At 38.0% G+C, this 72,089-nt stretch overlaps 3 protein-coding genes and 1 pseudogene across 3 annotated transcripts; all 4 read right to left on the reverse strand.

Moving 5' to 3' along the window:
- Positions 1-2,037: 2,037 nt before the first annotated feature.
- Positions 2,038-4,174, reverse strand: LOC116129243. The gene is made up of 4 exons (XM_031414994.1): positions 3,686-4,174; positions 2,525-2,595; positions 2,280-2,467; positions 2,038-2,234 (listed from the first exon to the last, which is right to left on the reverse strand). The coding sequence occupies exons 1-4, from the start codon at positions 4,172-4,174 to the stop codon at positions 2,038-2,040; spliced, it is 945 nt and encodes a 314-aa protein (XP_031270854.1).
- Positions 4,175-7,003: 2,829 nt separating this feature from the next.
- On the reverse strand, positions 7,004-7,387 carry LOC116129245. Its single transcript, XM_031414995.1, has one exon. It carries the CDS (start codon positions 7,385-7,387, stop codon positions 7,004-7,006), a length of 384 nt encoding a protein of 127 aa, XP_031270855.1.
- Positions 7,388-26,839: 19,452 nt separating this feature from the next.
- Positions 26,840-27,661, reverse strand: LOC116129246 (trans-resveratrol di-O-methyltransferase-like). The gene has a single exon (XM_031414996.1). It carries the CDS (start codon positions 27,629-27,631, stop codon positions 26,840-26,842), a length of 792 nt encoding a protein of 263 aa, XP_031270856.1. The 5' UTR covers positions 27,632-27,661.
- Positions 27,662-57,136: 29,475 nt separating this feature from the next.
- LOC116129247 lies at positions 57,137-60,698 on the reverse strand (annotated as a pseudogene).
- Between the last annotated feature and the right edge of the window lie 11,391 nt (positions 60,699-72,089).

The following is a 72,089-nucleotide window of genomic DNA, read 5'->3' on the forward strand; positions in this document are numbered from 1 at the left end:
TTTCTGAAACAGGGAAGAGCGACTTTAGTCCAAAAGGCATGACTGTCCACTGGTAGTGTTGATTGGGAATGCAAAAGCAGTCTTATGACGATCATCAGGATGAATTCCAAGTTGCCAAAATCCAGCTTTGAGATCAAATTTTGAAAACATCTTTGCATTTAGAGTTTGCAAAAAGAACTTGTCTGAAGGCAGAGAAATTTATCATCAAGGAGAAAGAAATTTAAGGGCTGATAATTGATAACAAGTCTGAGTTTCCTTGGCCCTTTCTCGTTTTGACAAAAAAGCTTCACAAGCCCATTGAGAGTCTGGGTCAATCAATCTTGAGATAAGCTGAGTACATTCTTGGTGGCGAGACTGAGATGTTCTGGTGACATGCCGGAATGACTAGTTTAGTGGGATTGATATCTTCACTCTTGATGAATGGAGAGGAATAAGAATTCGAATTCTTCCATAATGGATGAGCACATTTAGTGAGAAAAATCAGCATGAGAATCTGGCAAGAAGGGAAATAAGCGGGTCTTGATCTGCTCAATAGGATTGCTTCAATCTGGAATAAATTAGGCTGTGTGGTCCAGGATTGGAAAAAAATCTTGTACGCAACACCATCAGGGAGGATTCTAAGTTTATTGAGTTAGAAAAACATCAAAACCAGAACCATGTCTTTGCCGGTAAATCGGAGCCAAGAACTTTATGAAAAGTGAAACATCCTGGAAAAATTTAGATTTTAATGGGTTTCTGATCAGATGAGTAGTGAAAGTCTCATCTATTAGCGATGTATGCAAAAGACCTCCTGATGAAGTGTTCCAATGAGAGGCTGGAGGATTTAGGGTGATAATGGTTACCGTAGACCTGTATCAAAAAATGCTATGACTGAAATAGGCTTGGAGTATTTGGTGGGGAAGATCTGAACTTTTGCTGTAGGTATGTGACATGAGAAGGCTAATGATGGAAAGGATTGTGGTGGTTGTTGGATATGGTAGAAATAGTGACAATCATCTGAATCAGAGAACTTAGTATCAGTAGCTGCAAACTAGAAAATAGTGTCTGAAGAGGGTTCTTCATCCATGGAAAACCAACTTTCAAGATCATCATCAGAAAAATCGATATCTGTGAGGTGAGAAAGCTGTTGCATCATTTTGGCTGACTGCTTGGGCTTGTTGGGACAATTTTTGGCAAAATGACCCGGACGGTTGCATAAATAACACTGATTAGACTGTTTGCCTTTGCGTTTCCTTTTCCGAAGGAATTTGCGTGCTTGAAACGTCAAAATTTGCCTCTAGTCGGAGCATTAGGTGGAGAAAACTTGATGCGTCTAGAATGAAACTTCTTCTTGGTAGGACAAGAACATGAGCGATCTTATTTGCATTTGATCTGCAAGTCTGGTCGTTGACAAACCTTTGTCAGCTGTTTAGAATGCTTCATATAATCGTCAAAAAATTGTTTTTGGGAACAGAGCTTTTCCAGAGCAAGAATAACAAACTGATAAATTTCGCCAAGAGAAGTGGATGCAAGTTGTTTGTTCTGGGACTGCTTAAGCTTGGTTGCTTCATGACTTAAGGATTCAGGAATTGATGCCAAAAAGGCTTGCTTCATGTTAGGATCCTCCATACCCCTAAGTATATGATATCATTTTACCATCTCTTAATGCCTATCAAGATATTTCTTTTTTAGAGAACAGAATCGCATCTTAAAATATTCTTCTCTGACCTGGTTCCCATGAAGGTGAGGTAATCCACAGAATTCATCATACAGGAGATATAGGGCTTGGTTAATATCTGGCATTTGGATGAACAAATTTATTCTATACTCTTGAAGACTTATCCACCAATCACAGAGAATACCACCAAATCTAGTTGTAAACTGCATAAGTACAGTAGATACTTGGGTATTAGGTTTCAGCATCTCAGCTTGTAACCAGGCCTGAAATTCATACATTCGATTTCTCCATTTCTGCGGAGGAAGATCATCGATGGTAAAAGTGTGGAGCTTTGCTGAAGCTGTATAAGAGTCACGTTCAGCCATAGTATGACGAGATTGTCAATACATAGGCGGAGAGTCTGGAATGGAATCATCACCTTCAGGCATCTCATCATCGACCTCAGAAACAACAGGTGGTCTGGACGATTCAAGTTGATGGGTCATACGTTGGGGATAGACATTAGGATGTTGATAAGAAGTATTACTGTCAGAGTCAAAGTCACTTTCAAATGATTCATCAGTCGAAGGTATATCGACTTTTGATTATGTTTGGAAGGTAGATAGAGAATCCTGAGAAATACCCGAAGCGGCAAGACGTTGCCTTTCTGCCATGTCTCTCAAAAAAGAGCTCATAAAATTGGAAGAGACGGGATTTTCTGAAGAGTCAGGATCAGCATAAGGTTGGCGGTCTTTCATCATCATTATGTGCACTAGCGCCTTATCCTTAGATAAATGATGATGAGGCTTAGGAGATGAAGGATCTGAGTGACTGGAAGAGAAAGAGCCAGAAATATCAGCAGATGGGATCTACGGTCTAGAGAAATACTTTTCTCGCTTCTTTTGTTCTCGTTCCAGCTTGATCTTTTCATCACATTCTTTACGGAGCTTGGCATGTAACTGTTCATTGTTGCCAAAAGCTTGAACAACACCAGAAGGTATATGAGGTGAGACCAAAGGTTGGCTAATTTTTGGGAAAGGGGAAAAAGAGGGTTGTGGCCATGTTGTTGTGGAGTCAAAAGGGTTTGGTACCAATGACATTTCAGGGAAATTCTGTGGTTGTCTAAGTTTTTGCTTAATATATTCCCGCTGAAGCGATGCCATTTGGGTTTTTAATGACTTCATTTCTGCTTCCTTTTGGAGAAACTAAGCTGAATAGCCACGAGAGGTGTTGACAATATGCATTAATTCCTGATGGAGCTGATCAATCCGGTTTTAGAGATGATCAATTTGTTTTTGTAGCTGAGAAATCAACATAGTTTGGTTCTGAGACTGAGAGTCCACCTGATGAGCTACTAAATCCAGTTTTTGTTCAAGTCTGGTAATGGTTTTGTTTTAGGCTAAAGCATTTTCAGCCTGCCAATTGAGAACTGCTTCAGCTTGGGAGAGTTTGGGTGTGGATCCATCAGGCTGTATAGCTTTGGAAGGAACAACACTTGGTTGTTAAGTGGCAGTTTCCTGAAGAGAAGGAAAATCTGTTGTCCTGTCTTTGAGGGCTCAGGGGATCGAATCATCATAACGAACTAAACAGGGGGAGTATGAGCAAGGGGCGAATGGGTTGGTTTATGTTCTTTTGCAATCCACCACAGAGACTACTGATAACATGGTAAAGGCTGTTTGAATTAAGGGGATTTGGCAGGTTTGGATAGTTTTAAAGGTGATTTGGGTTGAGGTTTCGGAGGGATGTCCCATGAGGGATTAATGGATGGTGAATCTTTCCTGGCTGGGGGAGAATATTTGAAATAATAGTCAAATTTACTAGACGGTTGACCAAGAAGACCAACTTCAGGATCATGGTTTTCAAATCGAGAATGAAGATCTGTTTGACTACAGCGAGCTTTCTGTTTTTTCTGGTTGAAATAGTTTCGTCTTGGAAGATAATGCTCATTGATTTCCCAAATAGGATCATCACGGCATTCCGAGCATTGGTAGTCAAAATCAAATGGAGTGTGACTAGTGACTGGATCATATTGATGATAGACAGGAGCACCAAATTGTTGAAATGAATGAATGGAAAGTCCAGGTTCCCGTATTGCTGTATTGGTATGACTGGAGTAATCATGAATTGAGTTTGTTGAAAACTCAAAGGTAGAGCACTGGGAGTTGCTAGAGACTTAAATCTGATAGTTGTTGTTTCGTCCTTGTTATCATGCATGGTAGATTCTGTAGAAACCACTGGAGTTTCTTTTTTGTTAAGAGACTCGTAACTCGTCACCCAAGAGTTAGGTAACAATTTAATCAAACCATCTCTAGAAATTTGCCTGGGAATATTGATGTAGTGAGGAGTATTCTGAGAGTCGACAGTAAGGAGCAGTGCATCAGTAGTCGTAGGGATAGCGAGATCAAGAGCATGGTCTTGGATTCGCCAAACCATTTGATAATGCAAAGTAGCTGCAATACGCCTTGGATTTAAATCTGCACCAATGATCTGTAATTGAACTTTAAGAGCCTTGGAGTAATGAACATCAGAGAGAGACATGTTGAAATTAGGAAACAGTGTCATAATGACTGTCCCAGCATTCAAAGTTGTCTATGTTGTCCCTATACAAGCATGTTGACATTGGACAAATCTGATGTCTAATAAATCAATTCGAACAGAGACTGGGAGTCCTTTTCTGCCATGATAAGATAGAGCGAGCCGGATAACGCCAAAGTGTACATGAGAGTATCCGTCACAGATCCATTGAGTAATGGATTCTTGAGGGATTTCCAAAGTAACATATTGTTCTTGGGTTGTGGCTGGAATTTGACACTTGTCAAAAGTACTAGTCTGGACATACTCTTTGACTAGCTTTCTGGAAGGTCGGACAAGAGTTTTAAAGGTTTTAGACAAAGAAGACGAAGACTTGGATAAGGCTGTATAAGGATTTACAATGGGAGGGATAATGTCTTGGATTTTTTGATTTTCTGGGATATAAGATATTTCATACAAACTGTCTACCTTAGAAGAAGATCTAGATAAGCTAGTATTTATGGGAGCAGTAAACATAGATAAAGCTGAAGAGGATTCCATGTGCGTAAGTTCAACCTCTTGGATGTGTAATATCACCTCAAATGATAAGGATAGCGCAAGACCCAAATATTAAACATAAAATAAAACATAACTTATTAAACAGAGAAATAAAACATAACCAAAACTTAAAGGAGCCAATATCCGAGGGGAGGTAATCCTCCGCACACGCAAAGATTGGAACCAATAAGAAACTTAAAGAAGCCAATATCCGAGGGGAGGTAATCCTCCGCACACGTAGAAATTGGAATCTATAAGCGGTTTGGCTCTGATACCACATGGATTACTAGACCTTAGAGATGCTGTCAGAAACTCATGGAGTTTATGCATGTGGGAAACTATGATAGCTGACCTAAACGGAACCAATCAACACAATGATCGGTCGAAATGATGGTCAAAGCCCTCCTCTTATCCCACACACATGTACACCCACACAACTTCTAACATCATCTAAAAGGGCTAGGAATATTAAACAACAACATAAATGGAGAACATGAAAGTGAATGAAGAACATGTACAGAAATGAAGAACAAGAACATAAATGAAAACAAGAATATTAAACATGTTAAAAAACATAAATTAAAAGCATATAAGGGATCATTTGCTATCTATAACATTATCAGAGTATTACATAACCCTTGAGGTTGTGGGAAACTTAGAAATATGAAAGAAACATGGAAGAAGTATAGTAAGGATGTGTAGAGAAAGTATGGAAGTGTAGAGAAAATATGGAAAAAGAAGAGTGAGAGAAATAAACAAAAGTGTTTACAAAGTTTACAACAAAGTTCCTCCTCCTCCCCAAGAAGGTAAAAGGCTTTATTTATAGATAAAAGGGGTACAACCACTCATAAAGGAAATATTTAAATACAAGACTAACCCTTTGACTTGTGGTTTTTTTTTTTTTTTTTTTTAACATTAAGTAGACTACAATTCTTGACAAAACATAAGCTTACAATACTTGGCTTTTTACAGAGGATACAGTGAGATATTACATTGAAATGGCAAATTCCCATTTAGTCCACTCCTATTTTACATAAAAGACATATTTATTTTAGGGCACGCAGGTCTTTAATCATCTGACAAGTTGGTAACATGCCACGAGTCTTCATCCTGGAAGTCGAGACAACCCATTGATTTAATCCAGTCAGCAGGGATGTGTCGGGGAGATGTATCTGGATGAGTATCCGAAGAGATGTCTGGAATTTGAGATGTTTGCTTTGTAGATGTACTTGGTGCACGCATGTATTGTTGTCACCTGGATTTATGGAGATAGTAATTACGAGACTACTGAAGTTCTTCTTCTTGCACAGTATCTGGCTGGGAGTCTGGATATCACCATTCTGGATAATCTGAATTGGTATCGAATTGGGCATTGATGGAACGTATGCATGTCTGTTTGGCTTGGAGTAATTTCTCAGTGTTGTATGGAGGAAAGAGTTCCCACGGAGCATCATCGTGAAAGGATGGCCATATTGCATCTAGAATGATCTGATTTTTTTCAAAAAGGATTTGTTGAATTGATCTAGTCTCAACAGAATGATTAAACATATTATGGACGAGGTCATATGGATAAGACCGATGAAATGTGACTTGATGTTGTGAAAAATATAGGCCATCAGACTTGATGGAGTGATGTCTGTGAAAAAACATTATAGACCATGCCATTTTGGTAGACACATGACCTTTGTATCGGGCAAGTTGGTGAGCAAACATAGATTTTCATTTGTCTAGGGTTTTGAACCATCGGAGAAAAGTCATCAAAGAGCGTAATTTAGGGGTTGAGGTTGACTGGTATTGGGAAATTATTTTCAACATATGATGGATCGGGAATTGAATAGCAATGTGGTATTGGTGTAACATATACCAAAAGAACCATAATAATTCTTCTGGAAATATGATATCAAGACTTGGAGGTAAATAAAAGATTTTTGAAAAGGGGTAATCTGGATGGACCCCTAACATATCATACATGGATTGACCACATTTTTCAATGCATTGAAGTTGGTAAGAAAACATGAGGGTGGTAGCATTTTCATCAATGGTACGCGTTTGAACAAGGTGATCGAATTCAGGAGGTACGTCTGGAGTATGGGTTGGTGAAGAGGATGATGAACAGGAACTGGACTAGGTTAATGGTTGGAACATAAAACATGAAAGAGGTTTGGATCTAGGGTTCATGAAACCAACTTGTTTAGTTTTAGGTCTAGATAAATAATCTGCAATGGTGTTGGTGTGACCTTTGATATGCTGGGCAGTGAAGGAATATTTACTGAACCATTCTGCCCAGCGAAGTAACTGCTAATGTGGAACCTTTTTCTTGTGGAAACGTAGCATTTGATCAAAAGATTTGATATCCGTTTCAATAAAGAAATGATGTCCAACAAGGTGGAATTCAAACCGTTCAATGACATTTTTGACTGCTAATACTTCCTTGAAAGTAGAATGATAATGCTGCTGGTGTGGTTTGAATTGTCCATTCTGGTATCCGCATAGATGTTGTACCTTGTCCTCATTTTGTTCAAAAAGCACTGCACCCCAATGAGTGTCACTAGCATCCGTTTGAAAAATGTGTTTCCCCGAAGAAGGAATCTTCAACGGCTGTGTGTGGAAGGATGCGCGCTTGAGACTCTTGACTGCATTTGTCTGCTTTTCAGACCACTCTGGAGGATTCTTCTTAAGCATCTAGGAAAGTGGAGTAGTGAAACGAGAAATTTTGGGAATGAAACAACGCATGTAATTGGCAATCCTTGTTTGTCCTAACTGCATTTTCTTCTCAGAGAGCATGATACCATAAGTGTGGATGATATCAACAAAATCACGAAGAAGACGTATATGAGATTCCTCATCTTTTGAAAAGAGAAGGATATCATCGATATAAATGAGACATGTATGCAGAAGGGGATCAAAAATCTTCGTCATGGCTTTCTGAAACAGGGAAAGAGCGACTTTAAGTCCAAAAGGCATGATTGTCCACTGGTAGTGTTGATTGGGAATGCAAAAAGCAGTCTTATGATGATTATCAGGCTGAATTCCAAGTTGCCAAATCGCTCATTATTTGCTCAAAATGTGCATTTTTGCCTGAAACACAAAATATAATGAATTAAGTAACAATTCAGGTCAAAATGAACTAAGAAGTATCTAAAATCCGACTAAAAAGCCTAGTAAAAACAGTATAATCCTCGGATTATCAAATACCCCCAAACTAAAGACATGCTCATCCCCAAGCATCAGGTACAAACTCACAGAAAGAAAAACAACACAAAACGACAAACACAAAACACAAACACCAACTAAAAAATGAACAAACACTAATTAGTCTCAAACTCAACATACGAATTGCCTAGAAATTACACAAGTCTCAAAGGTCGTTGAAAATTTATTATCAGAAAATATTCAACACTCCAAGAAGTTATAAGCTACATTGACTGTCTTCCTCTACCGGTCCACCGAGTAGGTGATCCCCTCTTCAATCCACATTCCAACTTCTCGGATTATTTTATGCAGAAATACAAAGTTTATCAAATGGTGGCAGACTCCATAAGCCTAAATATTGAACTACTCTCCACTAATGTAGACTAGACATCGATAAGAATCAAAAGGTCTTCATAAGCTTGTAACGTTAGGCTCAGGTAGTGGGTTCCAAGAAAAAGGATAGGAATAACAAAGTAAGAGAACTCGGTTTTCCTCATGCAAACACTCACATCAAACTCCACTTCTTCTCAACCACCAATCAAAGTATCACCCATTTTACACCCCTTAAACTTATGCATTCCTTATTTTTAATTTGAATTGAACTAAAGAACATAAATTTATTATTATTATTATTTTTTATGAAATTTATAATCAAATTGAGGTTAATTACCTCTCTTATTCGTATCGCCCTTCTCACAACCCCCAAACTGTTCTTTTAATGACTCGCACTACTCTTCACTTTCTTGGTGTTTGCATTAGAGCCAAAATTCTCCTAAGGGTACGATTATGTGTTTAGGGTATAAGGATCGGAAAATTTTTGGTTTGCAAAGAAAAATAAAGCAATGATAATTCATAAGGCTCAAATGGGTGACTAGGGACAATTTCATTCACGGGTCGGCTTCAAAAGGCTCAAACGTTCCGAAAAATGTCTAAATCATTTCCTCAACAACGTCTAATCCTAGAATTTCACCTCAAGCACTTCTCTACTAGGATCTAGAATCCTCCAACATTTTCAAACTTTACCTAACCACATAAAATGAATCTAAGCATGTCAAAATAATTGGAAATGGTGGCTGAACCACTCAACAAACCTCAATCAAAATCCAGTCAATAAACAAAAACTTGAAGCATTGCTTAACATTTTTCAACAATACTATCCCAATAATCCTAGTCTCATCATGGACTTATGCAATTCATCATGGACTTATGCAATTCATCATTGGCAATCACAATAAAAACACAAACTTAACTAAAACAAAATCAAACAAAAATTTCAAAATTTTCCCCTACCCCCAAACTAAAAATGACATTGTCCCCAATGTCACATTATGCATAAATTAGGAATAGAAAACAAAATTGAAAAAGGTGCGAGATAGTTCCCTGATTAATCTGTGATATTGAAGTGCCACTCAACATTGTGCACAACCGGTCCTTAGCTTTTTCATCATTCAACTTCCGTAAAAACAATGAAAACTGTGGTGTCCACTATGTTAGAAAAATCCACTGACTAATATGAAAGTATTACAACCCTAATCTCATCTTTACATCAACCATAATTTAAAACAGAAATTGAAACAACTAAAACAACTAACACAATCCCAAACAAAATTAGCAACTGAGTTCAATGTTCGAAATAAAAGAAAAACAGAAACAACTAAAACAAATAAACATAACGAAACTAAAACAGGTGCTTAGGATTCTTCAGCTTCCACTTCTTCCTTAGCGTCGTCTTCTTCTGTTTCTGAGCCCATCCACTCATCTGAGTCCCATTCAGCCCACTGATGTTCTAAAGTATTAATCCCGACGTTGTCGCAGCAGCGAAGTTGTAGCTCATGTGTCTTCCTGGCCTGCTCTGCCAGCCAATCCTGACGTCGATCCATTCTTTTCATCAGACCCATCATTTTCTGCATCATTTCTCTCATTGGGACTATTGAACTGGATGCTGTGGCCGCTTCTGTGGTTCTCCTTCTCTTGGTGCCTGATCTGGGCCCTGCTTCTGGTTGATGTGCAAGATGTTTGCGGAAGTAGGCTGTGTCGAGGACAAGGGCAGCATGGATCAGTGGCTCATCAACCTGTACCTTGAATTTTCTTTAGTGTACAACTCTATAATGAGTTATGGGAACGGAAAACTGCCTCGCCTTGGTTTGGCTGCACGTTGGATACTCGTCAGGATGATGTTCCCCATGTCCATTCTCTTTCCTGTGGCAATAGAATACAATAAAAGTGCCTTCTCATATGTCATTGTATTGTAGTGCGTCTTCGGCATCATCCTAGCTGAAACAAAATACTGCCACAACCAAGCCACTAGTGTTAAACTAGTACCCTTAATGGTTTTCTTGCACTTCTTTGAAATATCCCAAGAGGCATCTAGTTTCGCTATGGTCCTAAGAATCACCTCATAATTTTTTTGTGTCCTCCTAAACTCCTTATAGTCATCTTGGGCAATCTGAGGTATGCCATATAAATCATTGATGACCTTTACCGTGAAAATCACATCAATACTCCTCACAAAGACAACCCCCTTATCACATTCAGGGAGGTTTGCATAAAACTCTCTCACCAGTGGTTCCACAGTCGCATGTTCGGGTTCATCCATAAAATCCTCCCACTTTCTCCCTTGACTCCACTCATCAGCTGCGGTTGCAGTCAGTCCATGCTCAGGGATAAAGCCCTTGTCTTTCCTTTTTGCTACTGCCTCATAGTTTTGTCGAGCTTTGTCACTTACAAACCGATCGTCTACTTTCTTTCCTTTCCCTTTGCCCTTGGATGGTACCTTGACTTTGAGCGGCATTTTTTCTAAAACTATATTTCAACTCAACAATGCACTCAAAAATTCAAACCTAAGTGTCCTACACCAACCAATTCAAACTTGAAAAAGAAAATTGACAACACTTCCAAAAAGTTGCACGTCAACCCCCAAACTACAATTTTTCCACAATCACCCAAACACTTCAAAATTGAAAGCCCACACTCCTCAATATCACACAACACACACAATCCTTCCTTAAACAAAATCAAAGGCACAATCACCAAAAATTCTCACATCCACCAACAATCAATAAATTTCAGATCCACAAATTAAAACTCGAAATTTTTGAGAAACAATCTTAGAGAATGTGAAATCTTACCCAAAGTAAGGAGTACTTGCCACCAATTGAGACAAAATCAACCTAGAATGCAAAACTCCCAAATCGTTGAACTTAAAAAATTTCGTGACTTTTCGCAAAAATTTGTGCTGAAACGTGTTGGTTTGGTGTTAAGGAAGGTTAAGGAGCTAGAAATCTTGTCTGGAAATCACCGGAATAGCTTTGGAACGAATGTTGGAAAATTTTTCTCTGAATTGGAATTGAAGAGTTGCGTGAAAAGTGAAAAACGAAAATGGGTATTTATATAAAACATTCGTCGCGAGGCGAAGAACAAGCTTCACCGCGGTGAAGTTCTTCGTTCAAAAACCCTAATTTGAAAACCCAGGTCTCGCCATGGCGAAGAAAAATACTTCACCGCGGCGAAAAATTATCGAGGCCACAACGCTGCGGTGACAAACTATCTTCGCCGCGGCGAAGTTCCCTTAATCAAATTTCACCAAATTCGTTCGCCGCGGCGAAGACAAATTTGTCACCGCAGCGAAGTTCCCTTAATCAAATTTCAGGTTTTTTTCCTTGATTCCCGATTTCACCTAAAACACAACCAAAAAGACATCAATTAAAATTCAAACAAAACTAAACAACTACAAACCAATCAATAAAGAGAAATAAATAAAAACACTTGGGTTGCCTCCCAAGGAGCGCTTGTTTATAGTCGGAAGCTTGACTTTCTCAATTCTTCAAGTCTGAATGTCAAGCCGAATCAGGATGGACTTGCAACTCATCACCCCATCCATGTATGGCTTTAATCTTTGACCATTGACTGTAAAAGTGCCATTTTCTTCATGTGAGACTTCCACCGCTCCGTATGTGTGAATTCTTCTAACTGTGAATGGTCCGGACCATCTAGACTTAAGTTTTCTGGGGAAAAGCCGAAGTCTAGAATTGAACAACAACATCTTCTAACCTACTTCAAAGTTCTTCTTTCGGATATGCTTGTGATGCCACCTTTTTGTCTTCTCCTTGTAGATCCGGGCATTCTCATATGCTTCGAGACAGAACTCATCGAGTTCATTCAAGGTCAGTATCCTTTCCTCCCCAGCAGCTTTCAAGTCCATGTTTAGCTGCTTGACTGCCCAGTATGCCTTATGCTTGAGTTCTACTGATAAGTGACACGCTTTCCCATAAACCATCTTAAATAGAGACATACTAATAGGAGTTTTAAATGCAGTTCTATAGGCCCATAACGCATCATCCAATTTCCGTGACCAATCCTTCCTAGATGCATTAACTGTCTTTTCTAAAATCCCCTTAAGTTCTCTATTAGATAGTTCCACTTGCCCGCTCGTTTATGGATGGTGGTAAGAATCAGCATGCATGAAGAGTGGTGGAGATGGAGAATGAAAGCATGAAAGCATGGATTCTAAAACCGGTTTTCAAACAAAGCATGGAAATGAAATTATACCTACTCCTTTGCTTTGGATTGATGAAGATTAGCTTCAAAAGGATGAAACCTCCACACTTTAACACCACCTTGAGAGATTAGAGAGTGGCCGTGGGTTTGAGAGAGAGTTTCTTGTTTGTGTTTTGTGAACAAGTCAAGANGTCTGTACAGAAATGGCTCTTCCCAAAAGTTGTACTTCAAATCTGAGAAGAATTTTCTCTTTTGTTGGAAAGTCATACCAATAGAGAGCACCCTCGATGACAAATAATTCGCAAGATCTGCATACCATGGTGCTTCATCCACTTTCATCAACTTCTCATCTGAAAATGTTTCTGTAATTGGACTTTCCTCTTCATTTTCCTGGACTGGTCTCTCAATCCTTGACAAGTGATCTGCCACCACATTTTCCAACCCCTTCTTATCTCGAATTTCTAACTCAAATTCTTGAAGCAATAGGATCCATCTTATTAGCCGAGGTTTCGCTTTTTGCTTTGCCAATAAGTGCCTAAGTGTTGAATGGTCCGTGTAGACGATCACCTTTGCACCTAATAAATATGAACGAAACTTGTCAAAAGCAAAAACTACAGCCAACAATTCTTTTTCAGTGGTGGTGTAATTCAATTGTGCATCAGTGAGTGTTTTGCTAGCATATTGAATTACATGCAACACTTTGTTTTCCCGCTGTCCTAACACTACCCCTAAAGCAAAATCACTAGCATCACACATCAATTCAAATGGCATTCCCCAATCGGGAACTGCAATAATGGGTGCAGAAACTAATAATTTTTTTAGAGTTAGAAAGGCATGCATGCATTCATCATTAAAATCAAACACAACATCTTTATTCAACAAATTGCAAAAGGGTTTAGAAATCTTAGAAAAATCCTTGATGAATCATCTGTAAAACCCCGCATGCCCCAAGAAACTTCGGACTGCTTAAACATTTGATGGTGGTTGCAGCTTTTCTATCACTTTTGTCTTTGCTCGATCAACTTCTATTCTGTCCTTTGAAATCCTATGGCCGAGCACTATTCCCTCATAGATCATGAAGTGACATTTCTCCCAATTGAGCACCAAGTTCGTCTGCTTACATCGCTGCAAAACAAGAGAAAGATTAGTTAGACAACTAGCAAAAGACGAACCAAAAACTGAGAAGTCATCCATGAAGACTTCTATAAATTGTTCCACCATGTCTCCAAAGATCGACATCATGCATCTTTGTATTGTTGCTGGTGCATTGCATAACCTAAAGGGCATCCTTCGGTAAGCAAAGGTGCCATAGGGACAAGTGAAAGTCGTCTTCTCTTGATCCTCAAGAGCGATGGCAATCTGGTTGTATCCTGAATACCCATCCAGGAAATAGTAATAGGCATGTCCTGCCAACCTTTCCAACATGTGATCAATGAAAGTTAGTGGAAAATGATCCTTCCTTGTTGCCTCATTCAATTTCCAATAATCAATGCACACTTTCCAGCTCGTCACCGTCCTAGTTGGTATCAATTCATTACTCTCATTCCTTACTACCGTGATACCTCCCTTCTTTGGAACCACTTGTACCAGGCTCACCCATGGACTATCGAAAATAGGATAAATAATCCTTGCATCTAAGAGTTTCACCACCTCCTTTCTCACCACTTCCTTCATCAAAGGATTCAATCTTCTTTTTGGTTTTACCTTAGGCTTTATATCATCCTCCATGAGTACCTTATGCATGCAAAATGATGGTGAAATGCCTCTAATGTCCGAAATAGTCCATCCAATTGCTAGTCTATGTTCCCTCAACACCCTAGTCAACCGCACTTCCTCCAATTTACTCAAACCTGAACTAATGATCACCGGGAAGGTTTTTGAGTCCCCAAGATATACATATTTGAGGTGGGAAGGTAAAGGTTTCAACTCAAGCTTTGGAGGTTCTTCATTTTTTTCCTTTTCCTTCTCTTTTTCAAAATCAAACTCCTCAAATTCTAGATCTTGACTCTCATCAATCGGTTGAATGCTTCTAACAACCTAGCACATTCATTACTCGCCTACTCATCTACCTCTACTGTTTTTGATTTGGCTAACACGCTTCGACACTAAAGCACGAATTCTACAATAGAAGTAATTGTGGGGTGTTTTCTTCAATAGATTCTACAACCAATTTATCCACCATATTGACACTAAAGCACGAATTCGATTCGGATGGAAACTTCATCGCCTCAAAGACATTGAAAGTTACTATTTCATCTTGAACTCTCAATAGTAACTTTCCTTCTTGCACATCTATAAGTGCTCTCCCCGTGGCCAAGAATGGGCAGCCCAAAATAAGAGGAATTTCCTTATCCTCTTCCATATCCAAAACAACAAAATCTGCCGGAAAAATTATCTTATCCACCTTCACCAACACATCTTCCACTATCCCCCTCGGATGTTTTATGGACCTATCCGCGAGTTGCAACGACATGGTCATTGGCTTTACTTCACCAATTTCTAATCTCCTGAAAATAGAGAAGGGCATTAAATTAATGCTAGCACCTAAATCACATAAAACACGATCAAAAGTAATATCTCCTATAATGCAAGNACTCCATTTCCAACTCGTAGGTCCACTTCTCCCTTGGTGAGCACTCTACCCTGCCTTAGTCCCTGCACATCAGTATAAATATGAGTACCACATCCTGTGTCAATGACCCAAGATGTTGAGGGAGAGAAGTTAATCTCAATCATAAAGATACCTGAAGTCGTAGCCTCTAAGTTCTTCTTGCTTGCGAGGAAAGCCTTGCAATGTTTCCTCCAGTGGCCAGGCTTGCCACAAAAGAAGCAGGCTACCTTGCCCTTCCCTATGCCACTCTCAGGACCAAGAGCAACATGTCCTTTGGGCTTGGGTTTGGGTTTGGGTTTGGGTTTAGCCTTGGCCTTACCCTTACCCTTACACTTACCCTTACCATTACTTTTACTGGTATCAACCAGTAAAATAGGATTGGACTTCTTCATGTCCTGCTCTGCAGTCCTCAACATGTTTAAAAGTTCTGACAGGGTTTTCTCCATTGTGTTCATATTGAAATTCATTATGAACGGAGCATAAGAGTCAGGCAAGGATTGCAGAATTAAATCCACTTGTAATTCTGTATCCAAGCCACATCCCAAAGTCTCAAGCCTCTCTATATGCTCGATCATCTTGAGCACATGAAGACCAACTTGGGCTCCCTTAGTCAGACGACTCCCAAACAGTGCTTTCGACACCTTGTACCTCTCATGTCGAGTATGTGTCTCGAAAAGCTCCTTGAGGTGTAGAATAATGGAAGCAGCGTCCATATTCTCATGCTGATTCTATAGCATAGGTGTCATCGATGCTAAGATCAAGCACTGAACGCTATCAGCATCATCAAGGAACTTTTGATAAGTATACTTTACTTCCTGAGTGGCATCAGGATTAGGCTCAGCCATGTATGGTTTTTCAAGGATATACAATTTCTTTTCTGACTTGAGTATAATCTGAAGATTACGATGCCAGTCAGAGAAATTGGATCCATCCAACCTGTTTTCTTTTTCGATTATCGGTCGCAGGTTCATAATGCTCATTTTGGTGAATCTGCAATTGCAAAAAAGATAAAGTTATTATAAAGTTCATTATTGTTTAATATAGTCGTTTATTAAACGATGCTCCCACTATTTTACTCAAGTCAATAGCCCTCATTATTAACTTGGGAAAGCTCGTTGGCTTTCCTAGTGGACTGAGATCCCATCCTACCCATTTCAAACCTTCGCTTTGGCGAACAAGCCAAAATGAGTTGATTAGGTAGGCCAACAAACTTAATCCACACTAGNTGGACATTTCCTCATCAATTCCTTGTACCTCTCCCAAGCCTCATACAATGACTCGGATTCATCTTGTAGAAATGATGTGATATCATTTCTCAGTTTTGCTGATTTTGCTAGAGGAAAGAATTTGGTCAAGAATTTATGTGTTAGATCATTCCATGTTGTGATAGTTCCCGATGGTAGTGCCATTAACCACCCCTTAGCTTTATCCCCCAATGAGAATGGGAATAACCTCAACCTAATGGCGTCATCAGACACTCCGTTTAACTTGAAGGTGTCACAATTTTCCAAGAAGTTTGCAATATGCTAATTCGGATCTTCCTTCAAATTACCATTGAACCTTACCGACTGCTGAATCATTTGGATGATTGCCGGCTTAATTTCAAAGGTATTGGCTTGGACTGCTGGTCTCGTAATGCTCGAACCACTGCCGTTAACCGTGGGAACTGAGAATTCCCTTAGTGTTCTATTTTCTTGTTCTGCAATCTCTACAACTATCTCTTCTGGTTCAATTGTAGCTTCTCTTTTGCTTCTTTCTTTGTTTAGTCTTTGAGTAGTTCTTTCAATCTTAGGATCAACAGGAACCATTGGTTGATGTCTTGCTCTTCACATAAACTGCACAGACACTAGCAAGAGTAAAATCACACCAACAAAGAAAAAATAAAACAAATAAAAATTAAGTAAAAATAACTCTCCAATCTAGCTAACACAAGAAAATTTTAATGTTAACACAAAACTCAATCCCCGGCAATGGCGCCAAAAACTTGATGCGTGTTTACTACAACATGCAATATGTAGCAAGTATACTAATCGCATAAGTAATAGAGTGATGAGTGAGTATCGTTCCCACAAGGATTGGTTGCTAAGCACTAAGTTTTTCTACTGTTTTCAAGTTGGAGCAATCGAATGGTTTGGATTTATGGGAGAATGTTAAACTAAACTAAACCAAAATTTATAACTATTCAAACTAATTATGAAGCAAGAATTAAAACACTGATAAAATCAATTCAAACAAACGGGTAGGGTTTTGACTTCATTCAGACTCTCTGGGTTAAACCTAGGGATTATACTAATTTCATATTCACATGCATTGATTGTAAATCGAACTCATTAAGGTATAAAATATACCTTCTCAGGCTATATTTCCTTACTCTTTACTATTAAACTTCCGCACCCAACAAAATGAAGACTAATAGTTCAAAGTTCATTAAACACAAGAATCCTAGATTGATTTCATTGATTCTTAAATCTATCTCTAGCATTTAATACTACAATGGTGATTACCCAAGAAGCTTAACATGAATTATCTCTCAATCTCATCATGTTCATCACATAAAAATAATAACTACAAAATAATCACACAATCAAAGCAAAATCATATGAAATTAATAATCATAAACTCTCTAACCCATTAGAATCCGAACNCCTCTAACATATCATACATGGATTGACCACATTTTTCAATGCATTGAAGTTTGTAAGAAAACATGAGCATGTTAGCATTTTCATCAATGGTACGCGTTTGAATAAGGTCATCGAATTCAGGAGGTACGTTTGGAGTATGGGTCGGTGAAGAGGACGATGAACAGGAACTGGACTGGGTTAATGGTTAGAACATAAAACATGGAAGAGGTTTGGATCTAGGGTTCATGAAACCAACTTGTTTAGTTTTAGGTCTAGATAAATAATCTGCAATGGTGTTAGTGTGACCTTTGATATGCTGGGCAGTGAAGGAATATTTACTGAACCATTCTGCCCAGTGAAGTAACTGCTAATGTGGAACCTTTTTCTTGTGGAAACGTAGCATTTGATCAAAAGATTTGATATCCGTTTCAACAAAGAAATGATGTCCAACAAGGTGGAATTCAAACCGTTCAACGACATTTCCATGCGAATGTCCATGGAAAAGGTTCAACTGGGAGCCGCGAAAGGAGGTGTTGCTCTAAAGGAAGAGAACGCAGCACTCAAGCAAAGCCTAAAAGCTGTCGAAACAGAGAGAAACCTGTCTTCTGAGTCGGCAAATAGGTACCTGAACGAAAGAGACGCGGCTCTTCGTACGGTGGACTTCCAGAAAGCGTAGCTCAAGAAGCATGGATAGGAAGTAAAGGAGCTACAAAGGACCATAGCCAAACTCTCCAAGGAGGCCGGGGAGAAGGACCATTAGCTCAAAGCGATCTCTCTGCAGGTCTTACGAACAGAGCAAGAGAGGGACGCCTTCGAGAAGGAAAGGCAAGCTCTCGAAGTTGAACTTTAGGAAAGTCAAGAAAAAATTGCTTCCTTAACGCAAGAAATGCAGGATCAGGCAGCGGAGGTCAAGGAGAAGGCTGCCGAATGGGCAACCGACTTTATTTATGCCTTGCAACCGAAGAATCCACGACTTGACTTGTCCGACCTCCCAGAAGACTGGCAAGATATACTTATGTCCATGGCGCGAGAGGATGATGAAGTGGTGGCCTCCCGAGTAGGAGGTTCGGGACACGCCTCGGATAAACCCTCAGTCGACCAGCCCTAGGACGATGAGGTCGGCCCTCTAGGAGTTGTGTTAGGGCTTGTAGTTATGTCATTTTGCCTGTTGTACTCCACATTAATGAAATACATTTCTGCTTTTACAATTTCTGTTCGCTTTGTTATACATGAGTACTTCCTGATTGCTTACATTTACTGAAACAAGTGTGATGACATAACACATTCACATGAACAAGATTACATGTGAACAAAATGACACTTTTCAAGGAAATTATTTACACAAATTGTAAGTTAATTTACAAGGAAACTGAGTTCGGAATTACTGATAGTATGGTCGATGGTGCTCAGCATTCCAAGCTCGGGGTACCTTGGAACCGTTTAGCCTTTTGAGATGATAAGTCCCCAGTCTTATCACTTTGTCGATGCGGTATAGACCTTCCCAGTTTGGTCCTAACACTCCCATACTTGGTTCCCTGGTACTGAGAAGAACTTCTTTTAGCACAACGTCGCCGACTTGGAAGTCTCTTCGCCTGACCTTTGAATCGAAAAACCTCTTCGTGCATTGCTGATAGGCTGCCATCCTTAGCGGTGCCTTGCTGTGATGTTTTTCAACAAGGTCTATGCTTGCTCTCATAAGTGCTTCGTTGTCGACCTCATTGTATAGGTCCCTCCGAAGTGAACCAGTTCCCACCTCTACAGGGATCATCGCTTCGCATCCGTATGCTAGCGAAAAAGGTGTTTCTGAGGTAGAGGTTCTCGGAGTAGTTCTGTATGCCTATAAGACTTCAGGGAGGTCGTCAGCCCAATTCCCTTTGGCTGCGCCAAGTTTGGCCTTCAGAGTGTGCTTAATGGTTTTGTTGATAGCTTCAACTTGGCCATCTGCTTGTGGCCTTGCTACTGAGGCGAATTTTTTATGGATGCCCAGCTCGTCACAAAACTATTTGAATTCCTCGTTGTGTAACTATTTCTCGTTATCCGAGATGAGGGTATGAAGAATTCCGTAGTGGCACACAATATTCTTGAAAACGAAGTCCTTGAGCTTTCTGGCTGTGATCGCGACTAGTGGTTCGACTTCCACCTATTTGGTGAAGTAATCTACCACGACCACAGTGTATTTGACTCCCCCTTTACCGACTAGCATGGGACTGATTAGATCGACCCCCACATGGAGAAAGGCCAGGGTCTAGTCATGGTTACCAGTTCGTGGGAGGGAGCTCGCGGTATATTCGAGAACCGCTGGCACTTATCACACCTTTTGACAAAGTTGTAGGCATCATCTTGGATTCGGGGCCAATAGTACCCCTGACGAACAACCTTGTTCGCAAGAGATCGCGCGGCAGTGTGATTACCGCAAATCCCTTCATGTATCTACCGCATGATATAATCTGCTTCTTTTCTGGTCACACATTGGAGGAGAGGGGCACTAAACCCTCCTTTGTAAAGCTGGTCTTTGATGAGGGTGTAGCGAGCAGATTTTGTTTGCAGAACCCTTGCCTCGACCTTATCGTCAGGCAAGACCCCATCCTTCAGATACTGAGTAATGGGGGTCATCCATGAGCTCGAACTTGTTACATTCACGGCCTGTTTGATTGGGCTGATACTGGGGATTTCGATGAATCGAACATGAATGCTGTCTGGTGCATCCAAGTCTAATGATGAGGCTATCCTCACCAAGGCATCCGCCACAGAATTGTTTTCTCTAGGGATTTGAGTGATTGCGAAGTGCTTGAACGGCTCGATTGCAGCCTTAGCTTTCTTCAGATAATTGATCATGTTATCTTCCTTGGCTTGGTACTCTCCCAAAATCTGGTTAACGACTAGCATGGAGTCACTGTGGACGCTGATCGCGATTGCGCCCATTTCCTTTGCCAACCTGAGTCCAGCGAGCAAAGCTTCATACTCGGCCTCATTATTAGTTGCTTTGAAACCGAACCGGAGAATGCCATGAATACGGGCCCCTTCGGGACTCAACAAGAGAAGGCCCGCTCCAGTCCTCTTTCTGTTAGATGATCCATCGATGTAGAGGGTCCAGGTCGAGAGATTTTGAACAGTTTCCTAGATGACTTCATTGGGCTGTTCCGACTCGTTCGCTGGATGATGCGAGAACTCTGAGATGAAGTCGACAACAGCCTGCCCTTTAATAGTTGCTCTTGGTTTGTAATGGAGATCGAACTGGCCGAGTTCAATGGCCTATTTGAGCAATTTTTCTAACGCCTCTGGTTTTTGGAGGACCTGCCTAAGCAGGTAATTAGTCAATACGTGAACTATATGGGCATGGAAGTAAGGTCGCATCTTTCGGGAAGCTATCAGCAGGGCAAAGGCTAATTGATCCATTTCTGGATACTGCATCTCGGCATCCAGTAGACGCTTTCTCGCGTAATATACTGACCATTGGGTTCCATTCTCTTCCTGAACCAGAGCTGCACTGATCGCGAATTGCGGATGGACAGGTACAAAAAGAGGATCTCCTGTGGGAGAGGTTTAGAGAGGAGAGGTGGCTTCCCAAGATGTTCTTTTATACTCTGGAATGCCTGCTCGCATTCGGGAGTCCACTCAAATTTCTTATTGGCCTTTAGGACGTTGAAGAATGGTAAACAGCTAAACAGCGGTCTGTTAGCCTTGATATGAAGCGACTTAGCGTCGCTATACACCCGTTCAGGCTCAGAACCTATTTTTTGTTGGTCAGGCTCTTCATATCGAGGAGAGCTTGGATTTTTTCGGGGTTGATCTTAATTCCCCGCTGGTTAACCATGTACCCTAAGAATTTCCCCGAGGATACTCCGAATGAACATTTGAGGGGGTTCAACTTCATTCGGTACTGCCGGAGGATGCTGAACATCTCAGCAAGATGGGCTACATGATCTGAAGCGACATGGGACTTCACCAACATGTTGTCTACGTAGACCTCCATCGATCTGCCTATCTGTTCGGAGAACATCTGGTTAACTAGTTGCTGGTAAGTTGCACCAGCGTTCTTGAGGCCGAAGGGCATAACTTTGTAGCAGTATAGTCCCCGATCTGTAATAAACAATGTATGCTCTTCGTCTGACCCGTACATTAGAATTTGATTATATCCCGAGTACGCATCCGTAGAACTTAGCAGCTCATGCCCCGAGGTGGCATCCATGAGCTGGTCAATTCTTGGCAGTGGGAAACTATCTTTTGGACACGCCTTGTTGAGGTCGGTGAAGCCGACGCAGGTCTGCCATTTGTTTTTAGGCTTTTTTACTAGAATTGGGTTGGCAACCCAGGTCAGATAGAGTGCTTCTCGGATGGACCCATTTCGGAGGAGGTTATCCACCTCAACCTTCAAGGCAGCATATCGCTCCGGGTCCATCGCTCTCCTCTTTTGGCGAACTGGCCTAGCTTCACTGTCGATGTTTAAGGCATGGCAAATAACATTCGGGCTGATCCTGACCATATCTGCGTGCAACCATGCAAACACATCGATGTTTTCCTTCAGGAAGCTGGTTAGGTCGGCAGCAAGCTGGGGATTGAGATTTTTATCGATCCTTAGCACCCTGCTTGGTTCGGTTTGGTCGACCTGTACTTCAGTCAGATCCTCAACTGGCCCACTGGAAGGGCAGCCCTGAATGCGAGGATTTATATTATCCTCGGCTAGGCCAGGCTGTGGCTCTATCCAGCTGATCGCCATTGTCTGGTTGTGATAGCCGCGCGAGGTGCCTTTGCCTTTGCACGCCATCTGAACTGCTTTCACATAGCAGTCCCGAGCTGCGCGTTGAGACCCGCTAACTTCCCCAATTCCCGTCGGGGTGGGGAACTTCATTTTCAAATGGTATACTGAAGTGACCGCCTTGAAGTGTCTTAGCAGAGGTCGCCCTAGAATTCCATTAAAGGCGGATGGACAATCCACTACCAAGAACTTAATTACTCTGGTTACTTCGTCGAAGTCACCCAACGTGACTGGGAGTGAGATCGTGCCCTTGGGGAGCAGGTGGTCCCCTGTGAAGCCATATTGAGGGAACGAGGCAGGTTTCAGGTTTGCCTCGTCCAAATTCATTCTTTCAAAAGTTGAAGCGAACAAGATATTCACAGCACTTCCGTTATCCATTAACATCCTCTAGAAATTATGGCGCCCTATGAGGGGCATTATCACAAGGGCATCTTCGTGAGGATGATGCAACCAGGCTGTATCTTTTTCGAAGAAAGAAATTTTCTCCTCCCGGTGAACCTTTTGTGGTCGCTGCACTACGTGCATCGCTCAGATGGGCTCGTGGTGTGCCTCCCAAGCATATCTTTCTTGGGCACCTCGCGAGTTTCCTGCGAAGTGCGGTCCCCCGAAAATTAAATTGAGGGTGTACACTCCTTTCTGATCGCGGCGCTTCTTACTTGAGTCCCCCTGATTTTTCTCTTGTGAGGGAGCAAAGTCATCAATATACTCCTTGAAATGTCCCTACTTGATAAGGTTTTCAATCGCCTGCTTGAGAGCTCGGCATTCATCTGTATGGTGCCCATTGTCCCGATGATAGCGATAATATTTTTTATTGTTTCTGGCTATCGTTGGAGTTTTCATGGGCTCGGGCTCTCCGACCAGGCTGGCCTCCTCGGATTTATCAAGAATAGCCGATACAGATGCGTTTAGTGGAGTATATTGGTTTCTGTCGTGATCGCGATGAGGGACGGGAGCATAGGACTTTTTAGGCTCGTAACGAGGTTTCTTCCCTCTTCGCTGATCGTCTATGTCTCCCCTGCAATAAGCTCTTCTACTATCTCACCGACCAGGTGCACAGCCCAAAGCATCGTGGTCGTGACGGCAGAGTGCCGCCATTGAATTTTCTATTCAGAGGTATTTCTCTACGAGATTATAGAATCCAGTAAGGGAAACATCGTCCTCAGCCTGTAATTCTTTCCATAGGTCTGTCTGTGGACGGACTCCAGCTATGATGAGAGTCCGAACAGACTCTTCAGCAGTATGTGCCACCTTGTTGAGTTCTCTGTGGAAACAGTCAATGTAGGATTGGAGGGATTCATCCCTTTCTTGCCTTATATTGCTAAGGTAGCTCAAAGGCATCGAGAACTTCCGATTTGCTTGAAAATACCTTAGGAACATCGTGCTCATCTGAGGCCATGAACTGATCGATCCCGCTGGGAGCAACCTGAACCACCGTTTGGCATGGGAGGTCAAAGTCACTGCCAAACAATGGCATTTTGCTAGATCCGAGACCTGGTGAAGCTCTATCAGGTCGTTAAATTCATACAAATGATCCTGCAGATCGGAGTTCCCATCAAACGCCCGCATGTCGGGCATCCTGAATCCTGGTAGGAGAGGAGCGGCTAACACTTCTGTAGAGAAGGGGGACGCAGATACGACTAGCCCCTGCTCGTTTTGCTGAGTTCGTAGTCTGTCTAAAGCTCACTATAGCTCCTCAATTTACAGCAATGGAGCCGCTTGGGGATTGCTTTCACCCATGCGAGTTCGACCCTCGCGATTACGGATGAGGAAAGTCCAAAGGTCGGGTTCCTTTTCACCTCGGCCGGCGGTTTCGGCCACTCTCGGCACATGCCGGCTAGAGGCGTGTGATGGCGATGAAAGGTGCGGGGTATTTTTACGACTTTTGCGGTGGTAAGAACCGCCCCGTGAAGTGTGGGACCCTCTAGCACGATGACGATTAGGATCGTTTTGTTGGTGGTGATAGGAATCGCCCCAACCAGCACTTTTATGGGTGTGCTCTTGCGATGTGGCATGGGACAGCTCGGGTTGCATCCTTTCACCGAATCTCAACGAGACTGGTATTCTACTCGGGATGCGGTCGAAATTTGTTAGCCCTTTGGAGCCCGTGGGCTTGCTTTTTGCCACTTGTTTACCTTTTTGTCTATGCGCTGCAGTGCTGGCGGCACGGGCTATTTCCCTTTGCCGCGCTTTCGCGCGACCTGCAGGCGCTTTTGGCGGTTGCACCGCCGTTGCTAACTTGGATGGCACGCCTTGGTCCAAATGGTCCAGCCTTCGGTTGACCGTCTGGACAGTATTGTCAAACCTCTCTAGGTAGCTTCTATTAACAGGGTCAAGTTATGAACTTGACGGGATATCTCCTGCAGCATTTTGCGGGGCTAAAGGTTTTCTGGAAGAGGTGTCCCCTTAAACTTGGGGGAGCCCCTCAGCACCCTGGTTGGTTTGCTCAGGTTCTGGTTGGCGGGCCATTTGTTGCTGTAGGACCAGAAGGTTGGAGATTCTCCTGATGAAGGATGAACACTAAACCAGCCCTCCTTCTAGTGCCAAACTGTTGATGCATGATTTTGACACCAACAAAACTTACGTGTGAAATGTTGGGTTGGCCCAAAAGACACACGTGAATGAAAAGGAAAAATGACACTAAATGCAGTGAGAAAGGAGTTTTAAAGTGGTTCGGATGCTAAGGAAGCAAATCCTACGTCCACTGATGTTTTTATTAATGATAATGGTCAGGTCGCTTTGGACGACTGACTTTACACTGAGGATACAAGGTATTAAAGACTGTCTTTTCTAGAGAGAGAGAGAGTTTTGTTAAGAGTAAAATGTGCGAATCCCCTTAATGAGAGAGAAGCTCCCATTTTATAATGGGATGCCTTAAGGTAATGATCACTGAATCTGTAAGTTGGTGGGATGATCCGTACAAATCCTTCATTTAGAGTAATTCACGTGATTTGCTGCAGGGATTGGACACGCGGGATCATCACAACTCCTTGCTGACCTGACGTGCACCCATTATTCTAACGGAAGCAAGCTGTGGGGTGCAACCAGGATCACACGACGCAGCTGTGCTAGAATGGCAGTAAACTCTTCCCGAGATCTGACCTTTCGCACTTAACCGAGCCCCACGTCAGCCCTATGTTCCCAAGCATAACACAAATCAACATAGCTAGTTGTGAAAATGTTATGCTATGAATTATGAGAGTAGTTCTCTACAATTTAATTTGATATGGTATTAGTAGGGTAGGAATAGTGGCGGATCTAGTATTTTTGTCAAGGGGGGCCTCCGCGGCTTCGTCATTGTTTGCTAAACAACTAGTAAAAACTTTAAAAAAATCACCAAACCTTAAGCAAATAAAATAATACAATATCAAGAATTTAAGAGAAAAGAATGCAATAACGCAATACTTTCCTACTTGAATAAATTCATGAGAAGCAAAATTTTGAGTAAATGTGTTAAGTAAACCTTAAGCAAAACCTTCTTTTAAGTTCAATTTTTTTTTTTTTTTTTTTTTGTTTCCAAAGATTATAATATAAATTTTATGACTTTGACCAGACCTACATAAGCTAAAGTCAACCAAACTTAAATCAAATCAACATTGCGTTGACTTTTATATGAATTAATAAAAAAAAAATTCTTGATATATACATAGATAGTAACTCAAATTTCTTTATTTATTTGATTAGCAGAACGGTGACGTTTGAAATGTAGGAAAATGGTGGGTGAAGGGTAAAGAATAACGTGTTTTAAAATATAGTTAAAGTTTTAATTTGGGAAAGCAAGTTCTTCTCAGGCACAAAACACAAATAAACTCACATGATCCATGTCTTTCCCCTCAAATTATAATTAAAACCTAAAAAAAAAAAAAAAAAAAAAAAAAGAATGATTCAACCCTAAAATAAACTAAATTGAAATGAGTAATACATATATCTAAAACTGATAAAACCAAAAACAAAGCTAATTGTGACACCTTGAGTAGTGAAAGCTTCAACAATTTCGGTTTTCAAAAGTTTTAAGATCGAATAACATGAGGAAGAGAAAGAGAGAATGAAATAGTAAACAATTTTTGGGATTAAATCATAAAAAACATGTGGAGTCGGAAGAAGAGTGGAAATAGTTTTAAACTTTTAATATGATGTGGGTTTGGAATATATATATTAATAACAAGTTTTTTGTGGGCCTAGATATATGTATAATAATTCTCATTTTTTTAAAATCCAAGGGTGGACCTAGGTATATATATTAATAACAATTTTGTGGGACTATATATTAATAATTTTTTTTTTAAAACTTAAGGGTAGGCCCGGGCCTTCCCTCAAAGGGGCTGGATTCGCCCCTGGGTAGGAATGCTGGATACAAATAAGAATAATATAGTGTGTATGTCATACTATATGAAAAAACAAAAAACTAATTAAGATTGATTTCAAATTAAGCATGAAGAAACTAAATTAATGGAAAATTATGTATAATTGTGTACCTTGAGTAAGACTGCATCAGCCGAAGGTATTGCCTTAAACATGTCTCCTCCAAGAAAATTCAAGTTCTTAGTCCCCTGCAAATTATCAACAACATGTGGGAGATCAAAAACAGTGCATTGAATCTCTGGAAAAGCATTGGCTATGATTTCGGCCACAGTTCCATTGCCACCACCCTCATCAACCAAAGACTTCAGCCCCTTAAACACCTCTCTATGGTCTTCAATCAAAACTCTCGCTACCAGTTGAGAGTCACTGACCATGGCATCATAAAAAGTGTTTTTAAATTTAGGTTCATCAGCCACACAACCCCAAAAGTTTTTCCCATTAGTTGTTTCAAATGGTGTGGAATCATCATTCTTGAACCAAGCGCTCAAGGAATGGAAGGGACTAACCATGAGTGGATCAAGTATAAGAAACACAAATGGTGCAGCCCTGAAGGGTGCATCCTTAAGGAGTAGTCGAGAAGAGGGTGTGAGAAAATACTTGTCTTCTTGGTGATCAATTTTGCTGACTTTTCGTTGAGAAAAGAAGTCGGCATGAACTAAGACACCCATAAGACGGTGAATGCCGTGACCTTTATTTGGGTTCACGCCGAGTGCAGAAACTATTTGGGAAAGAGTCATGGGTTGGCCATGTTTGTGGATGATATCTGGAATGCCCAGTTGAATGACGCATTTCATAGACATGCAATTTACATAGTTCAATGAATAATTCCACACTTGAGCTTGAGCTTCAAGAAGCTCACTAGCACTTTCAACATGAATCGAAACCATAATTAATATTGAAGGTGATCGATATGGAAAAATCTTAGACCCTGATAATTCTGCCAGGAAAGAACTCTTCATATATAGTAGTTGATGGTAGTGTAAATGGGGAGCTTTAACGGTTGTTGAAGATGTGACATATTTTACTGAATCTCACTTTTTGTTTAACGAGCATTAGTAGAATTGTTCCTTGTCTTTCACGTGGTTGTTAATCAAAATTAAGATCAATAATTAATATTTCTTGATCATTTTCAGATCTCTGCACCAGATTTGAAATTTTAGTGATTTCTAGTCGGGTGTTCAAAAAAATGTAAAAATCGAACTGAATCGATAATTGAATCAAAAAATCAGTTAGCCAAAAAATAGTTTGATTACGATTCAAAAAATTCAAAAAATTAAAGTTTTGGTTCGGTTATCGGTTCAAAAAAATATAAAAAGTGATTAGTCGAAACCGGTTTTTTGAACCAGTTTTACAAATATATATATTAAATAAAAATTATATATTAAATAAAAAATAATAATATAATATATTATATATTAAATAATAATATTTTTAATGTATTGTTAGTACTGAACAATGGATATGCATGAATGTTTAATTTTTATTTGAATATGTATTATTTATATTTATAATTTAATTTAGGAAAAAAAAGTTTTATAAAAGAAAAAAGGCAAAATCGGTTTTCTTGTGAAACCAATTCGATTTTGGTTTGAAAAAATTTTCAAACTAAAAAATCGATTTGGTGCAAAAAATGGGTTAACCTTTTTTTAAAACCCCTAACTTTTACCACAGAGACATGTGTAGACATATGAGAAGACGAAGAGGATACCAGAATTGTCCAAGTAAAACGGACCTCAGCATGATTTATGCTTCCATTATTGCTTTTAGATACTAATACAAATGCCTGCAGTTGTGCAAATAAGAGAGAAATTATGTAATAATTATTATATATAAATTTCCATCTAGAACGATGGTCTGGACCCGGAAACATAATGAAGCTCATTAATTGAACATTGTATGTGTCAGTTCATGCATGACAAATGATAGTATTAGGATAAAGACGTCGTTTCTCTCTTTAATTTTCTTCCAGATATTTTGAAGGTTATTTAAGCCAATAGAGACTAGAGAGGGCATTCAAAAGTACCTGGAGATTATTTTATTTTATTTTTTTCTGTTAAGTTCTGGAGATTTCTTCTTTCGTGTCATATCAATTGGGAATGGGGGCCCATGTGCATCTCTTTTCACAGTCTTATCCTCCTTCCCCTAATATTTCATCGTATCTCCTCAATCATATTACCATTATAAAGTAAAAACAAATAATTTACATAGACTAATGTTGCAGTTATGAAAAGGATGACACTGAAATAATACATCGAATGATATAACACAATTCTGACCAATGATTGATATTAATTCATAATTAATTAATGGTCAGGATTTTGTCATATCATTTGGTGCATAAATTCGATATGTTGCTTTTGATAATTGTATTGGCTGTGTTTGTTTTAGTTTTGAGAATACTACTTTTAGTATTCCCAAAAAAGTTAAACAGTAAAATACCCAAAAACTCAGATTTTTGGGAATACTACTCCCAATATTATTCAACTTTTTTTAAACCCCTTAAATTTGATAATTTAATTAAATACCCCTAAATATTTTTTTTTAAATTACAAAAATACCCTAATAATCCACATTTACCAGATTCCGGCCACCACCACCGGAAAATGGCCGGAATCTGGTAGGATGGCGCACTACCGGCTGAATCTGGCCGGTAGTGCGCCGATCTAGCCTTCTCCGACCAGATCCACGGTGGATCTGGCCGAAAAAGGCCAGATCTAAGGCCAAAGATCTGGCCGTTGACGGCCAGATCTTTGGCCGTAACAGTCGGTCACGACGGCCAACAAACGTTCGTCATTGACCATCAACGACGACCGTTTATTGGCCATCGTTGAGAGCAAATACGGCCAGATCTGGCGGTTGACGGCCAGATCTGGCCCGTGGATCTGGCCGGAAAAGGCCATAGCGGCGTATGACCGGTAAGATCCAGCCGGTCATGTGCCCATAAGGTGACTTCGGCCACCTCCGGTGGTGGTGGCCAACTGGGGGTGTTTGAGGGTGGGTTAGGGGTATTTTTATTAACTTTTAATGATTTATTATAGGGGGTATTTTGTAAAAAAATAAATATATACGGTATTTTATTAATTTATAAATCTTACATCGCAATACCCGTCCAATTCAACTTTTTTTTAACTTTTTTCAAAAAACTTTTCCCAAAACCCCCAAATTTTGAACCAAACGGAGCCATTATTTTTCTTTTACATGATAACTTTATTGGTCGATTCATCCACGTGGCAATCAAGATGAGGGTCGAATAGGGATTGAAAGAGGGGCATTTATGGGCGCGTTTGGTAGGATATTTTTATCCATATTTTGAAACAGATTTTGGAGATAGCGTTTGGTTCATTATTTAGACAACAGAATCTTGAAAAATTTATTCAGACACTTTTCTGACAGCTTTATGACCATTTGAATTTTTTTTGTAGCCTTCCTTTTTCACGCGTTCTCTTTTCTTCTTTCACGATTCTTCACCATTTTTTTTTTTTTTTTTTTTTACAGTCCTCCTTTTTCACGGGTTCGTCATTTCTTCTTTCACACTTCTTCACTTCACCTGTTCACCTTTTCAGTTTACATTACGCACGGTTTCACTTTTCTTCTTCACTGCTTCTTCACTTCACCATTTCAATTTACATTAGCAACTTCTTCACTTCAGCATTTCAGTTTGCATTAGCAGCCTCTTCATTGCTTCCTCACTTCACCATTTCAGTATATTGTGATCGTCTAAACGGGGCAAAATATGACCGAAATGGAGAAGGACCGAGTCAACCGCAACAAGTTATTATAGACAACATGACGACTGTACGAGATAACATAACGAATGCACTGTGGGCAGCACAATGGACCATGTCGTAGTTGTTAATGGAGTATACGTGTAATAATGATTGTAAGGGTTGATAATTAGTACTTTTGTCATATATGTATTAATGTGATGTTTTTAAACAGTTGGATTAGTACTTGAAATTAATATGAGTTTTTGTTTTTTAATATCTACGGGTGACAAAATTACCAATAAAATGTTTAATATTATTAAAATGTAACTTGATAAGTTATATATATAATGATACATTATTTTAAGAAAATGCAACAAAATATTATATTAACAAATCATTTATAAAAAAATATATTAATCAAATATTTAACACAACTATTAATGTCAAAATACTCTACCAAACACATATTCTGTAAATCCTATTCTTGTAATCATAACCCTATTCAACTATCCAATATTATTCCAAAAATCCTATCCAAAATAATGAACCAAACGCACCTTATAATATCTTCCTTCATAACATTTTTCAGCTGGGCCGTGAATCTTAACAAATCTCTTGTGTCTGTTCCTTGGCCATCGGATATTGGCTCCAATCTCTTATAGATTCCAATTTCTGCGTGTGCGGAGGATTACCTGCCCTCGGATATTGGCTTCTTTAAGTTGCTTATTGGTTCCAATCTCTGCGTGTGCGGAGGATTACCTCCCCTCGGATATTGGCTCCTTTAAGTTTTGGTTATGTTTTGTTTCTCTGCTTAATAAGTTATGTTTTATTTTATGTTTAATATTTGGGTCTTGCGCTATCCTTATCATTTGAGGTGATATTACACATCCAAGAGGTTGAACTTACGCACATGGAATCCTCTTCAGCTTTATCTACGTTTATTGCTCTCATAAATACTAGCTTATCTAGATCTTCTTCTAAGGTAGACAGTTTGTATGAAATATCTTATATCCCAGAAAATAAAAAAATCCAAGACACTATCCCTCCCATTGTAAATCCTTATACAGCGTTTTCCAAGTCTTCGTCTTCTTTGTCTAAAACCTTTAAAACTCTTGTCCGACCTTCCAAAAAGCCAGTCAAAGAGTATGTCCAGACTAGTACTTTTGACAAGTGTCAAATTCTAGCCACAACCCAAGAACGATATGTTACTTTGGAAATCCCTCAAGAATCCATTACTCAATGGATCCGTGACAGATACTCTCATGTACGCTTTGGCGCTATCCGGCTCGCTCTATGTTATAATGGTAGAAAAGGACTCCCAGTCTCTGTTCGAATTGCTTTATTGGACACCAGATTTGTCCAATATCAACATGCTTGTATAGGGACAGCACAGACAGCTTTGAATGCTGGGACAGTCATTATGACACTGTTTCCTAATTTCAACATGTCTCTCTCTGATGTTCATTGCTCCAAGGCTCTTAAAGTTCAATTATAGATCGTTGGTGTAGATTTAAATCTAGGGAGTATTGCAGCTACTTTGCATTATCAAATGGTTTGGCGAATCCAAGACCATGCTCTTGATCTCGCTATCCCTACGACTACTGATGCACTGCTCCTTACTGTTGACTCAGAATACTCCTTACTGCATCAATATTCCCAGGCAAATTTCCAGAGATGATTTAATTAAATTGTTACCCGACTCTTGGGTGACGAGTTATGAGTCTCTTAACAAAATAGAAACTCTGGTGGTTTCTACAGAATCTACCATGCATGATAACAAGGACGAAACAACAACTATCAGATTTAAGTCTCTAGCAACTCCCAGTGCTCCACCTTTGAGTTTTCGACAAACTCAATTCATGATTACTCCGGTCATACCCACTACACCAGTACGGGAACCTGGACTTTCCATTCATTCATTTCAACAATCTGGTGCTCCTATCTATTATCAATATGATCTAGTCACTGGTCACACTCCATTTGATCTTGACTGCCAATGCTCGGAATGCCGTGATGATCCTATTTGGGAAATCGATGAGCATTATGTTCCAAGACGAAACTATTTCAACCAGAAAAAACAGAAAGCTCGCTGCAGTCAAACAGATCTTTATTCCTGATTTGAAGACTATGATCTTGAAGTTAGTCTTCTTGGTCAACCTTCTGGTAAATTTGACTATTATGTCAAATATTCTCCACCAGCCAGGAAAGATTTACCATCCATTAATCCCTCATGGGACATCCCTCCGAAACCTCAACCCAAATCACCTTTAAAACTATCCAAACCTGCCAAATCCCCTTACTTCAAACAACCTTTACCATGTTATCAGCAGTCTCTGTGGTGGATTGCAAAGGAACATAAACCAACCCATTCACCCCTTGCTCATACTCCCCTTGTTCAGTCCGTTATGATGATCCGATCCCCTAAGCCTTCAAAGACAAGACAACATTTCAATTATGACACAGATTTTCCTTCTCTTCAGGAAACTGCCACTCAACAACCAAGAGTTGTTCCTTCCAAAGCTATACAGCCTAATGGATCCACACCCAAACTCTCCCAAGCTGAAGCAGTTCTCAATTGGTAGACTGAAAATGCTTTAGCCCAAAACAAAACCATTACCAGATTTGAACAAAAACTGGATTTAGTAGCTCATCAGGTGGAGTCTCAGTCTCAGAACCAAACTTTGCTGATTTCTTAGCTACAAAAACAAATTGATCATCTCCAAAACCGGATTAATCAGCTCCATCAGGAATTAATGTATATTGTCAGCACCTCTCATGGCTATTCAGCTTAGTTTCTCCAGAGAGAAGTAGAAATGAAGTCATTAAAAACCCAAATGGCATCGCTTTAGTAGGAATATCTTAAGTAAAAACTCAGACAACCACAGACTTTCCCTGAAATGTCAGTGGTACCAAACCCTTTTGACTCCACAACAGCATAGCCACAACCCTCTTTTTCCCCTTTCCCAAAAATTAGCCAACCTTTGGTCTCACCTCATATACCTTCTGGTGCTGTTCAAGCTTTTGGCAACACTGAACAGTTATATGCCAAGCTCCNTTCACATGCCCATTGAGAGTCTGTGGGTTCAATCAATCCTTGAGATAAAAGCTGAGTACATTCTTGTTGGGCAAGACTGAGATGTTCTGGTGACATGTTGGAATGACTAGCTTTAGTAGGATTCATATCTTCGCTCTTGATGAATGGAAGACGGATAAAGAATTCTGAATTCTTCCACAATGGATGAGCACATTTAGTGCAAAAATCAGCATGAGAATCTGTGCAAGAACGGGAAATAAGCTGGGTCTTGATCTGCTCAATAGGATTGCCTTCAATCTGGAATAAATTAAGCTATGTGGTCCAGGATTGGAGAAACATCTTGTACCGAACACCATCATGGAGGATTCTAAGTTTATTAAGTTTAGAATAAACATCAAAACCTAGAACCATGTCTTTGCTAGGTAGATCGGAACCAAGAACTTTATGAAAAGTGAAACAGCCTGGGAAAATTTAGATTTTAATGGGTTTGCTGATCAGATGAGTAGTGAAAGTCTCACTATTAGCCATGTAGAAGACCTCCTGATGAGGTTTCCAGTAAGAGGCTGGGAGGATCTTAGGGTTGATAATGGTACGAGTAGCACCTATATAAAAAAATGCTATGACTGAAATGGGCTTGGAGTATTTGGTGGGAAAGATCTGAACTTTTGCTGTAGGTATGTGACATGAAAAGGCTAATGATGGAAGGGACTGTGGTGCTTGTTGGATATGGTAGAAATAGTGACAATCATCTGAATCAGAGTACTCAGTATCAATGGCTGCAAACTGGAAAATAGTGTCTAAAGTGGGTTCGTCATCCATGGAAAATCAACTTTCAACATCATCATCAGAAAAATCGATATATGTGAGCTAAGAAAGTTGTTGCATCATTTTGACTGACTGTTTGGGCTTGTTTAGACAATTTTTGGCAAAATGACCCGGACGGTTGCACAAATAACATCGATTAGACCGTTTGCCTTTGTATTTCCTTTTTCGAAGAAACTTGCGGTTCTTGAAACGTCGAAATTTGCGTCGAGCCGGAACATTAGGTGGAGAAAACTTGATGCGTCTAGAATGAANTCACCTCGGGTCTTTCTCAGGATTCTCTATCTACCTTCCAAACAGAATCAGAAGCCAATATACCTTCGACTGATGAATCATTTGAAAGTGACTTTGACTCTGACAGTAATACTTCTGATTAACATCCTCATGTTTATCCCCAACTGATGACCCATCAACCTGAATCGTCCAGACCACCTGTTGTTTCTGAGGTCGATGATGAGATGCCTGAAGGTGATGATTCCATTCCAGACTCTCTGTCTATGTATCGACAATCTCGTCATACACCGACTGAACGTGACTCTTATACAGCTTCAGCAAAGCTCTACACTTTTACCGTCGATGATCTTCCTCCACACAAATAGAGAACTCGAATGTATGAATTTCAGGCCTGGTTACAAGCTGAGATGCTGAAACCTAATGCCCAAGTCTCTACTGTACTTACACAGTTTACAGCTAGATTTGGTGGTATTCTCCGTGATTGGTGATAAGTCTTCGGGAGTATAGACAAAATTTGTTCATCCAAATGCCAGATATTAACCAAGCTCTGTATCTTCTGTATGATGAATTCTGTGGATTACCTCACCTTTCTGAGAACCAGGTTAGAGAAGAATATTTCAAGATGCGATGCTGTTCTCTAAAAAAGAAAGATCTTGACAGGCATTACAAAGAGATGGTAAAACGATATCATATTTTTATGGGTATGGATGATCCTAATATGAAGCAAGCCTTTTTGGCATCAATTCCTGAATCCCTAAGTCATGAAGCAACCAAGCTTATGTAGTCCCAGAACAAACAACTTGGATCCACCTTTCTTGGTGAAATTTACCAGTTTGTTATTCTTGCTCTAGAAAAACTCTGTTCTCAAAAACAATTTTTTGATGATAATATGAAGCGTTCTAAACAGCTGACAAAGGTTTGTCAACGACTGGACTTGCAAATCAAATGCAAATCAGATCGCTCATGTTCTTGTCCTACCAAGAAGAAGTTTCATTCTAGACGCATCAAGTTTTCTCCACCTAATGTTCCGGCTTGACGCAAATTTCGACGTTTCAAGAACCGCAAGTTTCTTCGAAAAAGGAAACGCAAAGGCAAACGGTCTAATCGGTGTTATTTGTGCAACCGCCCAGGTCATTTGCCAAAAATTGTCTAAACAAGCCCAAGCAGTTATTCAAAATGATGCAACAACTTTCTCAGCTCCCATATATCGATTTTTCTGATGATGATATTGAAAGTTGGTTTTCCATGGATGACGAACCCACTTCAAACACTATTTTCCAGTTTGCAGCCACTGATACTGGGTACTCTGATTCAGATGATTGCCACTATTTCTACCATATCCAACAAGCACCACAATACCTTCCATCATTAGCCTTCTCATGTCACATACCTACAGCAAAAGTTCAGATCTTTCCCATCAAATACTCCAAGCCCTTTTCAGTCATAGCATTTTTTTATACAGGTACTACTCGTACCATTATCAACCCTAAGATCCTCCCAGCCTCTCAGTGGAAACCTCATCAGGAGGTCTTCTACACGGCTAATAGTGAGACTTTCACTTCTCATCTTATCAGCAAACCCATTAAAATCTAAATTTTCCCAGGCTGTTTCACTTTTCATAAAGTTCTTGGTTCCGATCTACCTGGCAAAGACATGGTTCTAGGTTTTGATGTTTATTCTAAACTTAATAAACTTAGAATCCTCCCTGATGGTGTTCGGTACAAGATGTTTTTCCAATTCTGGACCACACAGCCTAATTTTTTCCAGATTGAAAGCAATCCTATTGAGCAGATCAAGACCCATCTTATTTCCCGTTCTTGCGCAGATTCTCATGCTGATTTTCTCACTAAATGTGCTCATCCATTATGGAAGAATTCGGATTTTTTTATCCGTCTTCCATTCATCAAGAGCGAAGATATCAATCCCACTAAAGCTAGTCATTCCGGCATGTCACCAGAACATCTCAGTCTTGCCCAACAAAAATGTACTTAGCTTTTATCTCAAGGATTGATTGAACCCACAGACTCTCAATGGGCATGTGAAGCTTTTTATGTCAATAAACGGGCAAAACAAACCAGAGGAAAACTCAGACTTGTTATCAATTATCAGCCCTTGAATTTCTTTTTTCGTGATGATAAATTTCCTCTGCCTTCCAAACAAGTTCTTTTTGCAAATCTCCATAATGCAATGATGTTTTCCAAATTTGATCTCAAAGCTGGATTTTGGCAACTTGGAATTCATCCTGATGATCATCATAAGACTGCTTTCTGCATTCCCAATCAACACTACCAGTGGACAATCATGCCTTTTGGACTTAAAGTCGCTCCTTCCCTGTTTCAGAAAGCCATGACGAAGATTTTTGCTCCCCTTCTGCATACATGTCTCATTTATATCGATGATATCCTTCTCTTTTCAAAGGATGAGGAATCCCATATCCGTCTTCTTCGTGACTTTGCTGATATCATCCACACTTATGGTATCATGCTCTCTGAGAAGAAAATGCAGTTAGGACAAACAAAGACTGATTTTCTTGGTATGGTGATTGCTGATGGCAAGTATGATCTTCAGCCTCATATTGCTAATGAATTGCAAAAATTCCCCGATGTTCTCACAACCAAGAAAGAGATACAACAATTCTTGGGAATTGCCAATTATGTGCGTAGTTTCATTCCCAATATTTCTCATTTCACTACTCCATTTTCCTAGATGCTTAAGAAGAATCCTCCAGAGTGGTCTGAAAAGCAAACTAATGCAATTAAAAGTCTCAAGCGCGCATCCATACACAGCCGTTGAAGATTCCTTCTTTGGGGAAACGCATTATTCAGACGGATGCTAGTGACACTCATTGGGGTGCAGTGCTTTTTGAACAAGATAAGAACAAGGTACGACATTTGTGCGGATACCAGAGTGGACAATTCAAACCACACCAGCAGCATTATCATTCTACTTTCAAGGAAGTATTAGCAGTAAAAAATGCCATTGAAAGGTTTGAATTCCACCTTGTTGGACATCATTTTTTTGTTGAAACGGATATGAAGTCTTTTGATCAAATGCTACGTTTCCACAAGAAAAAGGTTTCGCACCAGCAGTTACTTCGCTATCAGAAAATCATGGAGTTTATGCATGTGGGAAACTATGATAGCCGACCTAAGTGAAACCAATCAATGCAACGATAGGTCGAAATGATGGTCAAGACCCTCCTTTTATCCCACACACACGTACACCCACACAGATTCTAACATCATCTAAAAGGACTAGTGAATATTAAACAACCACATAAATAGAGAACATGAATATAAATGAAGAACATGTACATAAATGAAGAACAAGAACATAAATGAAAACATAAATATTAAACATGTTAAATAACATAAATTAAAACATATATGAGATCTTTTGCTATCTATAATATTTTTAGAGTATTACAACACCCTTGAGGTTGAGGGAAACTTAGAAATATGAAAGAAAAGGAGGAAGATAGTAAAGATGTGTAGAGAAAGTATGGAAGTGTAGAGAAAATAGGAAATGAGAGTGGAGAGAAATAAACAAAAGTGTGTTACAAGTTTACAACCAAGTTCTCCTCCCTCTCGAGAAGGTAAAAGCCTTATTTATAGATAAAAGGGATACAACCACTCATCAAGGAGACATTAAATACAAGACTAACCTTTTTGACTTTTGGGGAATTCTTTTTTTTTTTTTTACATTAAGTAGCCTATAATTTTTGACAAAACATAATCTACAATACTTGACTTTTTACAAAGGATACGGGAAATATTACATTGAGATGTAATATTGCCATTTAGTCCACTCCTATTTTACATAAAAGACACAACTATATTTTAAGACACATAGTCTTTAATCGTTGACAAGTTGGTAACGTGCACGAGTCTTATCCTGGAAGTCGAGACACACCATTGATTGAATCCAGTCAATAGGGATTGTTGGGGAGATGTATCTGGATAAGTATCCAGAAGAAATGTCTGGAATCTGAGTGTTTGCTTTGCAGATGTACTGGGTGCATGCATGTATTGTTGTCGCCTGGATTTATGGAGATAGCAATTACGAGACGCTGAAGCTCTTCTTCCTGCACAGTATCTGGTTGCAAGTCGAGTACCACCATTCTGGATAGGCTGAATCGGTATCAAATTGAGCATTGATGGAACGTAGCATGTCATTTGCTTGGAGTAATTTCTCAATGTAGTCTGGAGGAAAGAGTTCACGGAGCATCATCGTGAAAGGATGGCCAAATGCATTGGAATGATTCGATTTTTTTTCAAAAAGGAGTTTTGAATTGATCTAGTCTAACAGGATGATCAAAAAATATTAGGACAAGGTCATATGGATAAGCCAATGAAATGTGACTTGATGCTGAGAAAAATATAGGCCGTTAGATCTGATAGAGTGATGTCTGTGAAAAAAACCTTATAGACCATGCCATTAGTGACATAGGACTTGTATCAGGCAAGTTGGTGAGCAAACACAAATTTCCATTGTCGAGGGTTTTGAACCATCGGAGAAAAGTCATCAAAGAGCGTAATTCAGGGGTTGAGGTTGACTGGTATTGAGAAATTATTTTCAACATATGATGGATCGAGAATTGAATAGCAATGTGGTATTGATGTAACATATACCAAAAGAACCATAATAATTCTCTGGAAATATGATATCAAGTCCTAGAGGTAAACAAAAGATTTTTAAAAAAAGGTAATCTGGATGGACCCCTAACATATCATACATGGATTGACCACATTTTTCAATGCATTGAAGTTGGTAAGAAAACATGAGGTGGTGGTAGTATTTTCATCAATGGTACGTGTTTGAACAAGGTCATCGAATTCAGGAGGTACGTCTGGAGTGATGGTTTGGTGAAGAGGATGATGAACAGGAAAGGACTGGGTTAATGGTTGGAACATGAAACATGGAAGAGGTTTGGATCTAGGGTTCATGAAACCAACTTGTTTAGTTTTAGTTCTGGATAATAATCTGTAATGGTGTTGGTGGACCTTTGACATGTGGACGGTGAAGGAATATTTATTGGACCATTCTGCCCAGCGAAAAACGTGGTGCGGGACCTTTTTCTTGTGGGAAAGTAGCATTTGATCAAAAGACTCACTATCCGTTTCAACAAAAAAAGATGTCCAACAAGGTGGAATTCAAAACTTTCAATGGCATTTTTTACTGCTAATACTTCCTTGAAAGTAGAATGATAATGTTGTAGTGTGGTTTGAATTGTCCACTCTAGTATCCGCACAAAATGTCGTACCTTGTTTTATCTTGTTCAAAAAGCACTGCACCCCATGAGTGTCACTAGCATCCGTCTGAAGAATGCATTTCCCGAAGAAGGAATCTTCACGGCTATGTATGGAAGGATGCGCGCTTGAGACTTTTGACTGCATTAGTTTGCTTTTCAGACCACTCTGGAGGATTCTTCTTAAGCATCTGGGAAAGTGGAGTAGTGAAACGAGAAATGTTAGGAATGAAACTGCGCACGTAATTGGAAATTCCCAAGAATTGTTGTATCTCTTTCTGGTTGTGGGAACATCGGGGAATTTTGCAATTCATTAGCAATGAGGCTGAAGATCATACTTGCCATCAGCAATCACCATACCAGAAAATCAATCTTTGTTTGTCCTAACTGCATTTTCTTCTCAGAGAGCATGAACCATAAGTGTGGATGATATCACAAAGTCACAGAAGACGAATATGAGATTCCTCATCCTTGAAAAGAGAAGGATATCATCGATATAATGAGACATGTATGCAGAAGGGGAGCAAAAATCTTCGTCATAGCTTTCTGAAACAGGGAAGGAGCGACTTTAAGTCGAAAAGCATGGCTATCCACTGGTAGTGATTGGAATGCGAGAAAGCAGTCTTATGATGATCATCAGGATGAATTCCAAGTTGCCAAAATCCAGCTTTGAGATCAAATTTGGAAAACATCGTTGCATTATGGAGATTTGCAAAAAAGAAATTGTCTGGAAGGCAGAGGAAATTTATCATCACGAAGAAAGAAATTCAAGGGCTGATAATGATGACAAGTCTGAGTTTTCCTCTGGCCTGTTCTGCCGTTTATTGACATAAAAAGCTTCACATGCCATTGAGAGTCTGTGGGTTCAATCAATCCTTGAGATAAAAGCTGAGTACATCTTTGTTGGGCAAACTGAGATGTTCTGGTGACATGTTGGAATGACTAGCTTTAGTAGGATTACTATCTTGCTCTTGATGAATGGAAGACGGATAAAGAATCTGAATTCTTCACAATGGATGAGCACATTTAGTGCAAAAATCAGCATGAGAATCTGTGCAAGAACGGGAAATAAGCTGGGTCTGATCTGCTCAATAGGATTGCCTTCAATCTGGAAAAATTAAGCTATGTGGTCCAGGATTGGAGAAACATCTTGTACCGAACACCCTCATGGAGGATTCTAAGTTTATAAGTTTAGAATAAACATCAAAACCTAGAACCATGTCTTTGCTAGGTAGATCGGAAACAAGAACTTTATGAAAAGTGAAAAAGCCTGGGAAATTTAGATTTTAATGGGTTTGCTGATCAGATGAGTAGTGAAAGTCCTATTTAGCCATGTAGAGACCTCGATGAGGTTTCAGTAAGAGCTGGGAGGATCTTAGGGTTGATAATGGTAAGAGTAGCACCTATATAAAAAAATGCTATGACTGAAATGGGCTTGGAGATTTGGTGGGAAAGATCTGAACTTTTGCTAGGTATGGGACATGAAAAGGGAATGATGGAAGGGACTGTGGTGTTGTTGGATATGGTAGAAATAGTGACAATCATCTGAATCAGAGTACAGTATCAATGGCTGCAAACTGGAAAATAGTGTTAAAGTGGGTTCGTATCCATGGAAAATCAACTTTCAACATCATCATCAGAAAAATCGATATATGTGAGCTAAGAAAGTTTGTGCATCATTTGACTGACTGTTGGGCTTGTTTAGACAATTTTGGCAAAATGACCCGGACGGTTGCACAAATAACATCGATTAGACCGTTTGCCTTTGTATTTCCTTTTCGAAGAAGAAAACTTGCGGTTCTTGAAAAGTCGAAATTTGCGTCGAGCCGGAACATTAGGTGGAGAAAACTTGATGCGTCTAGAATGAACTTCTTCTGGTAGGACAAGAACATGAGCGATCTGATTTGCATTTGATTATTGCAGGTCTAGTTGACAAACTTTTGAGCTGTTTAGAACACTTCATATAATCATCAAAAAATTGTTTTTAAGAACAGAGCTTTCCAGAACAGAATAACAAACTGGTAAATTTCACCAAGAGAAGTGGATTCAAGTTGTTGTTCTGGGACTGCATAAGCTTTGTTGCTTCATGACTTAGGGATTCAGGAATTGATGCCAAAAAGGCTTGCTCATATAGGATCATCATACCCTTAGTATAGATATCGTTTTACCATCTTTTGTAAGCCTGTCAAGACTTTCTTTTTAGAGAACAGCATCGCATCTTGAAATATTCTTCTCTGACCTGGTTCTCAGAAAGGTGAGGTAATCCACAGAATTCATCATACAGAAGATACAGAGTTGGTTAATATCTGGCATTTGGATGAAAAATTTTGTCTATACTCCCAAAGACTTATCACCAGTCCCGGAGAATACCACCAAATCTAGCTGTAAACTGTGTCAGTACAGTAGAGACTTGGGCATTAGGTTTCAGCATCTCAGCTTGTAACCAGGCCTGAAATTCATACATCGAGTTCTCCATTGTGTGGGAGAAGGTCATCACGGTTAAAAGTGTAGAGCTTGCTGAAGCTGTATAAGAGTCACGTTCAGCCGGAGTATGACGAGATTGTCGATACATAGGCGGAGAGTCTGGAATGGAATCATCACCTTGAGGCATCTCATCATCGACCTCAGAAACAACAGGTGGTCGGATGATTCAGGTTGATGGGTCATCAGTTGGGGATAAACATGAGAATGTTGATTAGAAGTATCATTGTCAGAGTCAAAGTCACTTTAAATGATCATCAGTCGAAGGTATATCGGCTTCTGATTCTGTTGGAAGGTAGATAGAGAATCCTGAGAAAGACCCGAGGCGGCAAGACGTTGCCTTTACCATGTCTTTAAAAAAGAGCTAATAAAAGGAAGAGACGGGATTTTATGAAGAGTCAGGATTAGCAGAAGGTTGGCGGTTTCCATCATCATAGTGGCATTGGGGCTTTCTTTAGATAAAGCACGATGAGGCTTAGGAGATGGAGGATCTAAGTGGCTGGAGGAAAAGAGTCAGGAATACAGCGGATGGGGTCTACGGTCTAGCAGAATACTTTTCTCGCTTCTTTTGGTCTCGCTCCAGCTTGATTTTTCATCACGTTCTTTACGGAGCTTGGCATATAACTGTTCAGTGTTGCCAAAAGCTTGAACAGCACAGAAGGTATATAAGGTGAGACCAACGGTTGGCTAATTTTTGGGAAAGGGGAAAAAGAGGGTTGTGGCCATGCTCTTGTGGAATCAAAAGGGTTTGGTACCATGACATTTCAGGGAAAGTTGTGGTTGTCTGTGAGTTTTTGCTTAAGATATTCTTGTTGAAGCGATGCCATTTGGGTTTTTAATGACTTCATTTCTGCTTCCTTCTGAAGAAACTGAGCTAAATAGCTAGGAGAGCTGCTGACAATGTGCATTAATTCATGATGGAGCTACAATCAATCGGTTTTTGGAGATGACCAATTGTTTTTGTAGCCGAGAAAGCAGCATTAGTTTGGTTCTGAGACTGAAAGTCCACCTGATGAGCTACTAAATCCAGTTTTTGTTCAAGTCTGGTCATGGTTTTGTTTTGGGCTAAAGCATTTTCAGTCTGCCAATTGAGAACTGCTTCAGCTTGGGAGAGTTTAGGTGTGGATCCATCAGGCTGTATAGCTTTGGAAGGAACAACTCTTGGTTGTTGAGTGGCAGTTTCCTGAAGAGAAGGAAAATCTGTAGCATAATTGAAATGTTGTCCTGTCTTTGAGGGCTTAGGGGATTGGATCATCATAACGGACTGAACAGTGGGAGTATGAGCAAGGGGTGAATGGGTTGGTTTATGTTCTTTTGCAATCCACTGCAGAGATTGTTGATAACATGGTAAAGGCTGTTTGAAGTAAGGTGATTTGACAAGTTTGGATAGTTTTAAAGGTGGTTTGGGTTGAGGTTTCGGAGGGATGTCCCATGAGGGATTACAGGATGGTGAATCTTTTCTGGCTGGTGGAGAATATTTGACATAATAGTCAAATTTACCAGACAGTTGACCAAAAAGACCAACTTCAGGATCATGTTCTTCAAATCGGGAATGAAGATTTGTCTGACTGTAGTGAGCTTTCTTCTTTTTTTGGTTGGAATAGTTTCGTCTTGGAAGATAATACTCATCGATTTCCCAAATAGGATTATCACGGCATTTCGAGCATTGGCAGTCAAGATCAAATGGAGTGTGACCAGTGACTGGACCATATTGATGATAGACAAGAGCACCAGATTGGTGAAAAGAATGAATGGAAAGTCCAGGTTCCCATACTGCAGTAGTGGGTATGACCGGAGTAATCATGAATTGAGTTTGTCGAAAACTCAAAGGTGGAGCACTGGGAGTTGCTAGAGACTTAAATCTGATAGTTGTTGTTCCATCACTGTTATCATGCATGGTAGATTCTGTAGAAACCATCGGAGTTTCTTTTTTGTTAAGAGACTCGTAACTCGTCACCCAAGAGTCGGGTAACAATTAAATCAAATCATCTCTGGAAATTTGCCTGGGAATATTGATGCAGTGAAAAGTATTCTAAGAGTCAACAGTAAGGAGCAGTGCATCAGTAGTAGTAGGGATTGCGAGATCAAGAGCATGGTCTTGGATTCGCCACACCATTTGATAATGCAAAGTAGCTGTAATACTTCCTGGATTTAAATCTGCACCAACGATCTATAATTGAACTTTAAGAGCCTTAGAGCAATGAACATCAGATAGGGACATGTTGAAATTAGGAAACAGTGTCATAATGACTGTCCCAGCATTCAAAGTTGTCTATGCTGTCTCTATACAAGCATGTTGATATTGGACAAATCTGGTGTCCAATAAAGCAATTCGAACAGAGACTGGGAGTCCTTTTCTGCCATGATAAGATAGAGCGAGCTGGATAGCGCCAAAGTGTACATGAGAGTATCCTTCATGGATCCATTGAGTAATGGATTCTTGAGGGATTTTCAAAGTAACGTATTGTTCTTGAGATGTGGCTGGAATTTGACACTTGTCAAAAATACTAGTCTGGACATACTCTTTGACTGGCTTTCTGGAAGAACAGACAAGAGTTTTACAGGTTTTAGACAAAGAAGACGAGGACTTGGAAAAGGCTGTATAAGGATTTACAATGGGAGGGATAGTGTCTTGGATTTTTTTATTTTCTGGGATATAAGATATTTCATACAAACTGTCTACCTTAGAAGAAGATCTAGATAAGCTAGTATTTATGGGAGCAGTAAACGTAGATAAAACTGAAGAGTATTCCATGTGTGTAAGTTCAACCTCTTGGATGTGTAATATCACCTCAAATGATAAGGATAGTGCAAGACCCAAATATTACATATAAACAGAACTTAATAAACAGTGAAATAAAACATAACCAAAACTTAAAGGAGCCAATATCGAAGGGGAGGTAATCCTCCGCACACGCAGAGATTGGAATCGATAAGTAGCTTAAAGAAGCCAATATCCGAGGGGAGGTAATCCTCCGCTCACGCAGAAATTGGAATCTAGAAGCGGTTTTATATTCACCCCAAATATAAACTTTAATATTCATCATTAATTTTAAATTAATCCATAAACCCCTCTTTTTTTTTTTTTTTTTTTATCCTATCTCTTTATTTCATTTTTCTCTTCTCTCTGTTATCCTTCTTCTTCATCTTTCCTTTCTTCTCCGCCTTTTCCCTCCTCCCCTCCTATTTTTTCCTTTTCTTCTCCCTCTTTTCCCAAATTCATCCAGATTCGCCGGAAAAAATCACCTCCCATAAATATAAACACAATTGAAATTCATATAACAGGTCAAAAAGTCTAATTTTGTTTGCTATGGAAATCATTCAAGCAAGTAGAGGATACGTTTTCTAGCCTGCTCTATGTATAAGCTGACAAATTATCAATTTGATAACCCAAAGTCAACCACACTACAATCAATTGAAGAAAGATCAAAGCTAATTGAAAGAAAAATGATAAACTGGAACTTTCTCTCCTTCTCGTATTATTCTCTTCAAAAGTGAAAATCACATCCGAATGCTTTCAATTGTTTATATACTTACAATCTAAAGCTGGTTTGGCAATCCAAGTGACTAACTTCAATATTACATCTGTACCATTCAATTAACCATAAAGAAACACATATTACAAAGCTCCTAGCCGTACTATCAATCTTAGGCTACTCAAAGCCATCTGCTAATAGATACTAAAACGGTGTGTTTTAGTCATTCCAACTAACATTACTTAAAAGGCTTTGATACTAACGTTGCCTTCTTTAATCATATGAGTTGTAGCTTGCATATTGCATTTGCAGTCTTAACATAAGCAAGAATCCTTGATGAATGTTGGAATAATTTATGATTTTTATAATTTTTTTTTTTTTTCCATTGACCGTGCAATAACCCAGAGTCAAGAGGGGAGGCGACTGATAATTTTGCAAACTGAGAGGTCAAGGTCAAGATGCTTGTGTAATTGTGTTTTCAAAATACGATGGGGTGTGCTTTTGACTTCCTAGAAACCTTAGGGGAGGTGGTGGTAATTGTCCTCACAAAATTAATACTATTCAAAGGGGATGTTATCCAATGTTTTAAAAGCCAACCCAGGGTGAAACCTGGCAAAGTTTCTGGGTCCCGGGTGGACCAGTTTAACCGGTTGACAAAAACTTTTAAAATTCAGCAAATACACCCCTAAAAACTACCTATAAGTCCCTACAGGTTTGAACTTTATCAAACACACCCCAAATGCAAATCGACTGGCAGCTGATTGGCAGCGGCAACACCTCAGATGCAACCCCAAGCATCCCTTAAGCCTATTTCCATTAAAATCTACTCAAGATCTAGCCGAAATAGGTTCGATTTTGGCCAGATCTCATCGACGCCAGCGTCGGCATTCTAAGCCAGATCTCATCAACGCCCGCGTCGAAAACCCTCCCCATCACCTAGGAATCACTCCCCTCTTCCTCCCAACCAAAACCCACCTCACCCCACCGCTGTTAGCCTCACCAATCGCTAGAAAAATCCCATTGTTGTCGCTGCTAGATTTGTTTGATTTCAGGTCGATTTACTCACCGAAAATCAACGCCATCACCACCATTCCATTCACCGGCACTTACTCTTCAAAAACCCCAACTTTTGGCCATCGATTGTTCGTCGATCATCCTCCCAAATCTTAGGGTTTTGGGGTGAATCGGAAAAGTTAAACTCGGCCCGTTGAAGCTTCTGGGTCTCAGTTAAACTGGTTCAGCCAGCCAGGTCGAGCAAGGTTTTAAAACACCGATGTTATCACCGAGGGTGCATAAATTGCAATTCACCATTTCAAATTATTATTATATTATATATAACCAAATGAGTCCCTCGTGAGTGTTCAAAAAAATACAAAAACCAAACGGAATTGATAATCGAACCAAATTTTTAGTTATCAGAAAAACCAATTCGGTTTCGCTTCAAAGAAAGTAAAAAAACCAAATTTTTAGTTCAGTTATCGGTTTGGGAGAATATGGAAACTGGTTAACCGAAACCGGTTTTACTAACCGGTTTATTGTAAAACTATTAAACTTTTCTTATTTTTTTTTATTTCTTATCTCCTAATAACAAGAAGTAATGAATTTTGATCTGCGAGGATTGACATAAAAGACTTTGTTTGAGAACACAATTCATTGTAGAAAGAAAGAAACTAGCATTTGAAAGGGAAAGATTATGCTATGCTAGAAAAAACAATATACATAGACCTTTATTTTTTATCTTCTTCTAATTGGGATTGTCTCCCGATCTTAATTTACACTTAAACATCTTAATTTATACTTAAACATATATTAAGTTTATAGAGACTAAAGTAATCATAATTATGTGCTTCAAAACTAAAATCAGTTCGGTTAAGCGGACACAATATGATAAATCTCTCATTAACATATATCATCTGAACACGGCTCAACTTCTACTACTTTTCAACCAACCAATTTATGGGTCCCCATACAATGAATTTGGAGAAGTGTTCTGCATGTCGGTTGCAAGTAATTTATTTTATTGGTCCTAGTTTGGTTGACCTCTTACTATCAGAGAAGACTCAAGGCAACAAAAGAAGAAAATTCAAGTGGTTTGTTTGTTTTACTAAAAACATAACGAAGGAAAATTGTACTAAGTGCAACATCACCAGCTAGCTGTCCATGGAACGCTTTAATCTTTCTATCAATTGAAAAATGTAATTTAGTTAAATGTTTAATCAATCAATGTTTTTAGTATGATGTTAGTCATCTTTGACTTCAAACGTATCATTTACTGAGGAAAAAAAAATTATGCTCCTGAAAACTTCAAAGATGTTATGTAAGTCAAATGAATTAATTCAGTAGAATTTTTTAATAATATGAATCATCTGTTCAAAGAATAAAATTTGTTTAGTTATTTATAATTTTTTAACAATAGTTAAATGACTTAAATCACCTGGAGAAAATATCATATGAATGTTTTCTTAATTTCTTCTTTGATTGACTTAGAAAGTTAAGAGTCTCCTCTGATAGAACAAGGCCAAACAATTTTTTTATTTGACAAAATATATCTTAATCTTAATTAGAGGTGGAACAAATGGGTCAGGTTAGGCAGGTCAATCCTAACCCGACCTGCATCAAGTCGGGTTCAACCTAGACCACCTAAAAGGTGGGTCGGGTTCAACCCGACCTGCATATACCCCGTCGGGCTGGCCAGACTTTTATATGTCAACCCGATGACCCGACGGGTTATATTTAAAAAAAAAAAAAAAAACCCTCCAACTCGTCGGGTTGGGAGTTTTCAACCCGACGGGTTAAGTGTTGCAAACCCAACAGCCAACCCGTTGGGTTGGACGAAAAAAATATATTTTTTTTATTTTTTTTTAAAATACCCTTTTTACCCTTAAAAATACGTCTACTTAATTTAACCAAAATCAAAACTTCTCCTTACCCTAAAAAGGGATGTGACAATAATATAGGATAATCCCGTGTGATGAAACCACAAAAAGAGGTTAAGTATTGGTGGAAATTAAATATTTTACTGTATTTTGTTTATATTCTTTACTTGGAGACAACTCACTACTGCCAAATCTTGAAAACTGAAACCTTATAATTAAGTGGCTGATTATATTTATTTATGTAAAAGGCATTTTGTCCCAATTAACTCCTGTTTTATTGTCGGCATATTCATCATATTTAAACTAATTTTTTTTAATTAATTATCAAGTAGAATATTTTTGAACCTTTGGCATATACTTTAACAACCTCTATAGATTTTTATTTTTCTTCGTCGGAATTTATAATGGTTTTTGTTTGATAGCGTTCTGAGTATATGTCATTTTTTTAAAATTGGATTAAAGGCAATAATTATGAGGTTTCGATAAGCTTAAAAATTTATTATTGATAAATTTTAAGTGTTAAATTAAACAATATGACGGTAGTTAGATAAATATTTTTTTACTGATAATAATGCATGTTTCAAAAACTCACTAATAATTCATTACTAGCAAATGACTGTTTGTTATTTCATAAACACAGAAAAAATATTTTTATTTAATTAAACATCAAAGGACTCTTTATTTTTCAGTAAGGCATGTATTTCTTGAAAGTTAAATTTAGGTTATTATAACATTTTACCCCTCAATTCATCGCCAAAACTATTAACAACAACAACAACAACAAAAAAATCATTATTAACTAGTTTATGGCTTAATTTACAATACTTTTTTTCACTTTGTTTTGTCAACTTGAGTTCAAAATTGGAGTTTCTGTTCTAATAGCTTTTTTTTTCCCCTCATAACGGAACTCTTTATTTATTATTATTATTTTTTTTGGTTAAACTGTAACTTGTAAATTAATTATCAATTATTGCACTCTTTTTTTCTTACCAAGTTTTTGTCCCAATTGGTTTTTTTTTTTTTTGTAAGGTTTTTAACGAGACAATAATTGTTGTAATTTCTTATTTCTTATTTTATTTTTTGATAAATGAATAAATCTAGTTTTTCTTATATTATAATTTCATTGTATTAAAATTGAATTAATATTTGAAATTTTAACACAAAAAAAATTAATTTAATTGAATTATTGATATTTGAAAAGTTAACTAAAAACAATTACATAAAAGAAAAAAATAAAAAAAATTATGGGCTAGCTCGGCTTGGCCCGCATCAAAACCCGCCACGTTAAGGTTGGCAGGCCAGACTGGGCCAGCCTTTTTGGCCGAGAGGCAAGCCTGGGCCAGCCTTTTTGGCCGAGAGGCAAGCCTGGTTAGGCCCGACTCACAAATTTCCAAAACTCGTCGTGGGCCAGGTTATTTTTCCACCTTTAATCTTAATCTTCTAAGATATCATTTGTTTTGTCGGAGACAACAAAGAAAAAAAATAATTGTTGAGTGTTTAAGTTATAATTGTCTCACATCGCTAAGTTGCTGTGTAGTTAAAATGTATATATATGTAATATGACTCCCTTCTCTATTGAGTTAGTTTTTTGGAGTGAGTTCTATCCAAACCAATTTTTATCAAGTTAATTGTATTATTATATTTGAGGGTTGTCTTATTATTTTGGGCTTAAGCTCGTTTAGTCTTATGCTCGGTTTAAGTCATGTTAATTGTATTAAGCTCGGTTTAAGTCATGTTAATTGTATTATTACATTTGAGTTTAAGCCCACCCAATACTCGGTTTATGCTCAAAACTTTTTTATGTTATATACTTATTCACATCGTATTTGATAATTTAAACCACACCTTTTAATATGTGAAGTTTTAAAGATTTAGTAACAAAAACGACGTCGTTTATTCTTTGAAAAGATATTATAACAGTAACATATATCAAAATGTTGTTGTGCCATATGTTATGATATCAAAAGATTCAAAACTACGCCGTCTTCGCTGCATATATATACAAAATATTTAAAAATAAAGTTCTTTCTGCGTATATCAATAGCTTTGAAATTCATAATCTAGCGCGCTTTACAAAAATATCCACAACTGAAATGCAAATGAACAGAAATTCAAAATCTTCAGCTTCCAACGACAAATCAGTTAAGCTCGCCGTCGCCATTTCTCTTCTCCAATCAAAGCTCTGCCTTAGTCAGAATCAAAGCACTCAGCCTTCTTCCGAATCCGATGCACTTCGCTAGAAGCGAAAGGTCTCTCTAAATCTCCATCAACTTTTACGAATTCGGTTATCACCATAACCAAAAAGATCCTAATTTTATTGAAATTTCAGATGAAGGAACGGAAGCAAGAGCTCATCAGGCTGAGACAGGATCTAAGAGAAGCTGAAGGTTAGGTTCTGAATTTTTTTTCCGTTTTAATAATTCATTGATTTTTTTTCTATTTAATTGTTTTATTTTGGATCTAGATTCTTCACATTGCGATTTGTTTCCGCAATTAGCTTTTTGCAAGTGCTATTTCTTTGATAGGTTGGGGAAATTAAGCCCTAAGATCGACGGAGATTCCTATTATCGTTGGTTCAGTGACCTAAAATGGGATTCTATATCTCTCATTAATGAACTTTTCTTTTTTTATTGGGATTCTATACCTAATAAAATCTTTTTAAGAATATACTTTAATTGGGAAAAATGCTCTTGCCCAGTGCCAGTAGTAATCCCAGTCAACCATGTCAAAAAAGTATCATCAGAATACTTTTTGAAATTAATTCATATTCAAATTCCTATTCTTAGAGAAATAAAAAGTTTAAGTATCTGAAAACATTTACATTTATTTTGTCAAATTTAGAAACCATTATTCTCTTAGTTAATTGTTCAAATTTTTCATTAAGATGAATTTAATTATGGTTCTTTAAATCCGTTCTCTTCACCAATTTTCAAAATAAATAAAAAATATTGTTCAATTATTAAACAAGAGAACTTTAAAAATAGTTATAGTACATAACATGAATGGTGGCCAAGAAGTGTTCTGTTTTTCGCCAATCAGTCCAGCAGGAAATGTACATTATTACATAATGAAGGAAATTGTGAGTGTTGACTTCAATTGGTATCATTTACTTTGGAAAACTCATCTTCTTAAAAACTCCACAGATGTTATCAATCAGACGTAAAATTTTGATGCCAACTTATACGCTTGTGAAGGAGTAGACAGCTCCAAAAGAGAATGAATTTATTCTATGGAGTTTTCATCTCACATGCTTATTTCCCTAAATTGTAATTCAAATAAATCTATTAATATTTTATTTATTTATAGCTTATTAAAAATCCCATAAATATTTTTGAGATATAATCTAATTAAATTTAAAAAGTAATTATGATTTTAAATAAATTCTTTCGGCAGTAGATAAGTCTAACCCAAACAGACTTTCACATAACATTGCTGCATATCGGTAAGCTGTCAGACTTGATTTATGAGTCAATGCACTAAGCAGTAGAAGTCTTCGGCAAACCCCAAAATGAATCCGAGAAAGAATAATAACCTGCCATGGCAACATGATGAATTCAACTAATGACAATTAAATTTTAATAATTAAAGAAAGATTTTTATCGGTAAAAATGTTTTAAGTGTTATTTATCATCAACTATCACGAATATTTTTCTTTAGACTTTTTATTCTCATCAAAAAGCAATTAATTACTTGACTCTATTTTTATGTATTTAAATTGTAATTGTTAAATTTAATTTTTTTAAATTCTGAATGATAAATCATAGTCATATATAATTTCTTTCATCATCTTCTCACTAAAACAAAGTAGAATAGAACGATTATAATTCTCCTGCCCACGATAAGTTAATAGAGGATTAAATATACAACAAAATTTCGTTGGTTAGTTAAGTATCTTTGCAAGAAGTGAACTATAAGCCAAGAAAAAGGGGTAATTAGAATTTTACACATTATTTGTAACATTCACATGAAATTATGTTTAAAAATATATATAACAAAAGGAAAAGCTCTATACAAAATATATAATGTAAATACTGTTCTCCAAAATTGTAAAGCTTCTAAAAGATTATGAATTAACTTCAACATAAAATGGGATTCTATATCTCTCATTAATGAACTTTTCCATTTTAATTGGAAAAAATACTCTTACCCAATAATAATCCCAATCTACCATGTCAAAAGGTATTATCAGAATACTTTTAGAAATTAATTAATTAATTAATTCTTATTCTTATTCAAATTCCTAATCTTAGAGAAATAAAAGTTTAATTGAATATCTGAAAACATTTACATTTTGACACTAGAAACCATTATTCTCTTAGTTATTTTATCAAATTTTTCGTTAACATGAATTTTAATAGCTTGATTCATTAAAAAAATCATGGTCCTTTAAATCCATTCTCTTCGCCATTTTTCAAAATACTGTAAATAAAAAGTATGGTTCAATTATTAATTAAATCCAATTTACAACAAAATAAATAAAGTGAAACCATCGTGATCATAGAAGAAAATTCAACTAGTCCCCTGGTTTTATTGAAAACATAATGAAGGAAAATTGTAAGTGAGACATTGCCAGCTAGCTTTTATGCCCACCTTATAGTCTAGGGTTTCTTAGTTGTTTTTATGTCCCACATCACTATGTTAGTGGGATCATCATTCTTATAAGAAATTTTTGTGCATGAAAGTTGTGGGAAATTTTCTTCATTACAACTTTTGATCAAAATTTGTAAGAGTGGGTTGGCGGGTTGCTATCACAGTAGACTCTTAAGTGAACTAAAAGAAGTAATTATTTATCCAGTATATGGTCTTTCAACCTTTTTCATTAGTATTTATGATGAACTTAATCCTTAGCTAATTTGTATTATAATAGGAGAGCTATATCTAAGGATTCCAATAATATGAAATGGATTAATTTATTTATAATATTCACATTAAATTAGGTTAAATTTTAGTAATTTTATAAGCCCTGTTTCAGATATTTTGCTTTTGCAACTGTGCCACTATCTACATGGAGTTGCATATGAGTTGGTGTAAAAATTTGATGTCTAATTGATAATTCGTTTGAAATTTCAGGAATATTATTTTTTCCACAGAAGATGATACATGCATCTCAACTCTAAATTGTTTTTTCCATAGAAATTAGTGATTGTCTCATTGGTTTTTCTTTCTTGCAATTACTATTCGAATCACATAAATTTCTTCATTTACTTTGTGCTATTTCCTCTTCACTATGTTTCAAGATCAAGTCCCTTATGTTTTCAAAGAAGTTTACGACTTATCATCAGGGGACTTTTAAGGTTTCTTGTTATACATTAATCTTGAACCAACCAATTAATATTGGGTCTGGATACAATGAATTTAGAGAATTTTTCTGCATTTCAGTTTTAATAATTTAATTTATTGGTCCCAGTTTGGTCGACCTCTTGTTATCAGAGAAGAGTCAAAGGCAACAAAAGAAGACAATTCAACACAGGTCGCAACTCTTGTAAACCTATGTAGTTATTAGAAAAGAATACTTCTATATGCGATCACAATGGATGTATATATCGCTTATAAGCATCCGAACCACTAAAAAATGTTCTCGTCAACTTTATTTTACGTACTTACATGCAACTGTCATTACAGTACTTCACTCATTTTCCATAATCTACTCACGTAGGATTTCTAAACATTTTATACATATGAAGTCATTAGTGTTAAAATCAAGCATCAACAAAACTATTAATCTGTTAATTCTATACGAATTATAACAAATCATAGTTAGTTAGCTTTTTTTTTTTTTTTTTTTTTTTTTTTTTTTTTTTTTTTTTTAGCGGTTAATCCGTAGGAGAAAATCTCATATACGCTTAAATAATTTCCTTTTTGGTTGACTTAGAAGTTAGAAAGTTAGGGTCTTCTATGATAAAACAATGCGAGATACAGTTGATCCAATATGTGCTGGAAGTCTTTGAAAAATTCAAACCAAATATTGATTTCAAATTTTCAACTTTGTCATAAAAGTCCAAAGACTTTTAATAGTTACTGCTCTGAAGGCGAGTTAGAACTTTCCAAGTCAACGAAGTAATAAATAGGTCATTGAGATGTCAAATCCAACTATTAATATTCAAAGTAAAGCTAGGGAACCATTCTCAATAAGCAAGCACTTGTTAGACTTATAACATAAATTGCTTGAAATATTAATTGTTGAAACGAAATTTGGATGTAAATTATTCAGCTCCCTAGTGATGAATTAATCATGATCACATATATATTTCCTTCATTCTTTTCTCACTAACAAAAATTAGAACACAACGGTTTAGTTCTCTTGCTCACCAATCAAGTTATTTACATTAATTGTTCGACTTGCCTAGATATTGAATTTATCTGATATATTATCTTAGGGTCCACTTGAAAGTTTTATGATAGCGATTATAATGGTAAATCACTATAGCGGTTTTGAAGGTAAACCATCGTAGCAGTTTTGAAGGGTTTTTAATAGCGGTTTTTAAAACACCCAACCTGTGCTTGAGAGTTTACTTTCTAGCGGTTCTAACAGTTTTTTAAATTTATAAATTTAAATATATACTCATAAAAATACCCAAACTCTAAGTAGTACTTTGGAGTTTTTTTTTTCCAATTGTAAAGTAAGAGTTCTTTATTTGTTTTCTACTTATTAGTATTTTATAACTTCAAATGTGATAAAATCTTCTCATCATTCTTCGCCATTCTTTGCAACATCTGGAATGATTGAAAAATTGTAACTCTGCTTCTCTAAGAAAGCATCTAGAAATGAGATTTTAATTATTTTTTTTTTTTTTTTTATGATTGCTTAAAATTGTTTTATATTTAATAATATGGTTGAAGATGTGTATAATATGATTAATTTTTTTTTTTTTTTTTTTTTGGGATGTAATTGGGATAGTTTTACAATGGATATGGTATTTGTGGAATAAAATTTTAAAACCAATCAAAACACTCCAATTTGTGGTGTTTTATAAACCCCTAAAAAATACACTACACTGGTTCTGGGGGGTTTTTGAGCTAGTCAAAACCAGTGCATAAAAAATCTGGCAAGTAATGGTTTAAAAACACCTCAAAACCAGTCTAATTAAAAACCCCTCAAAATTAGTGAAAAAAAAAAACTCCCAACCAGACCCTTAGGGAATAGTTGACCTCCCTCTCATAAAAAAACATAACCCTTTAATTGATCAAGATTAAAGTAAATTATTATCTTCTTATAATTGATCTTAATTTATACTTAACATAATTTGAGTTTATAGAGACTAAAGTAATCATAATTATGTGCTTCAAAACTAAAGATCAGTTCGGTTAAGCGGATACAATATGATAAATCTCTCATTAACTTGTTTCATCTTAACACTGCTTAACTTCTACTACTTTTCAACTAACCAATTTATGGGCCCCCATATAAATGAATTTAGAGAAGTTTTCTCATGCTGCTTAACACTACTTACCTTCTACTACTTTTCAACCAACCAATGTATGGGCCCCCATATAAATGAATTTAGAGAAGTTTTCTGCATGCTGGTTGCAAGTAATTTATTTTATTGGTCACAGTTTGGTCGACCTATTGCTATTAAAGAAGACTCAAAGGCAACAAAAGAGGAAAATTCAAGTGGTTCGTTTGTTTTACTGAAAACATAATGAAGGAAAATTATATTGAGTGCAACATCGTCAGCTCGCTGTCCATGTAACGCTTTAATCTTTTTGTCAATTGAAAAATCTAATTTCGTTAAATGTTTAATCAATCTTTGTTTTCATTATGATGTTAGCCGTCCTTGATTTCAAACGTGTTATTTACTCAATAAAACAAATTATTTTCCTGAAAACTTCAAAGAGATTATCTAAGTCAAACGAATTAATTCAATAGAGTTTTTTAATAATAAAAATCATCTGTTCAAAGGAGGAAATATGTTTAGTTATTTATAATTTTTTAACAACAGCTAAATCACTAAGTGAAAATCTCATATGAATACTTTCATAATTTCCTCTTTGATTGACTTAGAAAGTTAAAGAGTCTCTTTTGATAGAACAAGACTAAGCAATCTTTTTATTTGACATGGCATATCTTAATCTTCTTAGATATTACTTATTAGGAGGCAACAAAGAAAAAAAAATTGCTAAGTGTTTGAAGTTATAATTGTATTACACCACAAAATTGATGGGTTGTTTAAGTGTATATATATATAATTCAACTCTTTTATTCATTGAGTTAACTTTTAAGGTGAATTTTACCCAAATCCATTTTTATATTTGGAACCTGTATTATTATATTTGGTTTCCAGCTTGTTTGGGCTTAAGCTTTATTATTATATATGGGCTGTATTATTATTTTGGGCTTAAGCTTGTTTGGGCTGTATTATTATCAAAGCAAGTGAACTGAGTTGGAAAGGAGGAACCATTATAACCCATACTTAAGGTCAAGATATCTGAGATAAGAGACTTCCTAATTGGTAAGGAACCATTCTGGTAAATCCAACTCCAGAAAGATCAAGGCACCTTAACTTTCTCATTAGATCAAGTACTGGACATGCCCTGCGAAGTTGTCACAGACAATAACGGCCCACGAACAACATTCTCCAACCACCAGTACTCAACAAGTTCTTCACTTTTGTTACAAGCACAAAACATGCACTTTACATACCTAGAAAAATAAAACATGTAACATTATCACAAAAGTACATACAGTCTCTCAAAAACATAATTTCTATATATTAATTATTAATGCTGTTGATATTAGATATTATGTCGTTGTTCGTCACCATTTGAACCATTAGTATCCCTCTGTGCTTTTGTTATTACCTTTTTATGAGACGAATGGTGTGACTCAGAAGAAGAATCCCAATCACCCCCATCCATACAAATAATACCATCTCTATAGCATATATATTTCCGATTAACAGTTGCTTCGGGCCTACAATAGAACATAGAAAGAATAGATAAGCAAGTGTTAATGTCGAAATCACAACCCACAGGATCACCATCAAAATCCACGAAAACAACCTGCGTTCACAAAATGGCAAACCACTCACGAGCAGTAAAAATTATGCAAAGAGACACAACAAACCCTATGGTATTGAAAGTGAAAAACAAATTAAACAACTCAGAAGAGTAAAATAATGCTATATCAGCCATTATTGACACCCTTGCAATGTGATCTGGTTCAGATGTGGGGGTGCCATCTTGGACTTGTTTAGTGTCTTGCCATACGCCACCAGGAGGGTTCAGACCAGCTTGAAATGCTACAGTAGCTATCAGTGATGCTACCACCATCAAGGCATTATTCATTTCTTTCAACCAGTCATCTTTCTTCTCAACGAACTTTTCTATACGGTTACCTTGAGGGCGCAACACACTAATTTTGATTATTGCCATGAGATGTTAAGGTTCTAGTTTGTTTGGAGCCAAGTTCATGCGTTGATACGACAATGTCTTCTACAGAAATAGCTCCCCCACGTCTAAGCAACTCCACAATTTCATAATCTTTCAAATCTCTTCTGCTTTGTTTTAAAATATCCAAAGCTGTAAAGCCACCTTTATTCAGAGCATTTACTTCTATTGCATTATTAGTAGTAAAAAACTGTATTGCCTGCAGATTAAATCGTTGCTTAGTATATATATTATGAGATACAAAACAAATTTATTTGCATTAACAAATGAGCCTTTCACATTGATGTTCTATGTAAGAGAGTTTTCATGATTGTATGAAGTACTCGTCAATAAGGGTGAGCAAAAATTTTGGGTTGACCGGAACCACAGGGTAACAGGAACTGGAACCTACTGGTAAGGTTTCAATTACAGTACTAGTTCTGGTTCCTAAACTCAGGGATCGGTAATTGTGCAGCTCCGGTTCTGATTCCTGAAATATGAACCGGGCGGGACCTGCTCACCCCGATGTGCACATGCTTGTTGGGGCTGTTGTCTTTCCTGGCTAAATTTAAAGTCTCTTATGTGTGCTTAGCTTTGCATGGAATCAATTGAGAGTAAATTTGGCGCACCTAAGGAGAAAATCTAATTCTAACACTGGCCAATTTACACAGATAAACATAAGCGAAAATACATTAATTAATTATTAATTTAGTCCTACTCTTCATAAATACCTCCGCTTGTTTATCTGCCACCGCCAGATGCAATATAGTGTTGCCATCATCATCCTTAGAATTCACCAAAACTCATGATCACTCATTTGCTCCCAAGAATTCATTGCCTCCAACTGGTCAATCTCACACAGGCGTAAAATCGTTTCACCTCGTTCCATCAACATTCGAGCGCAATAGGTCTCACTAACCAACTCTTTTAAGACACTAACACGACCTGATGACTGCAATATGTACTGGGTTTTTTCCGTCACGAAACGAGCAAGGCACATTTCAGGATTAACCGATACCAATTTTTAACTATATCCAAGTACCCTTTTGAAGTTTCTAAGTGAAGTGGTGATGATTTCTGGAATCAAGCTCTCCGGCAAGCTCAGCTTACGACAAAGAATTCCTGCACAAATTATGCATAACCAAGCATGGAAGCTATGTGCAAAGGTGTCTCTCCGCAACAGCCACAGTAATTTATCAAGAATTAGAGCATCCTCTTGAAGAAGTAGCAAGGAAATTAATTCCCCTCTACCGCTGCTTCATAGTTCTCTTTCCATTTTTGTGAGATGTGAAAGTCCTAGGATCAGATGTCGCGAACCTTTCTGGGGAAACAGAAAATGCAGAAAATTTCTAAGGAAACAAACAAGGACTTTGAGAGAAAATTGGATACTTCCAGAACTGATTTCTTTTTCAACTTTCAGCTTAGCTTACAAATGATTCTTGAAATGTTTTTATACAAAAATGAGTCCACGCTGGCAATCCGTGTGACTTACAAAAATGTTTTTATAAATTTCAGTTCCACTTCAAGTAATACTGTAGCGTTAAAGTACTGTAGCTTAAGTGAAGTACGCCTGAGCAAGGCGGAAGAGCAATGCGCGAAAAGATTTAAAAATCTTTGAAATGTCAGTATTTGTGTGGTTTAAATCTTTGAATCTATCTATGGCTGTGCAGTTTTGACATGTGTAAAATCTTTGAAAAAATATTCATACAGAGAGTGAGGATAACTGTGACGTATGCATGCTTACGTAACAAGTAAACCTGTCACTGAGGAAACGAGTTGAAAAGACAGTGGGTTTATAAATATGCAACAAAATTCGCAAGATTTTGTACATATTAAAAAGGGGATAAACTCTGTCCATCAACTTTTTTATAAACATGCGTTTTAAAATAATTATAGATTTAAATAAAAAATAAATTAAATAATTAAAAGAGATTAGATGCTTAACGGACACTACACTAGTTTGTAGACAATAATTTGTACACCACATTTCTGTTAGAATATACAAATTAGTCCTGTACTGTAGTATCATCCCCAAAGTGTTGAGAAGGAAAGGTCAATGACATTCATTGACAAATATATTATATTAATTATATATTTATTTAATTGCCTTTCATACTTGACTACCTAGAATAGATTAGCATGATTGTAGGACATATTTGCTTTGTTGTTTTTATATTTAGACTACCTAGAATAGATTAGCTAATTGTAGGAAAACTTTGTATAAGTTACGCCTCCTATTCAATAAAATACAATTCAAAAGGCATATATTTTTCTCATCTTTTCATGGTATCAGAGCAGGGCACGATACCCTAGCTCTGCGCATTTGTCTTCTTTCTTTTGCCTTCTTTTTATCACTGTTTCTCTGCATCTGCTCCCTTTCTTTTGGTTCTTTTTCACTGTTTCTCTTTATCATGACTGAACAGCAACTTCGAATGGAGGCAAGCTTGATGCTGCAATCCATATTTTCTTCACCATTCGGATCATCAGGATGGTGCTTGTTTCCAAGCCTCTCAATGAGGATAATTATTCGACATGGTGTGAGCCATGACAATTTCTTTGAACGCAAATTAAGTTGGGTTTCATAGACGGGACCACCACAATGCCATCTGCCACAGCCAAACCAGACGACTATGCTTCGTGGAAAAAATGTAATGATATGATCCTTCTTGGATTCTCAACTCACTCACACGGACCTTGCAGGTAGTGTCATTTTTTACAACTGCCCAGGAGGTATGGGAAGACCTTCGGGATCGTTTTTCTCAAAGCAATGCCCCTCGTATTTTTCAGATTGAGAGGGACATTGCTGTCTTGCTCAAGATCGATGACTGTTGCGCTTATTACACAGACTAAAAAAATTATGGGATGAACTGGGATCCTATAATGACAATGTTTGCTCTTGTGGGGCAGACCATAAGAGAGCAGATTGATGCAATTTCTCATGGGACTCAATGAGTCCTAAGTGCAATTCGAGGGAAAATTTTGTTGATGAATCACTACCTGATGGGCCAAGTTATTCTTCATTGACAGGAGGGAGAAGCAGCGAAGCTTGGGGCTGCACGTGAGACAGCAGAGAACTCAGCCATGGTTATTCGAAGGGCTGAACCAGTGGCTTGGCTGTTCGACATGGACAAGGTTCTTCTTCTCGTCCAACTCATCTAATCGAAAATCTCTGCATTGCTCTTATTGTGATCGTGACATCATGGATGAGAAACATGTTGGAAGCTGAATGGGTACCCACCAGAACACCCTAACAGCATCAAACAGGTCTAATCAAGGACACACTCATTTCAAGCGCAACATAGCCCTCAATCCTCAGTCAACAATGTCAAAGAAAGTCCAATAATGCAAGAAGTGCCATCAGTGACAAATGGGCTTTCTGATTTGCAAATCCAGCAAATCTATCTACATGTGGGTAAAGGAACAACACAATCTGCCAATCCTAAAGCTAATGCTGCTCCTAGGTTTGTTACAAAAATTGCTACGCCTCCATCAATTAATTATCGACAGTGGTGCACAGATCACATTACTTCATCTCCAACTTTGCTTGTCAACGGTAGTAAGAATACCTTTTTGCCACCAGTTACTATGCCAAGTGGAGAACAAGCTCCGATTACATCCATTGGGAATTTACCTTTGAATTCTGCTGACTTTAAAAAAGTGCTTGGTGTGCCATCTTTAAGGTGGATTTAATGTCTATGAGTCGAGTTACCAGAGATCTAAATTGTTAGTAACTTTTTTCCCTTATTGGTGTATTTTGCAGGACTTGACGACGAGGACACATGATTGGTTTGGGTGAACAACGAGACGGACTTTATTACTTGGTTGCGTTAGCATCAGAGAAGTCAAAACCTCAAACTCCATTGCAGCAGCCACTTCTTTCCGTTCACCCAGTTCTCAGGTCACCTCACCTCTTTATGGATCGCGATTGGGGCATTTATCTTCCTCTAGATTAGATTTTATGGCAAAACATTTGTTAAATTCCCTTTTCAGTCTAATAATGCTTGTGATGTTTGTGCACTTGCAAAACAAAGTCGACTTCCGTCTCTGTTAGTTCAATTTCGTTGTTAGACATTTGAATTAATTCATTGTGACATTTGGGGTCCCTATAAATTGCCTCTCTTTCTGGTGCAAGATATTTTTTGACTATTGTGGATGATTCTAGATTACATGGGTATTTTTTATGCACACAAAAGTGAAACACAACATTACTTATCAATTTTTTCTCATTTGTCCAACACAATTCCATGGTTCTATAGTCAACATTCGGGTTGTAATGGTGGAGAATTCTACTCTATGAGGGAATTTTTTAACAAAAAGGGACCACTTACCAACATTCTTGTGTCTATACTCCTCAACAAAATGGGGTTGTAGAGCGCAAGCATCGCCATATACTTGAGTCTGCTAGAGCTTTTCGTTTCAAGCCCACTTCCTTTACATTTTGGGCAGAATGTGTTTACTGCTGTTCATATAATCAATCGTTTGCCTACACCACTTCTTTCTTGCCAAACACCTTTGAACAAACTTATGGTAGACTTCCTTCATTCACATATTCGAGTTTTTGGGTGCCTTGCCCATGCTACTAATGTGCACGTTCCCCATAAATTCGCTCCTCGAGCCAACGATGTATTTTCTGGCTATCCAGTCGGTCAGAAAGCTTACAAGCTTTATGACCTTGCCACCCACAAAATATTCACTAGCCGTGATGTTGTTTTTCATGAAATATTTTTCCTTATGAGTCCATTCCATCCACTTCCTCAAATTCAGCCCCAGTGATTCCTCTTTCTGTACCTGATTCTTCCCACCAGTCCAACAACCCTCACCATGGAACCAATTTCTCTGCCCAACAACCCCACCGCCAAATGCACCTAATCCTCCTCCGAACCTATTTTACGCCCTCTCAAAGACCACATCACCCTCCCATGACTTTACGTGATTATGTCTGCAACCAAGTAACGTCTCCCAACCATTTGCCGTCTTTGCATCAAGTCCACAAAAAGGTACGCATATCCCATTTGCAATTTGTCTTTATCATCGTTACTCACCACAACATTGCTCTTTTACTGCTGCTGTCAGTCAAGATATGAGCCTACATCTTATACAGAAGCAGCTTCTCATTCACATTGGCAAGAAGCATGCAATCTGAATTGGCTGCTTTAGAAGCTAATCACAATTGGTCTCTCACTTCTCTTCTCCTGGTAAGAAGCCTATTGGTTGTCGTTGGGTTTAAAAATCAAACGACACTCGGATGATACTATTGAGCGTTTCAAAGCTCGTTTGGTTGCAAAAGGTTACACACAGTTGGAAGGTATAGATTACCATGACACTTTTTCTCCCACAGCTAAAATGATTACTGTTCGTTGTCTATTGGCTTTAGCAGCTGCCCAGAATTGGTCTCTTCACCAACTGATGTCAAACGCTTTCTTCATGGCGATCTCCATGAGAAATTTATATGTCTCCACCTCCTGGTCTTCGGCGACAGGGGAGAGAATCTAGTGTGTCGCCTTCACAAGTCGTTATATGGCTTAAAGCAAGCTTCCCGACAAGGTTTGCCAAGTTCTCTACACCTATCAAGCATGGCTTTGTTCAATCCAAAGAGATTACTCATTATTCACATGTCAGAAAGGCAAAAGTTTTACAGCTTGTGGATATATGTTGACGACATTCTTATTACGGGTAATGATGTCAATGCCATACTAGCTCTCAAGCAATTTCTACATAGTCATTTTCGGATTAAGGATTTGGGTGATTTGAAATATTTTCTAGGCATCAAAGTTTCTCGGTCGAAGAAAGGTATTTCCATCTCGCAACGAAAATATACTTTGGAAATTTTAAAAGATGGAGGATTTTTGGGTGCTAAACCTGTGAACTTTCCCATGGAACAAAACATAAAGCTTCGGATTCAGGTGAATTGCTTAAAGATCGTCTCAGTATAGGCGACTTGTGGACGCCTAATTTATTTGACTATTACCCGACCGGATATCACCTATTCGGTCCATGTGTTAAGTAGATTCATGCATGCACCACGAAGACCACACATGGAAGCTGCCTTGAGTGTATTGCGTTATTTGAAAAGCAGTCCAGGGCAAGGCTTGTTTTTCCCTTCTCAAAATGATTTATCTTTGCGAGCTTTTTTAATTGGATTGGGCTGGTTGCCAAATCTCATAGATCCACTACGGGTTACTGTGGTTTTCTGGGATCTTCTCTATTTCCTGGCGGACAAAGAGGCAGAAAACCGTATCTCTTTCCTCAGTAGAAGCCGAATATAGAGCCATGACAGGTACGGTGTGAATTGTCCTGGCTACGTTCATTATTGAAAGATTGAGAATATTGCATCCGAAGCCAGCATTGTTAATTGTGATAAACACGCGCCTACATTAGCTGCTAACCCATTTTCCATGAAGGAACCGACATATAGAGATGGATTGCCATTTTATTCGTGACAAAATACAAGATGGTTCAGTTGTAACCAAACATATTGTCTCAACAAATCAACTTGCAGATGTGTTCACCAAGCCATTGGGAAAGGAAGCTTTCTCAACTAGATCGCAAGTTGGGAGTTCTTGACATTCACTCTCCAACTTGAGGGGAGTGTTGAGAAGGAAAGGTCAAGACATTCATTGACAAATATATTATATTAATTGTATATTTATTAATTGTCTTATCTACTTAGACTACCTAGAATAGATTAGCATGATTGTAGGACATTTGTTTGTTGTTTTTTATATTTAGACTACCTAGAATAGACTAGATGATTGTAGAAAAATTTTTGTATAAAGTTACGCCTCCTTTTCAATAAAATATAATTCAAAAGCATATATTTTCTCATCTTTTCACAAAGAACAAGAAGTAATGAATTCTGATATGGGAGGATATTGACAAAATTTCTTGTGAAAACTCTTAGTTGCCTTTGACAACTTCTATCAATTTTTCTCTTTAGGTTGTGCACTGTTAAGGATTAGAGTTTTTACAATAATAGAAGTTCAGCATCAAGTCCTCTCAACATCAACATTCAATAGCTTAGTACGAAATTCAATAGCTTTGACAGCTCAGGGTCCATATACAGGTTGACCAGGACCAGTGTTTATTTGTTTTTGTAATTAGCAGTCAAGATTATAAGCTAAGTAAGCTGTAAGTTTAGTTATAGTTAAGTATTAGTTAGCTACTATTTTGATTTTATCTGGCCGTCCATCTAGAGTCATTCACATGGATTGATGTCTTGGCAGCCAGTATATGAACTAGAAAGCACACTTGTTTGTATGTTTTCAGCCGATTTTTCTGGAGATAAAATTTCCTTTAAAAAATTACATGCACTGAGAATGTGAGAGCACCGCAAGAATTGTTCAACTGCAGGGTGGTGGAATTAGTAGTTAATTTCGAAATTCCTTCTGTCTGTAATTTAACATTTCACTTATATATATATCATTTTAATGCAGGAATATGTTGAAAATCGGAGGAATACAAAGACATAAAATTAAAGAACAGCACATAATCCATATACATACAAAGTGTGAAGAGAAAACTGAATGTTAGCTTAAGCGGAAATGTTAAGCAGAAGTACTGTGAAGAGAAAACTGGATGTTTAGCTTAAGGGGAAATGTTAAGTAGAAGTGCTGTGAGAATCAGTGAAAAACAGAGGAGTTTAAAGAAGCTGGGGTCTGTTTGTATGATTGTATAAGCTGCATGACTAAGTGTAATTTCTGATTCTAAAAGCTGCCGTTTCATGGCTATATAAGTGCAAATGTACTGTAACAGAAATCAGTTAATAAAATTTCTAATCAGTCTTTATTCGTTTCCAGTAGCTTCCTCTGCACTTTTCTTCTGCATTTTCTGTTTCTTAGTTTTCTCTTTACCTCTTCAAATCTTTCATGGTATCAGAGCCCTAGACTAACGTCCAAGGGAAAAAATTCATCCTCGATCTTGAATATTCTGCGTTTTAAACATGGAGGCTCATAGCTCCAGTTCAAATCTCACTTCTTCAGGAGTTCCACCCAACCTACCTGTCGTCTCTGAAAACTGCTAGAGAAGAACTATTCGTTCTGGAGATCACAGATCCTGCCGGCCCTGACATCTCAGGTCTCGAAGGCGTTGTTACTGGTGAAAAAGAGTTCCACTGATGATCTTGTTAGAGAATCTACTGATATAGGATAGACAGAGAAGAAACAAAACCCTAGCTACCTCACTTGGAAGAAGATTGATCAATTCTTGGTAAGCTGGCTTTACTCCTCAATCTCTGAATCCATGTTTAGGCATGTAGCAAAATGCACTACCTCATATGAAATATGAATGTTTTAGAGCTGCATTTCCAATCGGTATCCAAAGCTAGGACTTTACATCTGAGAAACCTACTACAGATTACTAAGAAAGAAGGTTGAATGTGAGTGAATATGTTTGAAAATGAAAGAATTAGGAGATGAATTGATAGCAAGTTGAGTAAATATCACAGATGAGAACTTTTGCTAATATATTAGACGGCTTAGGGCCAGAGTATGATGCTGTGTGGCAAATCTGACAGCTTGTAGTAGTCAAACGACATTACAAGAAGCCCATTCTTACTTCATAAACATGAGAGGTTGGAGAGACAGCAAAGTTTTTGTCAAATTTCATGAACACATGGCTTCAGCCTTTTGGCTTCTAACAGTCTCAGATAGAGTCCTCTTTAGTTCTCAGAATGTTTCTAGTGCTAGTAATGGGAATTTTCGTGCTCATAATTTCACTACTCCTCAGTTCAATCAATGCCCAATTTTCAACCTTCAGATCAGAATTTCATTCACCAACAGATGCCTAGTAACAACCATTTTAGAGGAAACAGTTTAAACAATACAGTTCACTCGGATTTTAATCCCTCACATTCCTCCCAATACTCACAGACTGGATATGGTTTTAACCTAGGAACCAGTCTCACATGTTTCATGCTGGAAGATGAGAAGTAGAGGCCGAGGAAGAGGATATTTAGGCCTAAACTAATCTGTCAGTAGTGGGTAAGGGAGGACACACAGCATGCAGTGCTATATAGATTTGATCATGAATATCTAGGTTTCTCAGTCCCGGATCAGCATCGGATCTACTAATTTCAATGGTTTCTCAGTACCTGGATCTTCTGGTTTTAATGGAACTACTGGTTTAATGGGTCACAAAGTTCTACTCAGATCACTCTACTGAGTCAGCACAAGCTCTTCTTACTACAGTCATGCCAGGGCAATTCATTCCCAGGACTGCTGTTGGAAATCCTAATCCTGGAAATTCTTTTTCATCCATAACCAATGCTCTTACGACAGATTAATACACCACAGAACTACCTTGGTTATCCTTTACAACATTCTGTCCCTAGCTATCTCAGAATTCTGTTTCATCAGTAGCCTCAGCATATACCGTTGCTTCTCCTCACACTGTGCAAGACCAAACGTGGTATGTGGACTCTGGTGCCACAAACCAATGACAGCTGATGTAACAATCTGATCATTAAAGAAAACTATCAAGGTGGCTCAAATGTGCAGGTTGGAAATAGCCAGACAGTACCTGTCTCCACACAGGTGAGTCTTTCTAACTTCTGGTTCTGCTTCTAGATTGTTGCATCTTAGAAATATGTTGTGTGTACCTCATAGAAAGAATTTACTAAGTATTCACAGATTACAAAGGATAATGGTGTAATAGTTGAATTTCATGTTGATCGTTGTCTTATTAAGGATAAGAACACCAGAGATGTTCTCCTTCAAGGTGTCTTAAAGGATGGCTTATATCAACTGGAAGCCTCTCTTCCTGCTGTGTTTTCATCTTCTGGTGTATCTGCTTCAACTGCTTCCTGAATGTGGCTGCCTCTACTACTCTCAAAATAGGTGTAGTCATAATAATAATACTGATGATGTATTACATAGAGTGCAATCTGATGTAATTGCTAATTATGATGGAGCTGATAAGCAATAATGTGTGGCATGCTAGATTAGGACATCCCAAGAAAGAACTCTAGCATGTATTAAATAAATTGCATGTACCGGATGTGTACCTATAATAAAAGTTTTTGTGAAGCCTGCCAATTTGGCAAATTGGCTCAGACTTCTTTTCCTTTGTCAATTCTAAGACTTCCAGGCCACTGAATTGGTTTATTCAGATTTATGGGCCCTGCACCAGTATGCTCTACAGAAGGTTTCAAATATTAATGTTGTTTGTTGATGATTACAGTAGATACATGTGGTATACCCTTTGAAACTAAGTTGAAGCCTTTAAGGTGTTTACTAGTTTCATGGTTTGCTGAAAAACAATTAGATGCTACACTGAAGAATCTTCAAACTGATTGGGAGGGGAGTTCAGGTCTTTACTTCTTATCTGGAAACTCATGGCATAGGTTTTAGACACCCCTGCCCCTATTTACATCACAGAATGGGAAGGTGGAAAGAAGGCACAGAACAATTACAGAATTTGGTTTAACTTTGTTAGCACATGCAGGAATGCTTTATGTTTTTGGTGGCAATCTTTTAGCATAGCAGTGTTCATTGTTAAACAACTGCCCTCTGTTGCTTTTGAAGTCTTTCACATATCAGAAACTGTTTGGTAAAGAACCCACATATACGATCTTAGGGTCTTCGGCTGTTGTTGCTACCCATACATAGACCCTATCAAAAACATAAGTTTTCGTATCACACAGAGCAATGTGTGTTTATTGGGTATAGTCCAGCTCATAGGGGTTTAAATGTTGTCTTCCACAGGAAAGATATATATGTTAAGCAAGCCAAGTTCATGAAACAATGTTTCCTTTTAACATGATTTCAAGTGTAGCAATGACAAATCTGGATTTACAGGGGTATCTACAAACACCAGTTCTGAAGGGTTTTGTTCATCCTGGAACCTTGCTCATTGTTTAGATTCAAATTATGTTTGTCACTAATAACAATGTGTCTTCTACTGCAGAAGTAAATCAACTTCACTGGTGCTGATGCTACTAATTCACAATTGTCTACTGAAAAACCAGGTGGAGATCATTATGTGGAAAGGGTCTCTTGGACATGACTTAACAGAAGTGATAAACTTACCTGCTACAACAAGCATCAGAGGTTCAATGAGACATGTTACTGATATGTCCCAGTTTCAGAACCTGATGTTTCTAATTTATTTGGTGATTCTTCTTTAAATACAGACGCACTACACTGCTTCTGATCAACCTAGCTTCAGGAATCACTTGGAGGTTGTCTTACCCATCTCTCAGAATAATGCAGCAATGTCAATACCTCCAGCACACACCAATGCTACTACAAACTTCATCCAATGCTCACCAGATCAAAAACCAGGAGTAACCAGATTATAAGTCAAGCTTTTCTGGCCAAACTCTATTCTCTCTGAACCAAAGAGTGTGTCTGAAGCCTTAAGCATTTCAGAATGGAAACAAGCTATGAATGAAGAATTTGAAGCAATTAAAAGGAAAACACATGGGAGTAGTTCCTCTCACCTCGATATGAATATGTAGGTTGCAAGTGGGTTTTTAAGACCAAATTAAAGCAGATGGACACTTCAGAAATACAAGTTCGGTTGGTGGCGAAAGGATTTCAAAAACACCAGGAGTTGATTACTTGACACATTTTCTCTGTGATCAAACCAGCTACCATTAGGATTATGTTCTCCTTGACAGTCCACCACAGTTGGCAGATACAGCAAATGACATTAATAATGCGTTCTTGAATGGAGACCTGTCGAGAATGTTTTCATGCTGCAACCTGAGGGTTTTGGTGATGAGACTCATCCCAAACACGTGTGCAAGCTCAACAAAGCTCTGTATGGATTAAAACAGGCACCTCGGGCTTGGTTTGATAAGCTAAAATCTGCCCTTTTAACCTGGGGTTTTCAGTGTTCCACTTCAGATACAAGTCTATTCTTTTTAAGAAAGATACTCAGGTAATATACTACTTGTGTATGTTGGATATTTTAATTACTGGAAAGATTCAGAGTTGATTGGTCAGATGTTTACTGATTTGAATGGCTGTTTTGCACTAAAAAACTTTAGGAGAGATAAGCTATTTTCTTGGTTTGAAGTGTGTAGAAATGAGACAGGTTTTACTCCTTACCAAACCAAATGCACAAGAATTACTGAGCAAAGCTGGTTTAGCTGAGTGTAAGCCATGTAATACCCCAATGGCTAAGGTACAAAATTGGGAAAAGGGACAGTCCCCTCTTTGATCAACCTACACTGTATAGAAGTTTAGTGGGGGCCTTCAGTACTTAACACTCTCACGACTGACATTGGCTTTTGCAGTCAACAGGTTAAGTCAGTTCTTCAGTACCCCACATCAATCAATGGACTGCAAAGAGAGTGCTCCGGTATATTAAAGGACTGTTCAGCATGGACTATTTTTCCAGAAAAATGAAAAATTTCTGCTAGAAGGGTATGCTGATGCAGATTGGCCAGCGATGTAAGTGACAGAAGATCACCTCTGGCTACAGTATTTTTCTTGGAGGGAATCTAGTTCAATGGGGTTCTAGGAAGCAAAAAGTGGTTTCTCTTTCTTCAACGAGGCTGAATATAGAGCCTTAAGTCAAGCTTCCACAGAATTAGTTGGATTCAACATCTGTTTCAAGAGCTTGGAATCCAGATAAATACGTCCCTGTACTGTGGTGTGATAATATGAGTGCGGGTGCATTGTCATCAAATCCAGTTTTTCACGCCAGGAAAACACATCGAAATTGATGTTACTTAGTAAGAGAGTTGGCCATGGATAAGAAGTTAGCGTACAATATGTTGCATCAGAATATCAACTTGCTGAATCTTACTAAAGCTCTCCCTGCACAAAGATTCTCCATGCTAAAAGATAAACTGAATGTTGTGCTTTACTGCCAAATCCGGAACATCAATATACAGCAACGAATAATAATTTTTCTGTAATACAGATCCTTTTTTTTTTTTTTTTGTATGCTTAACTGACTGATAATTCAGCTTGAAGATTTGTTGCTTTTGTCTGCTAAACTGATTGATAATTTCAGTTTGAAGTGATCTTGATTTGATGATAAAAGAAGTGATATGCCTAGACTGGTGTTATGATGTAGTTTGATTGACAATTTTTTTTTTTTTTTTGGTTTGATATGGGGTTATGACTGGTGTTTTGATATGGTTGAGCTTTTGAGTTTTTTTGATGATGGCTTGAAGCAGCAGTTGATTTGATGATATAAGAAGTGTCATGATATGGTTTGATAGTGTTAAGCAGAAGTGCTGTGAGAAATCAGTGAAGTGCTGTGAGAAGAAACTGGATGTTTAGCTTAAGGGGAAATGTTAAGCAGAAGCGCTGTGAAGAGAAAACTGAATGTTTAGCTTAAGCAGAAATGTTAAGCAGAAGTACTGTGAAGAGAAAACTGGATGTTTAGCTTAAGGGGAAATGTTAAGCAGAAGTGCTGTGAGAAATCAGTGAAAAACAGAGGAGTTTAAAGAAGCTCGGGTCTTGTTTGTAATGATTGTATAAGCTGCATGTACTAAGTGTAATTTCTGATTCTAAAAGCACTGCCGTTTCAATTGGCTATATAAGTGCAAATGTACTGTAACAGAAATCAGTTAATAAAATTTCTAATCAGTCTTTACTTCGTTCTCCAGTAGCTTCCTCTGCACTTTTCTTCTGCATTTTCTGTTTCTTAGTTTTCTCTTTTACCTCTTCAAATCTTTCGACATACGATATTTTATATGATTTGGCATAACTAGTTTACATCTACGGATAAAAAGATTTTCACTATAATAATATAAATGTAGTACAAGTGTTTCATCACACCATCAATCTGTGTTATAATCAATCATTGGATCTTCTAATTCTTCAGCCAAATATCTTGTTCTTATAGTGTTTAATACTCCTTGGTATTTATCCAATACCTAGAGCCTTCTATCCTATGGTGACCTTACATTAGAACCTCTTGTATTCTCACATTCTCTCATTCTTTACTTCTTTCTCTCATAACCTTGAATTGGTTCTAACAAATATGATATTCTTATTCTGTTATGATTCATATTTCTATTCTTAATAGAACTCTTCTAATTTAAATTATTCTCCTATTTTAACTTAAAATAAAGTCATAAACAAATTCTTCTTTTTTCTAATACATCTCGTAATAGAAAAGAAAAACAATTATTCTCAATTAC

The sequence above is a fragment of the Pistacia vera genome, unplaced genomic scaffold, assembly GCF_008641045.1.
Source record: "Pistacia vera cultivar Batoury unplaced genomic scaffold, PisVer_v2 Contig21, whole genome shotgun sequence".
In the NCBI taxonomy this organism is placed as follows: Eukaryota; Viridiplantae; Streptophyta; class Magnoliopsida; order Sapindales; family Anacardiaceae; genus Pistacia; species Pistacia vera.

Bases quoted from the DNA above. Each gene is read 5' to 3' on its own strand.
- LOC116129243 (XM_031414994.1), bottom strand. From the start codon at position 4,174: ATGTCTCTCTCTGATGTTCATTACTCCAAGGCTCTTAAAGTTCAATTA. The intron at 2,468-2,524 runs GTATTTCTCTAG...TTTCTCTTCCAG, and splicing joins GAACAAAAGAAGCGAGAAAA to TCACTCAGATCCTTCATCTC. The intron at 2,235-2,279 runs GTATTTCTCAGG...CATAATCAAAAG, and splicing joins GCAACGTCTTGCCGCTTCGG to TCGATATACCTTCGACTGAT.
- LOC116129245 (XM_031414995.1), bottom strand. From the start codon at position 7,387: ATGCTTAAGAAGAATCCTCCAGAGTGGTCTGAAAAGCAGACAAATGCA.
- LOC116129246 (XM_031414996.1), bottom strand. From the start codon at position 27,631: ATGGTTTCGATTCATGTTGAAAGTGCTAGTGAGCTTCTTGAAGCTCAA.